The sequence below is a fragment of the Bidens hawaiensis genome, unplaced genomic scaffold (genome assembly GCF_021521415.1).
Source record: "Bidens hawaiensis isolate Kalapana, Puna unplaced genomic scaffold, B.hawaiensis_p1.1 tig00007743_1, whole genome shotgun sequence".
NCBI lineage: Eukaryota > Viridiplantae > Streptophyta > Magnoliopsida > Asterales > Asteraceae > Bidens > Bidens hawaiensis.
In genome coordinates, this window is record NW_027491538.1 from 479,964 (window position 1) to 550,434 (window position 70,471).

A 70,471-nucleotide genomic window follows, 5' to 3' on the forward strand; every position below is an offset into this window, starting at 1 on the left:
AGGTTGTCCAATTAACTCGTGATCTTTAACTTGTTCACAAGTCGCTCGTTATTAACTTTGTAAAAACTCGCTAGTATTACAACTCGAGCTAATTTGAATTAACTTATGTTGCTCAAATATACTTTCGAGCCAAGTCGAGCTCAAATAGATTTCCATCCTTTATATTTTTGTGTATGTAAATGGTTCGGTACTCTTTATGCTTACACTCATTTAACTTAATATTGTTGTTAATTAACTTGTTATACGAAAATGTAAAACAACATGCAAAATCATTAAAACTTAAATAAAAAGAAAAACAATGAGTTCACCCAACCATGAGTTGAATTAGAGGTGGCAATATGAGTGGATTGAGTTGGATTTGGGTGATGGGTCAAGATGGGTATTGGTCAGGATGGGTAAGGAGTCAGGATGAATTTTTAAAATAGAGGGTTAGGATGGATATGGGTCAAGATGGATAAAGCTAACCCATCTTAACCCTAGTTAAAGGTTGACATACAAAGGGTTTTAAAAACCCCTCAAAAAATATTCAAAAAAACTATTAAAAAAATAATAACTCAAAATATAAATAAAAAACGCAAAATGTAAAATAACTAAAATGTTTCCCCCGTCATCCTCGATCATAAAATAAATAAAATAAAACGTTTTGTACCGGTTCAGGTTCGAGTTTTTCGGTTTTTTTTTCGGTTCGGTTTTGTTTTTTTTTTCATTTCGGTCGGTTTCGGTATTTGCTCGGTTTCGATTTCTCAGTTTTTTCGCTTTCAATGTTGTTTTGTTTTAGTCAGTTTTTTCGGTTTTATTTCGTTTCGATTCATTTTGTTTTATTTAGGTCGGTTACGTTTCAGTTTTTTTGTTTCGTTTTGGTAAGCTTTTTGATTGCATTTCTCTTTTATTTGTTTCGTTTTGGTTAGTTTTTCGGTGTCATATCGGTTTTTTTGTATCGTTTTGGTCGTTTTTCTATTTCGATTGAGTTTCGTTTCGTTTTTTTTTGTTTAGTTTTGGTCGGTTCGGTGTTTTTGATTCGTTTTGATCCGGTTTTTATATTGCATTTAGTTTTTTTATGTTTCCTTTTGGTCAGTTTTTCATTTGATTCGTTTTGATCCGGTTTTTATATTGCATTTAGTTTTTTTATGTTTCCTTTTGGTCAGTTTTTCAGTTTCAATTCAGTTTTTTTGTTTCGTTTCGGTCGTTTTTCTATTTCAGTTCAGTTTCGTTTCGGTCGTTTTTCTATTTCAGTTCAGTTTCGTTTCGGATTTATTGTTTCATTTTGGTCGGTTCAGTGTGTTTGTTTTGTTTTGGTCAGCTTTTCAGTTACATTTCGCTTTTTTTTTGTTTCATTTTGGTCGTTTTTCTATTCCGGTTCAGTTTCGTTTTGGTCGTTTTTCTATTTTAGTTCAGTTTCGTTTCTGTTTTTTTGTTCCTTTTGGTCGGTTCAGTGTTTTTGTTTTGTTCTGGTCAGCTTTTCATTTGCATTTCGTTTTTTTTTTGTTTCGTTTTGGTCAACTTTTCGGTTTCATATTGGTTTTTTTGTTTCGTTTTGTTCGTTTTTCTATTTCGATTCAGTTTTGTTTCGGTTCGGTTGATTCGGTGTTTTTGTTTAGTTTTGGTTAGCTTTTCGGTTGCATTTCGCTTTTTTGTTTTGTTTTTGTCAGTTTTTCGGTTTCATTCCGGTTTTTTGTGTTTCGTTTTGGTCGTTTTTTTATTTCGGTTCAGTTTGCTTTTTGTTTTTTTTTCGTTTTAGTCGGTTCGGGGTTTTTGTTTCGTTTTGATCGTTTTTTTGGTTTCGGATGAGTTTTGTTTCGCACGTGATAGTTTGGGTAATTTTGAATTAGATAAATTTTGGATAACTTGGATATTTTGTTTTGACCCATTTTAACCTATAAATGAAACTCACTTGTATATTTCCAACCCATCCTGACCCACTTGAAAAATTTTTATGATACATCATAACCCATTTTACTTTTAAAGTTTATCCAACTTGACCCAAAACAATCCATTTGGGTTGGGTTTGCCACCCTTAAGTTGAATCGAGTTAAATAAGGTAGAACACGAGCTATGATTCTAGCTCAGATGGAAGTATACGACACAATACCACACATATAAAGTGAGTTTTATTAATAAGTATATATGAGATGGATGTAACCAAATATCAATTACAATAGATACATAAACAATAGTGAGAATATCTATTATATTTGCTAATTAGTCTTCTTCGTACAGATGTTACATTCCAACATAACAAGGCGATTACGCATGCCCCACAAATGTCCTTATGGTTAGTAATGTGGTATATGCTCCCCATATCTTGGGTGACACCTATTATCCTCACAATAATATTAACATTCAAGAAGATACAACATGCTAACATTAACTTGGGTAAATTTCATCATAAGGAAAAAACAATAATTGCAAACATTAATTAACTAGGAATGCCTTGATACTTGAATCAACTAGTATAATATATGATTTCTTTCTCCTTAAGGGGGTTTGGGTTTCCTTCTAGATAGTGTTTCCAAGTGAGTCACACGTGTAGTGTCAAATCAGTATTTATGATTGCATCTCGTCTATAAAAAAATAGAATTGGTCCTCCCAAACAGTTTGGTCGGATTATTTGAGTTTGGTCGGTACGCCTTTTCTTTAAGTTTAGTCGGGTGGCAAGCAAAAACCGTCGTTCAATGGCCATTTTGAAGATTTTTCATTTTTGGAAGCCACGGCAAGAAATGGAAACCAAAATATCAACATGGCCATTTTTGAGAATTAAAATTAAATAAATAAATAAATTAACTTTACATTGTTGTTACAATACAACTCAATTTGTTCTATTATTTATCATCATTAACTTCCGACCAACAAAATATATCCTTAATTATTCTATTTCTTAAAAGAAAGTAATTTGTATATTAGTTTATTCTTAACTCCTATTACTATATATATTAAATAGATTTGTGAGTATATTTTACTATTATTTTATATACAAGTGTTTTAAGTCTTATTTTTAATTTTCTTAATGTATGGCATAAACACTATTCAATTTTAAGCATTTTTATTTTATTTCTTTTATCGGACAACAAATAGAGGATTGTCTATGTACTTTGTATATGGTGAACCAATGGCAAAAGGCCGCCGCCAGCTAGCCCAACATGCTAGAAGGCCCATTTGTGGTAAAGCACGGACGTCCTCATGATCGAACTGATTATCACAAAGATTTCAGTCTTTCTTCATTGAGTCACCCATATCCCCTCGAAAGTGTTTTTTTGTGAAGGTTGAACATGAGCTTCCATTGAAAAACTCAGTCTTCTTACCACTACACCACACTGGAAAATATTTTAAGCATTTTTATTGGTTTAGAGTGCTACATGTAAGTAATGTATTGATCTACTAATGTTTTATTATTCTTCTGTCAAGTTACAACGAATAATGCATACGGTATAACTGTCGCCAACCACCACCATCGATTTTGGTTTGGTACCGACGAAAAACCACCACACCATGACAATGCCGCCGGCAACAAGTAGAAGCGAGAAGAAGCAACCATGGTGGTGGTGCGGTGGTGAGAGGCAGAGAGTTGAGAGAGAAAGGATGTCGGGAAATCAGTCTAATTTTTATGAGTAAACGTGCATGTGTAGTTCGACGTTTTTGGGTATACTTTTTTGTTTGATTTTTAGTCCCGTCGCAAAAACTAGTTTTATATATAAATCTATAGAGTAAATTTGCAATCCTTCTTGCATATAATTTAAAGCCTTTTTTATAGAATTTTAAAATTAATTTAATTTAATCTTGAATGTAAGAATTATATTATTAGTATACTATATATTAAAGGAAATGGGCGGTGTCACTGTAGCACTGTACCCATGGGCGTCTTGGTAATTTCACAGCATGCATAATATCCTTTAAGCAATCCATAAACTATTTTCAAACATGCATTATGCACAGCTACCTACTACCACATTGCTTTTGATGTTACGATATGTTGTCTTTTCTCATGTACCTGTATGGCTGAATTTTAAGATTGTATATAATATGATAAAATGATGCATGGTAAGTAATATATATGGCTTAATCATAAGCTTTTATGTGTTTGTAACAACCTTTTGATAAGGCAAACTAACTTTTTATGTCCGTCTGTTTTGAGTATTGTTTAATGGTTTTTCTTCTAAGGGTTTAATTTCTGAAAATGTATGTTTATTTTTTTCTGATTTATTATTTTTGTTGGCAGATCTTGCCATTTAAGTTAACGTGTTGGTAACCAAGTGTATCAGGTAACTACTTTTATACATTTTTTTGTTATGTTTTGTGTAAATGCCAAAATATTTGTTTGCTTTCTTTGCATATTTTAATTGTGATTGGCTAAACATTGAATTGCAGCCCAGGTAACCCTATTAACAGAGAGGTCGTAGGCCCATCCGCAACTTTTTGAACCATCATCAAGATAGAATGTCAAATGTATGCGCAAGACGCACAATATAACCAACCCAGCTTTTCGAACCATCATCAACAACAAATGATCATCTTTGTATGCTTAGTGTAAATATAAATGTTGCTGTAATGACTTGAACTTTAGGTAAAAAGCATCTAACTGGACCTATAATGCAAGTTCATAGCTTAACTAAATCGTCAAAACCACAGGCTTTAAAAATCCGCCGCGCCGGGGCATCTACTAGTGTTTATAATAGTATGTGGTTTAACGATGATCCAAAAATAGCCAATCTGAACCGAGCTTGAATTGTAATTTTCAGCTCTATTCAGAATTCAAGCCGAGATGGAGCTAGTTACAACATCTTCTGAATGCCTTCTATTTTTTTTGAACGACCAACTAAGTAACGCCGGGTAAAAAAAACTAGTTGCAATTTTTCCATTTCTATCAACCTCATCCGTGAGAATGATAAAAAAAAATTTTAGGTCTCGTATGAGATAAAATTTGGGCCCTCTTCTTATAATATAAGCTCATCAGTTATATATTGAAAAATCACAATACGAATGCTTTGAGGTAGTTGGAGAAAAACTTGTGTAAGCGGCCTTTGTTTTCCTTTCTCTAGCTTCTTCTTTTTACGTTTTTGGGCACCGAAGAGGTATTTGTATCTAGACAAATATAAAAATATTTAAAGTTTTAGTTATTGACGTTATGAAACAAGTATTGTGTTTCATTTGTTAATTTGGCTTTATAAACCCGTTATCAAGTTTATTCAACTCTTTTGAAAAATCACATTACAAGGTTCCCTAGTTTTACGAATTTATATTCATAAATCAATGCTTGAGCAGAAGTCTAGTTTCCCAAGCATTTTTTTTTTATAAAATACCGTCTTTTCAAAAAAAGAAATCTAACTATCTATATATACTAATATAAGAAAATAATTCTGACACGTGGCATTCTGAGGTTAACTTTCACTATCATATTTCCGTCAAAATCACTTTTTTTCTATTGATGAAAAAGAAAAAAAATATTGGTTCTAAATATAGTATTGATTATAAATTCAACATACCGTATTAATAGGTCAATCTCCATTGATTGAATTATTAATGCCATAAATTATATTTTAAACTTGCTTAATATAAAAAAATATTCATATAATAATTACGTGTCATAATTAAATTTTTTTTAAAATTGAAAGTATATATAAAAGAGTTTATGTTTAAAAAGTACATTAGCATTTAATTTTTTGAGACATCTTCATATTGAAGAAAAATATAGACAGAATTACAAATTTTGTCCTTTAAAATAAGACGAATTACGGTTCGTGTCCTTTTCTAAGTTTCCTTGCAGGCGGTGTACTTTAAACTTTTTTTTCCTACAAGTTTTGTCCTTTACGCTAACTGGGTTAGAAAAAGTCAGTTAAATGCCCTCACGTGAGACGCATGTGAGGGCATTTTTGTCTTTTCGTCTACCCTGCAAATTTATAATTCCTTCCCCTCATTTCTCTCTTCTTTCTCTCTCTACGCCACCACCATCACCACACCATCACCATACCACAACCACTCCGACCACCATACCCTGACCCATTTCTAAACCTTAACAACAGAAACAAAACTAAATCAAATACCCCCTACCTATATGCTAATTCTTGAAATTAACTTAGGGCTTTGATAATTTAGATGGTTATGAAGAATACCCAGAAACAATCTGAGACAACGTGCTGGTGGGTGGCTGGAGGGGGTTATGATACGGCGATTAGGGTTACGGATTTGGGTGGGTTACGGCCGGTTACGCTAGGGTTCAGTTGTTGCTTGCTTAAAATTGGGGAAATCGGAGGTGATGGTTCAGGTGACCATCAGGTGGTGGCGGTGGTGATGGTCGGAGCTGGAGCGGTGGTGGCGGAGCTGTGGTGGTGGCGAATAAGCAGTGACGGAGATGGAGCGGTGGTGGCGGAGCTGTGGTGGTGGCCGGAGTGGTTGGTGGCGGCGGTGAAGATGGATCTGGAAGATGGATCTGGGTTTGTGTCTTCTCCGGCGAGTTTGACCGGAATCTGGGTTTATGGTTGCAGGTTGGCCGGGATAAACGGTGGTCGGATCTAATGGTGGTCACAGAGATGGTGACACTTGTTGGTGGGGATAAGTGGTGGTGATGTTGGGTGTTGCAGCCTTGCAGGTGGTGGCGGTGGTGATGGTGGCCGGGAGAGTGGTGGAAGAATGAAAGAGTTTGGAGGTGGAATGGAGATGAAGATGGAGATGGGTTGGAGAGAGAGAGAGAGAGAGTTTATTTTAAAATATGAAGAAAAGAGGAAGAAGAAGTTGCAGGGTAGACGAAAAGACAAAAATGCCCTCACATGCGTCTCACGTGAGGGCATTTACATGACTTTTTCTAACCCAGTTAGCGTAAAGGACAAAACTTGTAGGAAAAAAAGTTTAAAGTACACCGCCTGCAAGGAAACTTAGAAAATGACACGAACCGTAATTCGTCTTATTTTAAAGGACAAAATTTGTAATTCTGTCAAAAATATAATAATTTATTTTACAAATATTCTATCTTAGAATCATAGACAAATTTTTTATTTTTTATATTTATGATAAGACTATTGTGATAATTGGACAACAATGTATTTATAAGGACAATATGAAAGTTGTTTAAAAAGGACAATCTGATGTCCTTTTTGTCTATGGCCGGGTATGAAATGTATAACATTTTTGTGAAAGACTTAAGCTACATCTTTCACATTGTAAGACCTCACTGTTATAAATGTTGCTTCCAGTGGCATTGCTTCATTATTGTATACCAATGGTAAAACAGCTCATTCTCAATTTAAATTCAAATATATTTGATGATATAAAACGACTATATTTGTAATACCTTTTTTATATAATATAAAGAGACTTAATTATTATTTTTATTTGTATTAAATTATTTATTGTAATTTTTACAATATATCTCGTATAATACACAGGTTTCTAAGACAGTATATATATAAAGGACATCTCTAGTCTAAAATATCAAAAATATAATTAAACTTCAACGTATTGGTTATTTAGTTTATTTAATTTGTTAACTAAAATTACGTATCATAAAGGATTTTGTATTTTACTCTTTTGGAATATTTTAAGTCAATACCCCTCACATATTACAAAATGTCTAGAATTGTAAGGGCGTGTATAATGGGCGGAAAATTGGGTGGTTTTGGGGTGATAATGGGGCTACAACATTGTCCCCTTGGGCTACAAATGGGCGAATTGTTGGTTGGTGGGGGTGGGGGGGGACCATTGCTTTTCGCCCTATCTTCTTTTCTTTAATTATTATTATATTCACATGTGTCTGGCATATATATATATATATATATATATATGAACTACAACACCATTACACCCATAAAACAAAAACTACATTTTGCTGACCGGGCGCCACATAACACAAAACACCTCATTTTGTAGTCCATTCACTCCACATAGCCTAATAAACTAAATTGACTTTGTCTCCCTTTATTTAAGTCATTTATACATTGATAATGAATTTTTAGAAGGCACGAAAACACATCATATACTTAACACGGAATTAGTGTCTTTGAGTTTAGTCTACAAAGATTCTGTAGTTTTGAAACTAGCAAGTAAAGTGGGTCACACGACTATGTAAAATCAATTCATATAGTCGTGCTACATAAGTGATTCACACGATATATTATACATACACACTCATGTCTTGCACTCTTATTCATAATGAAATCTGAAACCTAATTTTTAACCATGTACATGAATTAGACAGTTATGCACACCCATATCACATGGACACATTGTCCCGACCATGGAATTGTTAAAGTGAACCCTTTCTATAGAATGAGTCAAGCAAGTATGTAAAGTTGGGTTCACGTAGTTGTTTATCACACATATCAACTTTAGAAATGGTGTTTTTTTAAAAGGGTCTTTTATATGGTTTTTGAGTTTAAATCGATGTATACTTGTTTAGTTCTTTTGTATCACTAACATAGTAGCGTGTGGTGTCTGCATTAAGTTAACCCCCTGAGACGAAAAGAATGAGCACTAGAGAGGATTGAAACGTTTTGCATCTATAAATTTATGGACCTTCTTGAATCTCGAGTTTTAACATTTCTATAAACTGAATATTATTATAAAGGTTTATTTATCCAACCGTGATTGTAACTTATAACTTTTAACAAGTTGTGCTATCTCGTTTCTTTAAGTCAAAAGAGAAATTTGAAATCCATTTAGAAAAATATCTTTTGATATTTTATAATTATGAGAAATATCTTATGATATTTTAAAATTATCAAAATTATCTCTATATAATATGAAAATTATGATATTATATATGATTAAAAAAAACATATTGATAATTATATAATAATACAAGTGATGTGACGAGAATAATATGAATATTTCTTATGGATTATATATTTGCATTTTACTAAAGTTATTTTGATTTTATATCATCCTTTGCATATTAATAAAATCATGTGTAATCTGAGTTTGAGAGAGAAGATATTGGGTTCAAGTCCCACGAACGACAAAGATTAAATTTTTTTTAACATATATTAATAAATTGTATTTTGATTATTTTATTAAGTATTATATTTTAATAAATTCCTCGTGTATTTTACGGGTCTCAAGCTAGTAATTTATATGTATTAAGGTTTTTCATTCTCTTTCAAGTCGACTTTTTTAAATTAATATAGGTAAAGTTTGGTTCGTATTATTTATAATGAAGCAATAATAAAATTGTATATACTAAATATAAATGGTTATAATAATGTGATTATAAAATATAAGTGGACTTTTATCTAAATACTACAAAGACTAGCTTTTTCAGGCTTTAATCCTTAAAGATCGGACATGGTAAATCTTATTTTAGATCCTCAAACATTGTTTTATATTTTAAAAAAACTATTGCATTAATTTTAAAGTATTTTCAGTACATATAAACAATATAAAGTGTGGTATGGATTAGAGAATGTGATGATGGTGTTCCTTCATTTAATATAATTGTATGTCTTCCTTTCCTAAGAAACTTTAATTTATCATATGTGACAGAGATAGAAATAATATGATTGAGTGTTATCATAACTTATTTTCTGTGCCAACTGTAACTAAAGAGTGAAACTAATATTTTCCTTAAGAAAAAAAAAATATATATTTTACAGAAAAACAGAAACGATCATTTCTGTTGATCATGTGTATAGTTATATAGTTAATACAACTTTTAGCTTATAGAATGTTAACTTTATACCCGATCATGTGTATAGTTATATAGTTAATACAACTTTTAGCTTATAGAATGTTAACTTTATACCCTTTTGACTTAAAGCCAACATTTGTGATAAATATGTAAAGGTAAAATGAAACATTTATTAATTATTATGATTATTAAGTTTTTATAAGTAAATTAAGTAAAGTAAAAGGGGAAAGAACAGTTATTATCAATATTTAATTTACAAAAAAGCGGATAACATTTTTCCTTGTTAATTAAGTAATAATGTAAATACATGCTATATCTAATAAAATAAATAAATATCTTGAGTTTTCAGAAGATGGGTTTTTGACGTATAACATAGAATGGTCTCAAACGACCCTCTAAAACACCATCCTCCCTTCACCATTTTATGCATGGCGTGGCCTCGTGGTCTGACCATGCTAGCCATTTGGGCAATAAAAAAATCATTTTTTTAAGTAATTCATTAAAATATAAAAAATATGAATAGAGAATGTGATATAACTTAGGTTAAGAGATACAACTGGATTATAGAGGTGGTGCTATAATAATAGATGATATAGAAGATAAATGATATGCATAACGCTATCATATTCTTTAACATTCATCCCATTTAGGGGTGCAAACGTGCCGAGCTACTAGAGATCGACTCGTAAAAAAGCTCAATCAAACCGAACTTAAATGAGCTCGAGCCTAAAAGTAAGCTCGTTTAATAAACGATCCCGAGCCGGCTCGCGAGCCTAAACGAGCTGTTATATATGTATATTTTTTATAATATATATACATATATATATTACATGTATATAATAATTAATAAAATAACAAAATAACTAAATAATATATATTATGTTATATATTAAATTTTAATTGAAAAAATATAAAAGTAACTAAAAATATATAAAAATTAATTAATAAATAGTAAACGAGCCGAGCTCGAGCTCGAAAAACTTCTCACGAGCCAAACTCGAGCTTTAGAAATAAAGATCGAAACGAGCCGAGCTCGAGCCCAAACTCTGGGTAAGTAAGCTAAACAAGCCAAACTCGAGCCTGATGAGTTCGGGCTTGACTCGACTTGTTAGCACCCCTAATCCCATCATCACCTTAATTAAACATTACAATAACTTAAAAACATTTTTTTTTGAGTAGATGAACAAAAATGTAATATAATATAATATAGGAATTAATAAAAGTTGGTGGGGCCAAGGGATATGAAAACTAATAGTTAAGTTGAGAGAGGAGAAGAGAGGAGAGGAGACATAATGAAAAGTGCAGAGGAAGTGGTGATACCAAGCGCACTACCAGCCAGCAGACAACTGGGCCCAAACACACTCCTCTTGTGTTTCCAAACACTTTTCACTCCTTCAAAACAATCTCTATACATTTATTTTCACAAACATAAACACAACACAACAACTCTCATCTCATCAACATCTTTTCTACTTGTTTCACAACCCATTTCTGCATTCTTCATCTATGGACACATCTTTCAGGCTAGGTGGTGGTACTGCTGATGGTTATGGTGGTGAAGAGGAACTTGAACTTGAACTTGGTCTAGGATTGAGTCTTACTTCTGGTGCCTATGCTCAATCCTCCAGTGGTCCTCTAAGGTTACTTAATATTATGCACCCTTTTGAGTTTTATCATTTTATGCCATGTGATCTTTATTCTTTCACTTGTCAAACCATAAAAACAACGGATCGAAATAACTGAACCAATTGAGAAACCGATGGCTCGGTTATGATATTTTTAATAACAAACTTTTGTTATGGTTATTTATGTACAAATAGCTGAATTAACTGAATCGTACGAACGTTAAATAGTTAGTAAGAAGCCTAAAAGTACAACGAACAAACCACGAAACAAAAAAACTTATATATATATATATATATGTGTGTGTGTATTTTTTATTTTTTTAAAGAATATATTATACTTTAGGAAAGTTTTAATATATTTTAATATAGGTAACATGTTATTTTGTCGATTATTCTGCTTTATAAATTAAAAATATTGTTGACAGTTGTTTTGATTCGAAATATATTTGGGCTTATTAATTGAAATTAGCTTGAATCCACCTAATTCTAACGAATGTTAATCGAACGAGCTAGACATTAATCTTTCCCAATAACGGGATTACCCGAACTGTTTGTAACCAAACCGAAACAAATATGAAAATTTAATAATTGTAAATATTGATTATAGGATTGGTTTTAGTTTTAACCCATAACCAAACCAAACCATGGTCCATGGCACCCTTTACACATGTGTTTGTGTGTGTTTGGGTGGGTTGGGGGTCCAACATGTCACTTATTCCTAGTATACTTTCATTGTATTTATGTCTACCACATGCATTAATAGTTGCATACCAATAAAAAAAATGTTTGCTTTGATGATTCTTTAAAAATGGAAAAAACATGGTTCATTTTAAATTTGGGCTTGTGTTAGATTATTCTTAGTTTGGTTTCATTCATTTATTGAGGTTCTTTAAAAGTTTATATTAAATAAAGAATGTTGTTTTTAGAAGATTAAAAAAATTGTAGTTGGAAGTTGCTTTAGATGATTCTTAGTTTAGTTTTAATGCATTTGAGGGTTGTACCGTATGCGAATAATGTTGTACATTAAGAAAGATTACTGCTTGATGTGTCTTTGAAACCTCAAGCTGGTTTGTACCAGAAAAAGACTTCTTTTAAAAGATGAATATAAATGGTTGTATTAAAATTGGGAACTAGCTTTAGATGCTTGATGGTTTAGTTTCATCGCATTTTCGGGTTGTACCACATGCATGTGTAGTTGTACATCTTGATGTGTCTTTAAAGCTTGAATCTTAATAAGATTTTGTGATGTTTTTACAGCAGTCAAGTGGTGGGATGGCCACCTGTGAAGACTTATAGGATGAACAGTTTGGTTAACCAAGCAAAGTTTTCCAAGAATGAAGGAGAGAAGGGGGCGGGCGGGGACGATAAGTTAAGGAAAAATAAAAATGTTAACCGTGAAAACAACGATGAAACAGTTGGTAAAGAAACTGGGCATTTGGGATTTGTGAAAGTGAATATGGATGGGTTACCGATTGGAAGGAAAGTCGATTTGAATGCACATGATTGCTATGAAACTTTAGCTCATGCTCTTGAAATTATGTTCTTGAAAACTTCCACAAGCGCCGGTTTTATCCGTAAGTGATGTTTTGTGACGGGTCAAAATAGGCGGGTTAACAGGTCAAAGTGGACCTATAACACTTCTTGAGGGTTTATGCTATATAAAGACAACCGAGTGGATTTTGACTCGTTTTCTTGAAGCTATTTCTTTTCCAAAAAAATTTGCACGTTTGACCCGTTAAGGATATACTAGTTCACTCATTAATAAATGAACTTTTAATGTATATATTGATGCATTGTTATGTGATTTAATGCAGGCACAGAAAAGCAACAACGCTCTCGTCTTTTGGATGGATCTTCTGAGTTTGTGCTAACATATGAAGATAGAGAAGGAGATTGGATGCTCGTGGGCGATGTTCCATGGAGGTATTTTGTTATATAGTCAACCTTTGACTCTAAAAGACTCGTGTTTGACCAATATGAGCCTTGATTAACCTGAATTACCCTGTTTTATTTATATATCTTGCTTACATGTTTCTTTGTGGTTTAACCAGGATGTTTTTGGGCACAGTGAGAAGGCTAAGAATCATGAAAACCTCAGATTCCAATGGACTTGGTATGTTTTGGATACTTTTGACCCGTTTACCTAAAACTATATATTATATTTTTTTACTCGTTAGGAATAAAACTTGTCCTTTTCTATATGCAGCTCCAAGATACCAAGAAAAGAATCAAAAGCCGAAAAACAAGAGTTGAAAAGATGAAGAAAACCACTTAAAAGAACTACTACAGACTAGAAAAGTTTGAAGCTTTTGTTTGATAATCTTGGCTGCTTTACTATATATGTTTTCACTTTTTTGGTTGGGCTCACTTGTTTCGGTTCTTTTTGTTCATTCGATTCTTTTTTCTGTTTTTCGCTGTCGTAATATTATTACAGTTCTATACCCAACTTGAATGGTTTGATGATGTTACTTACAAGCTTCCTAAGTGCGTATATTATATTTTAATCGGTATTCGTCTTTCTGTGTTTATTTTCTTGGTTTGATTGTAAACTATTCTTGTATAAGGGTGCATCTGTGACTGTGATTTGGTATTACAAAATCCAATAGTCATTCTAATAGCATGTACTCAAAAAATTACTATTTTTGACTCGTAAGGTCAAACTGACTTTGACTTTAGTTGACTTTTTGCCCAAATTGTCTGACCCGCTAATATAGCAAACTTACAAATATAGCAGCTAAAATTCCACACCCCAAGTAGTCCAACTATCAAATACTGAACATAAACGCAAACCTCATGAATCCTTATTTTAGAATCATGTTCGACAAACATAAAAAGATAGTATTTTAGAAGTCAACACGCAACAAGTCTCATACAACAAGGTTGTGTCGATGAACTAACAAAAAGGAGCACAAGTTTAACGCAAAAAGTCTCGTGGATCGCTTACAAAACCGGTCAAAGCTGAAGCTGCAGCAGTGTAAGGAGAAGCTAGATAGATTTGACCATCTTTGTGGCCCATACGACCCGGGAAGTTCCTGTTTGTAGTCGAGACACACACCTGCCACCATTAACAATGTTAATACATGCTAAATGCAATTTGAATGGGATTAAAGATTGCATCTTTAAAGTTAAAAACACCAACCCTTTTCTAGATGCAGTGTAAATTAATATGGGTACCACATTTTACTAAAGAACTAAACGCCTTTTAACGGTTTCCAGGTTGAAAATAAGTTCATTTCACGTGAAATGTCAAACCATGCAATCTTCCTTATTGACTCTTTTAACCCGATTACTTAAATGAATTGATTCAAATTATATTTTATTTAAATGCCCACTGGAAAGAAAATACTGACCTGAGGTTCGTTAATGCGTGCATAAGTATCTTTCGGGCCACCCAAACAAGCACCACAACTAGGGCTAGTAGGCGTATCACATCCAGCAGCTTCAAAAATCTGAGAGCAAGTCTTTCCACCAGCCCCTGGCACCGGGAGAGAATAAAGGTCCATCCATACCTTATCAAATTATATTGTAATTAGCATATGATAAAACATACACTATGCAAAGTTTAAAAACAAAAACATTAGCACAAGACAACAAACCTTTTGTGTAGCGGGAACAAGAAAAGTTGGTACTTTGACCTTTTCGCCCTGCAAGTTGAACCAGAGGTTTACATAACATGAGACCCGTGAAAATGCGAAAAGAGGGTACGATGGTAAAATTGAAAATGCCAATAAGCAGCAAGATGTTATGAAAACTTACTGAAGCTAGAAAAACTTTAGCAGCAGCTAGAAAATCTTCGGTTTTGCCACCAGTACAAGATCCGATATACACTCGGTCTATTTTGACATCTTTGCATTCCCTTGCTAAAGCCCGATTATCAGGTGAATGAGGCTGCAACGTGTAAAAACCAACATCTACATTACATGAATCACAGCAGGCTAATGGGTCAAAACAGGCCCATCTAGAACTGGTAGAACGGGCCAGCCAAGTAGGGTTGACCCACAAACATTTTTTGTCCTTTTAAGAAAAAGATAGATAATAAACACGTTGATTATATTTACAAAAGCAATGTCGTTACATCTATAATCTATGTCGTTGAAAAAAAAACTTGAGAATCTTTAAACCCGTTTGACCCGTTCCCCTTTCATCTAAATCTTTTGAACGGAAGTAAATTTATCATACCTTTGCCACTAAGGGCTCCAATTTAGATACATCGATTCTATACTCAGCAAGAAACCTGAAATGCAAGAAAATATGAACACAAAATGAGAGCTTAAAGTTTCTTATTATGTAATCACTAATGAGGGTACATAATAATAATGAAATTCTTGAAAACTAGATCAAGACAAGAGCAAAAAGGAAAACGGAATCACCTTGCATGCTCATCACTGTAAACCGGCTCATAAGGCACAGATGTTCTTGTCTGCAGAATATGCAAATCTTAGTGAAACGAAAAGTTCAATGTTGACCCTAAATGATGACTTTGAAAGTAAGTTTACTAAAATTGAAATTGAACAGACCTCAAGGTATTCAAATGTAGTGGCATCAGCTGGAACAATACCGTTCTTCCCTCCAGCTTCAACAACCATACTGCATAGTGTCATTCTTTCTTCCATCTATGCGACACAATGAGAGCACACATGTAACTTAATAATAATATAACGGGTTCCACAAACACTTATCTGTCTTCTTTCTATAAATTTTATAGATAATTAATGCGTTATTATTGTATATGATTACAGAAACTTACAGTTAGACTTTCAATAGTCGAACCAACGAATTCCATTGCTTTATAAGTTGCACCAGATACAGATATTTCACCGATTATCTACAACATATAAATTATTAATAAAACAGAAAATTAAATCTTAAAAATATATTCAGACAAGTCGTTTTATGATTGTTACAAATGCAACGATGTAAAAACAATATGTAAAAAGTGTTTAAAAGATCACTTGTAAGATCAAATCCTTTGCAAGCAGATAATCAGGCATTTCTCCATCCAATACAAATCTTAAGGTTGGAGGCACCTGTAGATTCAGCAAAAGAATCAAAATGAAAATATAGCAAACAAATAATTAATAGATCAAAGTTGAGGATAGTTTGGTAACTTCACATTTGATCTCTAAACTTTATTTTGATATCATTTAAGTAGCGAGAGTGGGATGAGAATTAGTTAAAAGAGACAATATAATTAAAGGCATTGATCTTTTGAGAGGATCAAGGTTAAGTGGCAAACTAACATGTTACAAACATGTCTTTAACTCTAAATAGGCTACAAGAAATAACACGAGAACTGATGTAAAAAACATGTTTTTTCAAACCTTAAGCAAAGCTTTTCCGGTCCCTAACACGAAACCAGCATCCGTGTTTCCAATTCCAGTAGCAAATTGGCCAAATGCTCCAGCAGTACAGGTGTGGGAGTCCGTACCAAGCAAGACCTAAAAGCAAAAGGCGTACATATTATAACAAATTTCAAGGTATAATGCTCATGTTGACAATAAATAAGCTAGGTCATATTGGTACATTAATGTAAGTAGATTGTTATTGTATACCTTAAACCATTAAAATATAGATTCATATTTCATAATCATATTGACACACTAATTGTTTATAAAAGAAGTAATAATCTTGAAAAATATAAAGGCTACGGGTCCAACCCGACCCGTTTTATCACTGCTAGAGTTTTGGGAGTACCTCTCCAGGTCTGCAATGACCTTCTTGTGCAAGAGCTACATGACATACTCCTTTGTAATCAGGATTAGCCTGGAAAAATATATATTATCAATGTAATTCATGGAACATGGGATTATAAATTATAAAATTATATAATCAAGATTCGCAAAAAGAAGCACAAAATTGATACCCTGAAGTCGCTAAGATCTTTAATATCATAAAAATACTTGATCCCTTGCTCATGTGAGAATTCCCTAATGATATCAACATTTCTATTTGCTCTTTCATCACTTGTGAAAATATAGTGGTCGGGTATGATAACAACCTTTTCACGGTCCCAAACCTGAAACAATAAACCACATAACTCATATATGATCACATATTTCATATTACAATGACACTGTCTTTAAAGTTTCTAACTTTTTTTTTTCTTTTGCATAAAAGATGTCGGCTAATTCGAATGATGCAGTAAAAATTATATTTGTACCTTGGCATCATTCCCAAATTCTTTCTTGAAAATTCCAATGGAACCCGGGCCACAAACATCATGTGTCATCAAGACATCAACATTGACCCACACATTCTCACCAGGGCTCACATGGGATTTCTCAGAAGCCCTAGAAAATATCTTCTCGGTCATCGTCATCCCAGTCTTCACCTAAAACAACCAAAACTGAATTAGTTTGCATCAAGTTCTTGACTTTTTAACATCAAGACAATAAATAGACAACAAAAATATTCAATAACCAAAACCGAACATAATTAACCTACATTCAAGGTAGATTTTCTTCAAGTTCTTCATATCTTGATGTCAAAAACATATACTTAAAAAAAAAAAAAGCAAACCTGATTTTTGCAAACGAATGTTAAATGACCTAACTAACCCTAACAGAGTTCAAACAGACAAACACCCCTAGTTTGCTCTAGGTTATCAAACTAATGGTGTAAAACTATCAATTAACAGCAAGACTAGACCAAATTTCTAAAGTGATCATATTTATGGTGTCAAGTTTATGATTTCAAAAGTTGCAGAATTCAAGATTATAAAACATCAAAAACTCGATATGAAAATGAACCAAAACCTATTTATTTTGCATCAAGTTCTTCACTTTTTGATATCAAGATAATAAATTTTTAACAAAACTATTCGATAACCAAAAAACCAAGCTGAATTAACCTACACTCAAAAGTTAATTTCCTTCAAGTTCTCTAAATCTTAATGTAAAAACATTAACTTAAAAAAAAAGGATTTTTGCAGATGAGTGATTAATTACCTTACTAACCCTAACGGAGTTCAAACACCCCAAATTTACTCTATCTTATCAAACCAATAGTGCTAAAGTTATCAAATTTAGAGTGTATAACTGCATAAGCATCAATTAACACCTACACCCATGTCATGTATATGATTTCAACAGTAAAAGCATTCAAGTTTAAAACATTATCAAATTGATAGTATATTAGCATCAATTAGCTGCTAGAAAGTCACACTTATGATTTCAAAAGCAACAAAAACATTCAAGAATATGGAAACAGAAAAAGGAAAAAAGCCCTAACTGAGCCAGTGGCAGATGGCTTTCGTTCAGCCATGACAGACATGATCTTCGTGGACTCTTTCTTGTGGGCAATTTTGATTGAGCTTGAAGGGTGTGAAAGAAACTGAGAGACACCTGCATCTTTCTGTAAGAAGGGTAATGAATCAAGAAAGTGTAAAGATGATGATAAAGATTGAATCTTGATGGTGTTGTTATGTACCTGGCTGACAAAGGGTGATGAGGCTGATGAGATTGAAGATGAAGCTGCAGCCGCCATTGATGAAATGACCATGGCGTGTGGTTGTTGAGACTCTGATTGCTAATTGGAATGGAAGTGTGAGGAGGTATTTAGGGGTGATTAGATTGGTGGGGTCCGGAAGGAAGATATTGAGGCTTTTTTGGGTAATATTATAAACAAGCAATCAATGGTATTTTCACGCACACTATGTCGTGATTTAACTAGCAAGAGCTTGTTATTATGTTACATTGGTGAACTAGGTTTACCCGGATGTTAAGAGAAAATAATAATAATAATTTGTGAGGTGGTTAGTGGGGTGAACCCGCTAACAAATTGTGTATCAAGTAGGTATGCACATGACACATAGCCACCGTAACGTCTAGTTTTGTTTGAGACGACACAATGTTCAAGGCTGCCATCATACCCATGTGACATGGATGGGGCCTTAAAACACATAGCCTTATAAATTAGAATCCTAACCTTAAGTTAATGTTTGAGTTTTTTTTTTCTTGAATTCTCTTAGAGACTGACGAAAATATTCTCACATGTTAGGTACATGAGAGACATCTTAATTAAGTTTTAATGCCTGTTAGTGTTTAGTACTTAAATATGTTACAAAAAATAAAGCATATAACTAATACATGGTCGTTTCTTCTTAAATTTCATATTAATTAAAGACGTAATTAACTCTATAATTATATATAAATATATTAATGGTGTATTTTTGGTTTTTTTATCATATATATAATTTTATACTTTGTTTATTTATTAATTTTTTTGTGTTTTTAGTTTTTAGTATATGAATTAATAAATTCTAAATAGTTATTATAGAATAAAAGAGAAGATCAAAATATCAAATAGTTGTAACTTTTTTTAGATTCTCTTTTGATTTAGTGTTGTACTTCATAAAGTGACGTAACAATCAATAACGATAAAACTTTTTAACTATTACCGTCTCAACACATTCTAGTTTAAATTAATAAATATAGTAATTCTTTTACAGCTAAAACCGGTCCCCGTATGTCCACTACACAAATAATAACTGAACCACCCACGCTTATTTATTTATTTTTAGTTTTATTACTCGTATTATTATTATTATTATTATTCTGTTTTCTTCTTCCATGTTTATTGGCGGGAAGAAACCCCCCATTTCACTCTCAAATCCCTAAATTAAGCATTAAACTATCAAATTCAATTCAAATCAATTCAATACCACAGAGACAATAATAATAATAATAACAACAATGTACTGGTCGGCGGCCAAATCTGTGGTCGTCTCCGGCCACCGATGGCGTTCAATCGGTCTTCTCACTCGCCGCCATCTTCCACGGCGTCATTTCATCTCCTGTCCACCATCACTGTAACCGTCAAACTCTTATTATTATTATTATTATTATTATTATTATGTAGTTTCATACGCCAAATTTGGTTGTAATTAACATCCGTAATGTATAAATTATGCAATTTGATATTCCGTCTTCAGTAAATATATTATTAATTTGGGGAAAATAACATTAACATTATTTTAATGTGTTTTTAGTCCTTTCTGTTTAAACTCAGTTTTTTAGGGTGCACACTTTAAATTCACAATATTTCAGGTCCCCACTTTCATTATGTAACATTTTAGGGTTCAACATTCATTTATTATGTATACCAATGTAGCACACACTGGCAAATAAGCTACATTTGAGATTACATAAATGTTTTTGAAAAGTGTAGGCCATGAATTATAGCTTGAACAATGCTATAAAGTATGCAACTTTTCTTATACAATTCCCCGAATCTAAAATAAAAGATTTGCAATCTAAACAATAAATGTTTTTGTATGTTTAGAAGTACCAGGATTCCTAAGCAGATCAATTGCTTTAAAGATAAAAAGACTTTCGCAACAAACATCAAAGCAACTAAAAAGTCAAAGCAGTCAAAAAATGTCAGCGAGAAAGACGATTCTCATATCATCTGGTGGAAGGAGGTATTCTTTATTTTCTGTTCAATCTTGCATTTTTCTTCATGTTGCGTCATAGAAAACTGTTATATTTTTGTCATGTTTGTTTTTTCAGAAAATGCAAATGTGTAGAAAGACATCTTCTATGCATTTGATAAACAAACTCACTAACTCTAATCTGCTCGGTTTGGATGATAATTTGAATAAATGGAAGGTAATTATGTTTGCGTTATAACAAATACATGCAACTATTTGCCTCACATTACTCTAAATAACTTTACCTGTTTCTTTGTTCTTTATGAAGTTTAAAAGAAGGAACACTCAAATTGCGAGATACTGAAGTTCAAGTCAAAGTTTCCACGTGAAGTTTTGCTGTGTAGGGTATGCTAGTATGTTATTCATAACGTTTCTTTTAATTGGATTTGGTAATCAAGATTAAGTGATGAAAGTTTCAATCTATTTAGGTTGGGGAGTTTTATGAAGCTGTTGGATTTGATGCTTGTATACTTGTGTAGTATGCCGGTTTGAATCCATTTTGTGGTCTGCGTTCAGATGGAGTTCCAAAAGCCGGTTGCCCTGTTATGGTATTTAAAACTTTCATTTTTCTTCTTTTGTACTTCCGCTTTAAATCACCATTTTAAAATCTCAAATAAGTACCTATCACTTTATGCAGAATCTACGCCAAACTTTGGATGATTTGACTCATAATGGATTTTCAGTAGTAAGTGCTTTGAGTTATGATGCTGCTGATAACTATATCTAGACTTGTAAACGAATCAAACGAACACGAACGAAGCATGTTTGTGTTTGTTTTTTTAACTTTAATGGAACAGATGATCGAACAGAACAGTTAAATGAACGGGGTTTTGTTGTTCATGTTCATTCGTTAAGAAATGAACATGTTCTGTTTGTTTGTTAAGTTAAGAAAATAACATGTTTGTGTTTGTTTATGTTTGTATGTTACTACGTTAACAGTATAAACGAACAGTTCACGAACATAAACGAACGGACATAGATTAACTAACATGGTTAAGCTAAAACCAGTTAAAGTAATGTGAAGAACAATATGTTGGGCCTAAATTATAACTATACTAAGCTGTTATGGGCCAAATAAGTTTAAATGAATATATTAACGAATGCGAAGGAACGAACTTATACGGACATAATTGAACGTAAATGAACGAACTTAAACAATTTTAAATTAACAAAAGTAAATGAACGTTCACAAACATAAATGTATGTATGTGCGAGACATGTCTTCATGTTTGATCGTTTTAATTTAATTGAACAAAGTTTTCTGTTTATTAAATAAACCCACATAAACGAACATCCCGCCGAACGGTTCACAAACTGTCACTGAATGTTCAGTTCGTTTACAGGCCTAATTATTTCCTTAGAGCTTGAAGGCATAATTATTATTTCAAGCTGTACTAATAACTTTCCAATAAGATAAAGTTTGAATTGCTTTATTTTGTTAATGCTATGTACTTATGTGTTTATAGTGCATTGTGGAGGAAGTTCAGGGCCCCACTCAAAATCGTTCCCGTAAAAGCCGGTTTATATCCGGGTATATTTGCACCTTACCTTGCTGCTTACCCCTCGTGTGTTGTTAACCGCCTTTGTGTTTTGACTTTGGCTTTTTTAGTTATATTTTCAGAATTTATCTCACTAAATTTTAATATACAGGCATGCACATCCTGGAAGTCCTTATGTTTTTGGACTCGTTGAAGATGATCACGATCTTGAGTTTCCTGAACCAATGCCAGTCGTTGGTATGTGACATTTTTTAGTTATTTGTGTGAATTTCCGAATATTTTTTAGTCATACTCATTTATTATTCAGGGCTTTCTCGTTCCGCAAAGGGGTATTGCATAGTTTCAGTATTGGAGACTATGAAAACGTACTCGTTAGAGGATGGTTTAACCGAAGAGGCAGTAGTTACAAAGCTTCGTACTTGTCATTATCATCATTTATTTCTACATAAATCATTGAGGAACAATTCTTCAGGTAATCAATATTTTCTAAATTCTTCAGGTAATCAATATTTTCTAAGATCATTTTTTTTGTTTAAGTTTTGAACTTTATCAATATTCTTACAGGAACGACACGCTGGACAGAGTTTGGTGAAGGTGGCTTATTATGGGGCGAGTGTAATGGCAAATACTATGAATGGATTGAAGGGAATATTGTCAATGAGATACTTTTTAAGGTTTGTATATTTCTAATTTCTGTATATATATGCACACAGGTATTTCATTATCTTACAAGGTACAACTGATGCTGTAAATTTCAGGTGAAAGAGCTTTATGGCCTTGATGATGATGTCACATTTAGGAATGTAACTGTTTCTTCCGAAAACAAACCTCATCAGCTGCACCTTGGAACAGCTTCACAAATTGGTCAGTTATTACATTGTTAGGTTTATTGTTTAAAATATATGGAGGCCGTAATATAAACTCCTATTAAATATTAGGTGTCATACCAACCGAAGGCGTACCTCTTTTATTAAAGGTTTTGCTTCCTCCTAATTGCACCGGATTACCTGTTACGTAAGTAGCTAGTTTTGTTATTTTAAGTTGTTAATCATAATTACAAAGTGTAGTTATTCTTATTCTTATAACAGCTACATTAGAGATCTACTTCTGAACCCTCCTGCTTATGCAACTGCAACCACCATTCAAGGTGAATGCCAACTTGTGGATTTTTCTTAAAATATGATTAATTCTTTTTGAAATATTATCCAGTTTGTCATTATCTTCACATCTGCAGTGTGTTCTATACTTTTTTGCTATTAACATGCACCTAATTTTTCATTTTTATGCATATTTTGAGTTACCATATTTCCCAAGTTCTAAACTATTTGTTTTCACTTCTTAACACGTGTCCAGCAATATGCAAACTTATGAGCTATATATCATGCTCAATTCCTGAATTTACCTGTATCGCACCATCAAAGGTAATGTAATTCCTTTATTATGTGGTATGTAATCTGTTTCTATTCGATATTCTTTTTTTTTGTATGTTTGATGTTTATCACTAATTTTGCAGTTAGTGAAGCTACTTGAGTTAAGGGAGGCTAATCATGTCGAGTTCTGCAAGATTAAAAGCGTGCTTGATGAAACTTTGCAGCTTCATAGAAACCCTGAGCTCAATGAGATATTGAGTTTATTAGTGCATCCTACATGGGTTGCAACCGGGTTGAAAATTGACCTTGAGTTACTGGTAAGTTGTTGAAATTCCATAATTAAACATTGATATTATATATATATTTTATCAAAGACTTGTTATTTTTATTGTTTGTTTTCAGGTGAATAAATGTGAATCAATCTCAAATACAATTGGGAATCTTATCTCATTAGATGGTGAAAATGATCAAAGGTTAAGCTCATATGCAAACATACCAAGTGAATTTTTCGAGGTTATGGAATCTTCATGGAAGAATCGTGTGAAGAAGATCCATCTGAGAGAAGCTTATGAGGAAGTGGATGAGGCAGCTGAAGCCTTATCCTTAGCTGTAAGTATTGTTACTTTCATCATCATTTTCATCTTTAATATGTAAATTAACTAACATATGTTCTTTTTCTAGGTCACAGAAGATTTTGTTCCTATAATTTGCAGAATAAAAGCTATCACAGCACCACTTGGAGGACCAAAAGGGGAAATCTTGTATGCTCGGGAACACAAAGCTATTTGGTTCAAGGGAAAACGTTTTACACCTACCGTATGGCACAATACACCTGGTGAAAAACAAATTAAAGAACTGAAGCCTGCTGTAGATTCAAAGGGTAGAAAAGTTGGAGACGAATGGTTTACCACAATCAAAGTGGAGGATGCACTCACAAGGTAGGGGCAAGTCAAAAATTTGTGTTTGACCAACTCGACCCGTTTATTAGTTAAATCTTTTTGTTCATTGTTTAAGGTACCATGAAGCTGGGGTAAAGGTGAAGTCCATGGTGTTAGAGTTGTTAAGAGGACTATCTGCTGAGTTGCAAACTGAAATTAATGTTCTTGTGTTTGCCTCCATGTTGCTTGTTATTGCGAAGGCATTGTTTTCTCATGTGAGGTATCAAAATTTTAAAAAACTTGAACTTTGTATCTTATTTTAGTATGTTATGTTAATTGTTATATTATATGTAAACAGTGAAGGCAAAAGAAGGAAATGGGTGTTCCCGACTCTCGTTCAGTTCCAACGTCCCGAGGTACATTTCGTTATACCATCTTTTGCATATTTTGAGGTTTAAGGTCTTTTTTCATACTATATTTGTATGCAGGAAAAAGAACAAATGAACAGAAACCGTGAGATGAAGATTACTGGTTTATCACCATATTGGTTTGATACAGCTGAAGGAAGTGTAGTGTTGAACACAATTGACATGAAGTCAATGTTTCTTTTGACCGGACCGAACAGTGGTGGAAAATCAAGCTTGCTTCGTTCAATTTCTGCAGCCGCACTTCTTGGCGTATGTGGATTTATGGTACCTGCTGAGTCAGCATTAATTCCACATTTCGACTCCATTATGCTGCATGTTAAATCTTACGATAGCCCGGCAGATGGGAAAAGCCCGTTTCAGGTACACACTATATTACATTAATATTATTATGTCATTATTATTATTGTTATTTTTTCCGGGTTTTACGAATTATGCTACACAAACTTTGTACCACATAGTGATATATTGTTGCATATGGATATTATTTTTCAGATTGAAATGTCGGAGATGCGTTCTATAATTACTAGAGCGACTTCAAAAAGCCTAGTTTTAGTGGATGAGATATGCAGAGGTACAGAAACTGCAAAGGGGACATGTATAGCTGGCAGTTTTATCGAAACTCTGGATTCAATCGGTTGTTTAGGTGTCGTATCAACGCATTTGCATGGTATCTTTAACTTACCACTAACTACAAAACACACCGTCTACAAAAAAATGGGAAGTGATTTAGTGAACGGGAAATCTAAACCGACATGGAAGCTGATTGATGGAATATGCAAAGAAAGTCTCGCGTTTGAAACTGCTAAAAAAGAAGGGGTTTCAGATGCAATAATACAACGAGCCGAAAATTTGTACAACTCAGTGTACAAAACAGACTCAAATTCAGATGAATGTATTCAAGAAATTATTTCTTCTGGTAATGAAATAACAAACCAAATGGAGACATTTTGGAAAGATGTTGAAAATGCTGTCTGTATAGCATGTCATAAAACTAAAACTACAGTGAGATGTGTTTTAGTACAGCCTGGGGAACAACCACCTCCATCAGCAACCTGTGCTTCGAGCGTTTATGTGATTTTGAGACCCGATAAAAAGCTTTATGTTGGAGAGGTAAATATTATGATTAACTGAAACAAGATTTGCAATTTTATTAATGTTGCTAATATTTGATCACATGCATTTCAGACAGACAATCTCCGTGATCGGATGTGTGCACACCGGTTAAAGAAAGGGCTGCGAGACGCTTCGTTTTTGTATTTTCTAGTTCCCGGGAAGAGCATGGCTTGCCAGCTAGAAACTCTGTTAATCAACCAACTTCCGAATCATGGTTTTAAACTCACGAATGTAACTGACGGTAAACATCGGAATTTTGGTACTTCTGATATCTCTTTTGAAAGCTTAAATTTACATAGATGATTAACCGAATCTTGTCATGAATATCTTGTAGTATCGACACTTGTATTTAGGGTTTTGTTGGTGCAACAGTTTTGGGTCAGTTATGTTGTGCTTTAGTTATTGTTAACCTGTGGGTACTCACTGGGTGGTCCTTGTAATCACAATCTATTAATTAATGCATTATATGTTTATTTTCATTGAAAACATGCTTCTGAGTTATGAGTGGTTTAATTACTAAAGTACCTTGCATAATAATGGTTAGACAAAGTAACCTTAAGTCCAGCATTAACTGACAATGAATGGCAAAATAAGATGATATTATTACTTAAGACACATGTCAAATACAGTTGCAACCTACAATCTCAATATTGTATCTGCAATGCTTGCAGTTTAGTTACATCAAAATCTTTAATAAAAAAAAAAGAAAATCCTTTGAGTGCATATCAGCTTTTAGCGTTTAATTTTTCTACAAGAATCTTGTTCAGAAGCCCTGGATTTGCTTTGCCCTTTGATTCTTTCATCACCTGATAATTTGTTTTTTCAATTGTTAAATTTATAATAATTGAACAGAAATTAATCACAAATTCATGAGCAGCTGACAAAAAAGATCAAACCTGTCCTGCAAAAAAACCCTGCAGCTTGGTTTTACCCCCACGGTATTGTTCCAACTGTTTTGGATTATTAGCAATTACTTTATCAATTATTTTCTCAATTTCCGCTGGATCTACTATCTGTTAAACAAAACACAAAATCATGCCACTAAGATGAAAAAATAAAGACAAATTAAGCTTTAAAAAAATAACTTACCTGCACAAGATCTTTCTCTTCAATCAGTCCTTTAACGGTTCCACCTTTTTCCATTAACTCAAGAAGTATCTGCACAATTTCACACAAATATCTTTAAAATCATCCTTAAAAATCATTTTTTATAACATTTTACTAACAATTGGCGATATCAGAAAGTAGAGACACACACCTCTTTCCCTATCTTTCCACTGATGGTTCCACTTTTTATAGAAGCTATCAACTCTCTTAACTCTTGAGGGCTAAGCTTGATTTCATTAATCGACAATTTTTCATTCTTCATGTAAGCAGCGATATCTCCCATGATCCAATTAGCAGCCAGTTTAATATCAGAAACATTGGCTATTGTAGCATCAAAAAATGCAGCAACCTAAAACAAGTGATAGATCCATAATTCCCAATATGACAAATCTAGTAATATTATAGGTTGAGCGTGACAATGTGACATACATTAACATCATTTGCAAGAAAAAGAACATCTTGCATAGTTAGACCCAAATCCTCGTATCTTCTACGCTTCATTTCCGGAAGTTCAGGTAACGAATCACGAATATCGTTCACATATTCTTCTGTGAGTATAACCTCTGGAAGGTCGGGTTCAGGAAAATATCTATAATCTGCAAGTCCTTCCTTTTTCCTCATTGTAACTGTTTTCTAACAATAACAACAAATAAAAAGATAAGAAAACATAATTAGGGTGTACTGATTCGAGCTTTAATTTTTTTAACCAAATAATATATGATTAGAAATTTAATAACCTGAGAGCCTTCTTCCCAGAGACGTGTTTCTTGCACAACTTCATCCGCTTGCCCTTTGTCATAAAGCTCTGCCTGTCTTGCAATCTCAAAATCTATAGCTCTACTCATTGCTGAAAATGAATTCAGATTCTTTATTTCAACCTGTTGACCAGCAACCACTTATAAAAACCAGTTACAGACAGTTAACGGTTAGTTTATAGTTCTTTATTAACAGTGGAAAGATTTCCTCCATATATTGTGATAACTAAATAGCATCAAGATTTAATATAAAAATAAAGTCGGATACTTTCAACCCGTTTGACCCGTTCCGTTTTACCTAAACCTTTTTCATTTGACCCATTTGACCATTTGAGATAAAACAAACCCATATCAACCCAACTGGTCAAAATTCTTACCTTGGTGCCAAATTCTTTTTGACCAATTGGACGAATGGAAACATTAACATCACAACGAAGCGACCCTTCTTGCATATTTCCATTACTAACTCCCAAATATCTCACCACCCGTTGTAACTCTGCAGCATATTCTGCAGCTTCAATACCCGTTCTCATATCGGGTTCAGAAACTATTTCAAGCAAAGGTACTCCTGCTCTGTTCAAATCAACCTGTTCCCAAAAAACAATATTTTTATGATTCTTCTGGTCACAATAATCACTAATTTACTATAAAAAAGATATAAAATAATCACCTGAGAATAATTCCCGCTTCCTGTATGAAGTAGCTTCCCTGCATCTTCCTCCATATGAACCCTAGTAATCCCAAATCGTCTATGCCCGCCACCAAACTCAAGTGGAAGATCAACATCAATGGATCCATCGGTGGCAATTGGTATATCAAACTGTGAAATTTGGTACCCTTTTGGAAGATCCGGATAAAAATATTGTTTTCTATCAAACTTTGAACTCATGGACAACTTGCAGTTGAGTGCAAGACCGAGCATTACAGCACACTTGATCACTTTAGAGTTCAAAACGGGCAATGCACCGGGCAAGCCCATACAAACGGGGCAAATACACGAGTTTGGCTGAGACCCATAATTATAAGCGCAGCTACAAAACGCCTTAGTTGTAGTTGATAACTGTACATGTGTTTCTATACCAATAATTGCTTCATAATCTTTTAGTACTTTTTCAACGGCTTTTGCTCGGGCGGTTTCCGTGAAGTTTGAGGGAGCTTGTTGTTTAGTTTTCATTGCGGTTTCGGCTTGTGTGCTTTGCATTGAGCAAAAGATAACATGTTTTCTAGCTGAGAATGCGTATGAATAAGGCAATAACAGGCGGGTTTCAATACCTCTAAATAGTGTAAGAGCCATTAAAACTTTTTTTTGTCTGATGTAACTATGACGACTAAAAAGTATCTGCAAAGTATACAAACAAAACATAATCAATCAAGAAATCAAGATTCAAGAACAAGTAGTGACAAAAAGTAGACAAATTTCATAAAACAAAGCTGAAAGATTCAAAAACATTTATTTTCATAGAGATTTCGATTTGTGTGCTTTGCATTGAACAAAAGATAACATGTTTTCAAGCTGAGAGTGTGTATGAATAAGCGGGTTTAAATGCCTCTAATTAGTGTAAGAGCCATTAAAATTTTGTTTGATTAATTCAGTTGGGATGTAAGTACGCAAAGATCTGCAGGTTATACAAACAACATATAATCAATCAAGTTCAAAAACAGTTAATTAGCAGGATTGGCTTTGCTATTCAAAAGGGGGTTGCGGCGCAGCTTGTTGCCCGTTTGCCTGCCACTTTATTGTAATCGTTTTATAGTAAATTATATATAAAAACAGTTAATGACAAAAACTCAAAAAGTAGACAGATTTCATAACATTTAGCCGACAGATTCAAAAACTTTTATCACATTTGAATCGCTAATTATATTCCAAGAAAAAGGCAGTTATAAAATGAACTACTGTGACTAAAGTATACCCACAAGTAGGACTGCAAATGAACCGAACCGGACAAACGGTCGGTTCACGAACACTCTACTGAACGAAATTCGTGTATGTGTTCGTTCATTAAGAAATTGAGTTTGTTCATGTTCGTTGTCTCCATTCGTTAATATTGTAAACGAACACTATCGGACGCTAATGGATACTAATGGACAACATCATGTAGAGCATAAAAGGCACAAAATTTCATAAAACTAAGCTGAAAATTTTCAAAAAAGTTATCACATTTGAAAGAATAAGAAAAACCCATAATTTATATTCCAAGAAAAAGCTAGTAATAACATAAAAGATTCAAGATTAAATTAGGGTTGCTGAGTTGGAAATTAATAATAAAAAGGATTTAATGTAGAGGATGAAAGGTGTTTAATTTACCTGACTATAACTCAAATGAGCTGCTGCGTCGTCTGTATACAACGAACATGACAACAACAGTGAGTGATATTATTATTATGGGTTATCTTTCATATCAAAACCCTCTATTCGATCCTGGTGTGTGTGTGTGTGTGTGTGTGTGTGTGAGTGAGGTTTTGATAAGAACGGCTGTGACAATGTATGAACCAGAGAAGATAAAGTTACGATTTGGATTATTGTTTTAATATAATACTTACAAAATGAAAAATAACAAAGTGGTCGTGCCGGAGTGGTTATCGGGCATGACTAGAAATCATGTGGGCTCTGCCCGCGCAGGTTCGAATCCTGCCGACCACGAGTTGACGTTTTTTTTCCTAGTTCAAGTTTTTTCTTAATTTTTTTATTGTTTCTTATACAAAATGGTTACCAAGAATCTAGGATCAAATGATCTACATCTTCTCAAATACTTCCTATCAAATTTAGCTTAAAAGCCTAAGAATAACTCTGTCTATAACATATGGTATAACAGTAAAATATGTTAGATAATAAACTATATTTTAGCTAATTCAACAAATTAGTTCAAATGAATACTTACATACAAATTGAATAAGATGGGAAGTGTAGATGTATATTAACTTTTGAAACTCTATGTACTCGTCTCAACAAATTTATATTCCAATTCAATCGGTCACTGTCAAAAATCGATCAAACGCCTAATTATCATCTTGAATTTCAATTGAGTGTGCGAATTTTGATAATGATTTCCATTAAACTGATTTAGATTGATTTGATGATGAAATCTCAAAAAACAGTGTATGAGATTTTTCATATAGACAAAAATGTATTGAAAATAAAAGCCAAACGTGTGATGAAAGTGATGAAAGCAGATCTTTGTTGTTAGTAATGTGATGCTTTTAGTTGTTGTATAGTAGTGAGAGGTGAAGATGGTGGACAAAGGGAATGGTGATGATTAAGGAAGTTTTATTATAAAACGTTCGTTTTATCTCTCGAGCACATCATTCTCTCTTCCATGTTGGAGTTTTTTGATTGAAATTTCGTCACAAAAAGTATAGGCGCACAAACCGGGTATTTTAAGGAACCAGAACTGGGTATGGTCAACAAAAGTCAAAGCCAGGCCGGGTAGGAACTAGTTCTGGGTATGGTCGGGTATTTGACTGAGTTTTTCGGCTCAGGTTTTGACCAGGTATTTTTGGTCTCGGTAGGTCCGGGTCGGTTCCGGGTACGCCTCTAAGGAGAAATCCTATACTAGGTCGTATCTACAAGTCGGGTACGAATAGAAACCGGTGTCGATCAAGTCCGAAACTAGGTATTTTGCGCACCTCTTAACAAAAACTGTAAGGGGAAAAGGTGCAAACTGCAAACTATAAACCTCATAACAAAAGATCAAATCTTTTGATGAACCGAAATGAAGATGACTGAGAGGCTGCAGCAACTGGGTGGCAGAGCCATGTCACGATTCTCATTCAAAAACGCCACAATTATCCTCTGTTTCTTCAATTTGATCACCGCACTCTTCTTGATTCAAAGCTTTCTATCTCCTACCAACTCCAATCGATCCGATTCAGGTACGTACAATCTGGGCTTTCATTAATCATCAAATCAACGATCTTTAATTCAAATTAATCGCTCCCAATTGTTCCATTCACCATGTTATTATTAATTCCTGAAAAACCCCCAATTGTGCTAACTCAAACAGTGTTGTAGAACTCGCTGGGTACCCGTTGGTGGTTAATCGGGTTTAATTGGATTGGAATTTTGTAATTTTTCAAGATTATTATATAATTTTGAGAACTTACATATACAAGTTGACATCAAACACAAACAATTAAATGTAGACATAACAAATCAATGGGAAAGACCGATAAATGGGTTAACGGGCATCCAATTTGGGCCGGCTAGTGATTAGTTGCACCGGTTAGCTGAAAGTTAATCCGCAACCCACCGACTAGTGATTATTCATCGCTTAATTCCTTACAACGAGGGGTGTAAACTGTAAATGACCGAGCTCGAACCTCATAGCTTGAGCTCAGCTCGTTATCTTTTATTAGTTAATTTATATATGTTTTTAGTTTTTTTTATATATTTTGAAAAAAAAAAAACATAAACGAGGCTAAGATCGGATTGAGCTCGCGTAGTACCTTAAACAAGCCAAAGCTCGGATGGAGCTTGGGTGTGGAGTGTAAAATTAATTCATAGAATTACAAATAGGTAAAACTTTAAAATACACAAGGCTTAGGCTCGATAACTAAACAATTTTTATACAAGCCCGAGCTCGAAAAAGCTTGGCTCGATTCGAGTTTTTTTATTAATCTGAGCTCAAGTAGCTCGTGAGCAGCTCGGGTCATTTGCACCCGTACTTACACAACACTGAACTCACACAACTGCTTCTCGAGGTTCAGTTATGCTCAAGTATATAAAGGAATCAGAGGAATTACGCCGTGCAATGGAGCCTGTAGAACTTATAAAAAGAGTAAGTCTAAGTGGTCTTGTGATTATGTTTCAATTTGATTAATATATGCTATAGTTTTGATTCTATATTGTGGCATTGTGTTTATATAAGCGATCTGAGTTTTTCTGTAATGGAGTTTAGGTTAGGGAAATTGAGAGAGAAGGACATGAAGAAGTTGAAACAGTGCAAGAGAAAGATGCAAAACAGTCTGCTGCACTTGACTTGATATCGAGGTTGAATAATCATAGATCCTATTCGGATGCCGATAATCAGAAAGGTAGTTTCTTTCTTGAATTCAATGTTTTCTAGAGGTGTGACATGAAAAGTCAATGTCAAGAATCAATGTCAATTTTGAAGTTCAGAATGTAGGGACATGAAAAGTCAAAGATAAATGTGTTGACCATATATTCTTGTTGACTCTTTTCAGCTCTAGAAGAATGGCGCAAACGAAAGATGGAAAGAGCAAGACAGCGTGGCCTTGGTAGAAACGGAACCACCACCTCTCAAGAATGAACCCTTTGTTTCAGCTCGTTCACAATTCATGGCAACACGTCGGTTTTTGTGTTTTGAATATGAATACACGAATGCAAAGAGGGTTTCGTATGTAAGTTTCACAATCTTTTTGTAACAAGACTGTTTTCTTTATAGTTTTTATGGTTGACTACTAATTACTGTATGAATGAGTCGATTTGATCTATCTTTTACCTTAAACCGGTCGAATCAAAACAATGCAGCTGCAACAATACGATGAAGGAAATAAGTTTTTCCTGTTAAGTTCATGAAATAGATGAACTAAACAAAAGATTGAACATAAAATTGAATTACATGATTTACAAAAGATGAGCTGGTTGGTGTGTGAATTCCTAACATGTAACGAAAACATTAAGCCTATCATGAAATTTATAGGTCGATGTCGATCTAAATGAGGTCAATTGAACTGTGAAGCATCAAGTTAAATGGGTCGTGTTCAGTTTGACTAAATGTTAAATGGATCGTGTTCACCAGTGTTTTAAAAACTGGTTCAAACCGGCCGGTTGAACCGGTTTTCGCACAACAGACTGATATTTTAAGTCCAGTATTTTTGGCCGGTTTGCTAGAACATCGTATCGGCGGTTTTGTCTAAAATACCGGTTTTTACCGGCAAACCGGTTTTTGTTTGAGAAATTTTTTATATTTGCGGCCCATATTTTTTTAAATTGCTTTTAACCCAACAATTAACATTCAAACGTGTAAACTTTAGAACTATTTTTTTTTTTTAAATTGAGTGCTTTTGCATTATTTTTTTTAATATGAATTAACTTTTGGATTATTTTTTGTTATGGATTCATTTACTTTTGTGTTATTTTTGAATTGAAGTTACATTTATAAAAAATTATAAGGTATACTATTCAACCAACCTTCCAGTATAACCCGGTTCAACCGGTAGTATCATTTTTTTAGCCCAATCCGGTGTAAATAAAATACCGGTTTTTAAAACATTGCCGTGTTTAGGTTAAATGGATTGTGTTCGGTTCGACTAAATGGGCTCATATAACCCTTAATTTTTATAAATTGAAAAAAAGTGTTTAATTTAAAGTGCATTAGATATGTATGCTAATTCAAAATATAAAAGAAAAAAGAAATTAAGATGGCTTAAACATAGTCTTTATATATACATTCGTGTTTCATTTTTTCTTCATTTCTAATTAAAACTAGTATCGTATAATATTTTTATAGATTCATATAAATGAGAGTCCACATTGATGTTGATTAATAAGAAGAAACATACATGATACATTACAAATGACAATCCATACAAAACCCGAAAACCAAACCAAGCATCAGCAACACCTCACATTAATCCCCTTATTTACAAACCATCAAAGTGCTTGATCAAACCCTAGTCCCATGACCCATCCCGGTCGTTCCCTTGATGCCGGTGTCCGCCGGATGTGTCCCCATCCCATAGTCCGTGTCGCGGTATCCAGGACCGTACCGGCTGCTGTACAGTCCGGCGTGCACCAACAGAAGATACAGCAGCTCGGTTGTCGTCAATATTATGATGAATGCTTCCACAATCCTTAGCCTCCACCCTCTGTGTCCTCCTACAATTATCTGCTTGCATGCAAACCTACACATTTTTAAACATTAGTTTTTTAACCATAACTTAGTCTTTTGAAGTGATAGGTGGCTCTGGCGTCTTGGTAGTTTTTCAATAAAAATTTGGTTGATCGTTCAAAACGATTTTTTTTTCACTAAAGTGTACAAAAGATTACCCGAAAGCAAGAACAGTGACGGCCCACGCCACTAGAGAAGTCGATCCGGCTGCCGCTAGACTATCGTTCCTCCACGCCCTAAGGTGGTTGCCACCCGCAAACTTCGAAACAATTCCGAGAATCGAAGCTAATATCGCGAACTCAAGAAAAAACTCCGTTGCACCGTTACCACCAAAACCTACAATTAATTGAAAACAATTAATATATATATATATATTGTCTTGTATATAATTTCAGTTACAATATAGAGGCAGGTAAACGAAACTAAACTCACTGGGGTGATTTGTTTGGCGGTTAATAAGCTTATTAAGACACCAAGCAGAAAAGCCTAAGGTAATGAAGTACAAGACCAGGTTAAGAAACAACAAAGGCGCCGCCACATTTCTTCCCACTGTTTGTGCCATGATAACAAAATCTACTAAGTACTTATGTTTTAACTAATTAAGTCTTTACTGACAACAAAAGATATCATACAATACACCGAATGAAAAAGGTGATGATATTATATATATATATATAAGGAAATTTATAAGACTGTGGTGTTGGTAGGTGAGTGGCAGCTCAGGTGATACGTGTCAATCATATCAGGTTTTGCGGTTTTATATAGTGTCAGGAGTCATGACACGTGTCAGATGACTGGTATAGGACTTTTAAATAATATATATAGAATAAATGTCCGTGAGGGTGGTGTACGAGGGAGACGTAACGGTGGTGCCGCCGTTATCATCGGAACTCGGTAGGTTGTGACGGTGAGAGTTATCCTGGTTGGTGGGGCCCTGTGGTGTTCTTTAAGTTTGGATAATGGATTTGTCGTAATTTAATATATTTATTCATTCGGTTGTTTGTTAAGTTCTAGTTGGAAATTGTTATCTTATTGTTTTTAAGTAGTCATGTAACAAATAAAAAGTTAGAAAAAAAGTTTAGGAGATACTTCGACAAAAACCAAGCTGTTTAGGGCGTTAAGGTGTGACATGACATACTTTTGGTGCCCCCACCCTCATCCATTGCGCACGAAATATTCCGAACATGTATTCAGTATGTGAACTGGTATAAGATTAGTTTTGAAACTTTTATATTGTAGGTATGAGACATGTACGGCATTAAGAGATACGTTATGTGATTACCTTAATAAATCTGCATTGCACATATTTTCATTTTTGTTTAATTTTTCTTTGTTTTTAGGTAAGAGAATACTCTCCTAATTTATTTTCTAGTTTTGTATTACTAATTTGCTTAGGTGTTTTAAGTTATGTAAAATTCACAATAGTAAAAAGTGTAAGTGAAAATCTTAAATGTCAACATATTACGCATTTATGTTGGTAAAAAGAATGTTCACACTCTAAAGTAAAGAAATTTATAATGTGGTTTAAACATGACGGACCTTTCAGTGCCAATTTGCTTTCAACACAAGGGGTAAGGGAGTGTCGGATCCTGAGCATCGCCTTACGCCCCCGATGAAATTGTCTTGTTGAAAAGGCAATATTATTTGTTTCGGACTTGCATGATTAAAGAAATCTAAAATTGATTTTGAGTAGTAAGTTGCTATTGTTCATTAACGATGACTAAGAAGCAATCGATATGCAACAACTACGAGTTGTAGTAACTAGTTACCAGTGGTAACTACTCATTGGTGGTGAGTGATCATCAACAACAATTTGGGTGTAACGGAGTTTTTGTTAAAAAGGCACATAATAAGCAATAACCGAGTTAATATTGAAGGTTTTACTACAGTTTTGACCAAATCACTGCAAGTGACATACTTTCTTTACGAAGAGTTGTAAAGTTTCAACAAAATGTTGTAATAATTCTTTACCTATATAAGAAAGATCTTTAATCATTTTACGGTCACGTTTCTTCACAACTTAATCAAAGATATATAGTCGACCAACTATAAAACCTACAAACGGGTTAACCCGCAACTATTTAGGTCGAACCAAAGATGACTATGTTCAACATAAAAATGGTTTTGGATTAGTTATTGTGTGAGTCATAAGTTGGAAAACAGATGAGATATGCACACGTAAAACAATATTGGTTATTGTTATGAACCTGCATCTAGCCCAGATAAGATCCATAAAGCCCAGCCCAACAAGCGAAATGGCAAATGAAAGAATGATCAGAAGATATAAGCGAGTGAGAGCAAACAAACAAGGGAAGAATGAATATTGTTTAAAATGTGGTTGTCTTCTTCTCATCTCCTACTCTGTAAACTCTAAGCTTCTCATCTCCTTTCTGTATCGATTATCCTATATTACATTCGGTGCTCGATTATAAAAACTGTTTCGGTCAAAAATTAGCAAACTAACTTTTGATCAAATTAGTGCGTGAGGTGGAGTGCTTGATGATTGAACGATTGAACACAACGATGTGATTACGAGGGAAAAAGCCCTTGATTATGATAATCTCCGGCACAAAAAACCCCCGGACGGTGAAAACTATCACCGTCACTTTTATTAATGACAAAAAGGTGGTTACAAGTGGTGGAGCTGATAAGTGATCGTATACTATGTGTTGCAGTATATGCTGGTAGCTAAGTAAGTGAAGGTGTGTGTTCTAATGATATTATCAGCTCGTTTATATAAGAAAAAGTTACAACTGATATCCCGAATAATCCGAAAACCCTAGACTATTTCTTCCATAATCTGTTGCTTGCCCACATTCCAGTTGACGAAGTCTGAGCACAAGCCGTTGTAAGTCCACGTTCATATTAGCATATTTATCATATGGTCTTATTTGCAAAACAAATAAAAGTAATATAGGACAATTGAATTAGTCAAATATCATTCTCGGAATATTAGCGTTGACGGGATAGCTCAGAATCCTTGAATCATAGCTCATCCTGAGGATAAAAAATCTACACCCAACAATTGCCCCCAATTTTACAGTTAGCGCGTGACAACTGTAAAAATTTTGAATTTTAAAATCAATAATATCTCTGCGATTTGAAAGGACATGCACGCGGATTGAGGAGACCCTATTGTGACATCTGACCCGATCCGACCCGACCCAGGTACCCGTTTCCCTTATCCGATCTCTTTCTTTTATGATTTAATATTTATTTGTACTTATACTTTATTTTTAATAATAATAATGTTTTCCTTCCCGCCACTTCCTCTCTTTTCCTTTCCGCCGTCCCGTCCCTCTTCTTCTCTCCGCCTTCTTTTCTCTCTTGTCGCCGTCCCGCCCTTAAGCCTTGAACCCCTTCTCTTATTTTTTGTGTCCTTTGTTTCTTCCCGCCTAAGGTTGTCTGCGCAGCTCCACGCGCTAGACTCCTTACAAGGAAGCCTGCGCGAAGACCAGTTGTTCCTGCGATACGCGAGGCGAACTGTTCTCGCAGCGCGCTAAGAATTGTAGTTCTTCCCGCAGCGCGCTAAGAATTGTAGTTCTTCTCGCAGCGCGCTAAGAACGGTAGTTCTTCCCGCGACGCGCTAAGAACGGTAGTTCTTCCCGCGACGCGCTAAGAATTGTAGTTCTTCTCGCAGCGCGCTAAGAACGGAAGTTCTTCCCGCGGCGCGCTATGAATGGTAATTCTTCCCGCGGCGCGCTAAGGATATTAGTTCTTCCCGCGGCGCGCTAAGGTTTGCTCTGTCAGCCTTCGCCCTCGCGCGTGCGCTCGAGCCTTCTCGCGCTAAACCCTTTGAGTTTTCTTCTGTTTAATCTAGCCGTTTGCTCTTGTGATGTCTTATCTTCTGTGCTGTTGACCTAACCTGCCTTATGTCTGAAAAGTTACTTTCGGCGCAGCATGCGCACCAACCCCATTGCTTGACAGAAAAAGTGACTGACATTATCTTTTGAGATCTGCTTTTCCATGCTTGACCAGTACCTTTATCTGACCCTCCCATGCCTGTTTACTGTTACCTGTCAGCTTTTCCTTGTCCCCTGCAGCTGCCATATCTTTTGATATATTTTGCTTTTGGAATCTTTTGCTTTTTGAGATCTTTTCCCCTTTTCTAGGGATTGTGTTTCCTAGGGTTTTCCTATAAATAATAATGTTATATTCCTAACACTTCACACACAAACACTTAATTTAACCTCCTCCTCGATCTTTCTGCCGCCTCCCTCTCTGCCTCCGTCTTCCTCCCTGTTCTGCCCTGTTTTCCGGTAATCTATTATATATAATAATTTGTTTAAGTTACTTATTAATTATGCTAACTTATAATCAAGACTTAAAGCAAATCGTTAAAACAATAATCTTTAATTATAGGTTAACTTGTGCTTGTTTAAAGTTGGTTCTTGCTTTATCTTACACCGCATCGTTTATCAAGTGAGTAATCTCGTACCTAATCCCTTTTTATTTTTAATGTTTTGGGATGTTCATGTGTTCGTACAAACTTGAGTCTTAAACTTGTTTATGAACTTTAGTCGCGCAGTATCCCATGTGTTGAGGACGTTTACTTGGCTGTTTATTTGTATGTGTGTATCATTAACCGCTTTGTTCGGCCTATTCCGCAGTTTTCATGGATCCATTAGATGAACACGGGAGACCTATCGTTTACGGTTTTCTTTGTTTACACTTGCACAGATGTTTTCTCGTTTTTGTGCTCATTTGGGAGCACGGATTGAACTATGAACTATGAGCTATGATCTAATTAGGCTTGATCACAATCTGATTGCACCCTTGTTAAACACCAGACATACACGTGTTGCGCGCAGATTTATTGTTATCTATGTATTGTATTAAACTTGATTTCTCACCAACACGCAAGTGTTTGACGTTTATTTTAACACATGTTCAGGTTTGCAGTAGCTGTTTTGGAGTTCGAGGACACGTAGGAAGTTTTCTTTATTTTGGACCTAGATTAAAATGTATCAAGACAAGTTATTGCTGTTTTATTATTATGATTTATAATATAATGATTTATGTTGATTTATGCTATCTTGTGTTTACTCTGCGCGTGCGCGAATGAATATATTTATTAAATACTGACACCCAATAGTGTCACGAGTAATGAAACAATATGTGGCGCCCCGATGTATAATCCGCCTTTGGTCGGGGTGTTACAGATTGGTATCAGAGCTCGTTGACTTTAGGATAGGTGGTTAGACGTAACAGCCTAGAATACCTAAGAGTCCCTTCTCGCGCATGAGAGAAATCTCATGTTTGCGCGCTTATTGTTAATTACTCGTTTATAAATATGCTCGCGCTTGCGCAGTATATGATTTTATGATTTATTTCGCGATATTTCGATTTTTGCTGAATTTCGATTTTTATTGATTTTTCTTGCATATTCGTTTGTTGGGATTTGAAAATCCGAAAAGTCATGGTGATACATGAATAGTTGATTTTCAATTTCCATTTACGATTATGTTCTGAGGTTGGAGACTTGAAAAGTCATGGTGATACATGAATTGTCAACCTCCAATACTCATTTTCTTGTATATTTTATATTGAGGATTGAAAAGTCATGGTGATGCATGAATCGTCAATCCCCAATACTCGTTTGCTCGTATATTTTAAATTGGGAATTCGGAAAGTCATGGTGATACATGAATTGTCGATTCTTGATTCGAATTTGTTACCTTTATTAAGTCTGCATTTAGGGTCATTTATTTTACTTTAACTTTTGACAGTAACTGACTCCGCGAAACCAAGCTTTATAAGATTAAACTTTGCGCTAAAACCAAGATATTAACAAAAATTAAAACTTTTATAGAATGCCTCCGCTATCTCGCCGTCATCAGAGGAGAGAAGCCTCGCGCAGACGTTCGCAGCAACGTTCCCAGGAAATGGCCGCCGCAATAGCCCAAGCCTTAAACCAAAACAATGCTAATACCTCCAGTTATAACATTAAGTCCTTTAACGCGGGTAACCCTCCAAAGTTCACAGGTCTTGAAGGAGCCACCGTGATGCTCCAATGGCTCGAGAAGATTGAAAACACTTTCCTCCACACCCAATGCCCCTCAGACAGACGAACCCTATATGCTTCCAGTGTCCTGGAATCTAGAGCGCTTACATGGTGGAATGGAGTAGCTCATGCGCGTGGCGCAGAAGCTGCTTCTAGCATGCCCTGGGAGGAATTCAAAGAAATTCTGACGCGAGAATTCTACCCTCCCAACGAAGTTAAGCGCCTGGAAGAAGAATTTTGGAATCTTAAGCAGTACAGTGGCGAAGCGCGCGAGTACGCGACACGTTTCCATGAACTAAGCCTGCTTGTCCCTCACCTTGTTACCCCTTCCCGCCGAGCCATCGAGAAATTCCTTGGGGGTCTCCCCATGGAAATTCAAGATTCTGTATGGGCCAGAAACCCAGCAACCCTCTCTGACGCCATTGAGTTGGCCGCTGTGCTCAGCGACAACCATGTCAGAGCAGGAACCCTGTTCCTGCGGGGAGCTGAGAAGACTAAACCCACCAAGACTGCCCCTGAACCAACAGAAACCAAACCAGAACCCTCAAACCGTAACAACCTCAAGCGCAGGCGCAAAGCTTACGCGCTTACCAGCCCACCCATAGTCCAGCAACCCACCTACCAACCTCTAGTATACGCCCCTCAACCACTGTCAGTCTACCCAACCCCTGTAGTCCATAACTATGCCTTAACCAATCCCGCACTCCCTACCCCGCCAACTAAGAAACCTTACACAGGAAACCAACCCTTTTGCCCAACCTGTAGACTTCACCACCCAACTCAGACCCCGTGTCGACAATGTAACAGATGTGGCCGCGTTGGTCACTCTGCCGAGTTCTGTAGAGTCTCTCCCGCCAACCCAATCGCGCAAACACCACCAACCCACCCGCAAAACCCACAACCAGCATACCCTAATCCACGACCCAGGTCGTGCTACAACTGCGGTGATCCCAGTCATTTCCGGAACGCGTGCCCGAGACTACAAGTTCAGATTACGCAAGCGAATCCGGTGAACCAAATTTCGAACCAAGTGGCGCGCGGACGAGCTTTTAACATAACCGCGCACCAAGCGCAAGCGAATAATGACGTAGTTAATGGTACATTTTTGCTTAACGGATTTTATGCTTCTGTACTTTTTGATACTGGCGCCGATCGAAGTTTTATTTCTCGCGCGTTTGAGTAGAAGCTTGCGCGACCGCGCAGCGATTTAAAAGAAAATTTTTCAGTTGAATTGGCTAATGGCGAAACTGTTTTAATTAACTCAGTGATTAAAGATTGCACGCTTAACCTTAACGAAAACGATTTTCTGATCGACCTCATCCCCATGCCTCTTGGAAGCTTTGATGTTATCATTGGTATGGACTGGCTCTCGAATAATCGCGCCGAAGTTATTTGCGCCAAGAAGTTGATTCGCATTCCTCGAGAAAACGGTGATCTTCATATCTATGGCGAGAAACCCTCCAGTGGTCTTAAGCTTATGTCTTGCGCCGAAGCCCAAAGACTCATGCGGAAGAAGTGTATTGCATTTTTAGCCCATGTGGTCACACCCGATGAAGGAAAGAAGAAGCTTCGCGATATCCCTGTTGTGCGTGATTTCCCTGAAGTTTTTCCTGATGATCTTCCTGGTATCCCTCCCGCTCGAGAAGTCGAGTTCCGTATTGATCTTGTCCCTGGTGCTTCCCCCGTAGCCAAATCTCCTTACCGTCTTGCGCCCGCTGAGATGCAAGAATTGGCAAGTCAACTTCAAGAGTTGACCGCTAAGGGATTCATTCGCCCTAGCTCTTCGCCCTGGGGTGCTCCGGTGTTGTTCGTTAAAAAGAAAGATGGTTCGTTTCGCATGTGTATTGATTACCGCGAGTTGAACAAACTCACCATTAAGAACCGGTATCCCTTACCGCGTATTGACGACCTCTTTGATCAACTCCAAGGTGCCTCTTGTTTCTCCAAGATCGATCTCCGTTCTGGCTATCACCAGTTGCGCATCCGCGATGAAGATGTTCCGAAGACTGCTTTTCGAACTCGTTATGGCCATTTTGAATTCTTGGTCATGTCCTTCGGTTTAACCAACGCACCCGCCGTTTTCATGGATCTAATGAATCGGGTGTGTAGGCCTTTCTTGGATAAATTCGTGATTGTGTTTATCGATGACGTTCTGATTTATTCTAAGACCAAGGCCGAGCATGAGCAACATCTTCGGTTGGTGTTGCAAAAGCTTCGAACCGAGCAGCTTTATGCTAAGCTCTCCAAGTGTGAATTCTGGTCGGATGAAGTACAGTTTCTTGGCCATGTTGTTAACAAGATGGGTATCCATGTCGACCCATCCAAAATTGAAGCAATCAAGAACTGGATTACGCCATCCACTCCTACCGAAATCCGTTCCTTTCTGGGCTTAGCTGGTTATTACCGGCGCTTCATTTCGAACTTCTCGAAGATCGCTTTGCCTTTATCAGCTCTAACGCACAAAGGTAAACCGTATATTTGGGGCTCGAAGCAAGAAGAAGCCTTTCTGACGCTCAAGCGTTTGTTGTGTGAAGCTCCTGTCCTTGCGCTACCTGAGGGTAATGAAGATTTTGTCGTGTATTGCGATGCATCCAACCAAGGTCTCGGTTGTGTTCTTATGCAACGAGGCAAGGTTATCGCTTACGCATCAAGGCAACTTAAGGTTCATGAAAAGAATTATACAACTCACGACCTCGAACTAGGCGCAGTTGTTTTTGCCTTGAAGATCTGGAGACACTACCTTTATTGTACTAAGTGTATCCTCTACACTGACCATAAAAGCCTTCAGCATATCTTTGATCAAAAGGAACTCAACATGAGGCAACGCCGATGGAACGAACTCATCAGCGATTACGATTGTGAGATCCGGTATCATCCTGGTAAGGCTAATGTGGTAGCCGATGCGCTCAGCCGAAAACCCTGCCAGCTTAACTGTATCTTGCCGCGCACGCAGCTTCACTTTGCGCCGATTCAGAGCAATCTTGAATCACGCATTCGCGACGCCCAGCGCGCATCCATCAGTAATGGTAACCTTCGCGCCGAGTTAGCGTGTGGCGCGGAAGCGCACTTTGTCCCTAATCTGAGTGGAATTCTGCTATCTAAATCGCATCTGGATTCCCTTTGATGAGAATCTTCGCGCTGATATCCTGAGTGAAGCGCATAAATCTCGGTATTCTATTCATCCCGGCGCTGATAAGATGTACAAGGATTTGCGCATTACTTATTGGTGGCCCGGTATGAAAAAGGATATTGCTGTGTTCGTAGCTAAATGCCTGACTTGTTCTAAGGTAAAAGCTGAACACCAACGCCCATCTGGTTTGCTCGAACAACCAGAAATTCCTACGTGGAAATGGGAATGTGTAGCGATGGACTTTATTACCAAGTTACCTTTGACAGCAAGCAAACATGATAGCATTTGGGTAATAGTGGATCGTTTGACTAAGTCTGCTCACTTTCTGCCCATTCGTGAAAACTACCGTGTTGAGCAACTTGCGCAGCTATATGTCAAGGAAATTGTCTGCCGCCATGGTACTCCTTTGAGCATCATATCCGATCGCGATGGCCGTTTTATATCTCGCTTTTGGAAATCTCTCCAATCTGCACTAGGAACTCGCTTGGACATGAGTACGGCATATCATCCTCAGACTGACGGTCAGTCTGAGCGAACTATTCAAACTCTTGAGGATATGCTCCGATCTTGTGTTCTTGATTTTGGAGGTAATTGGGATTCACACCTACCTTTGATCGAGTTCTCTTATAATAACAGCTATAATTCCAGTATTGGTATGGCCCCATTTGAAGCACTTTACGGTCGTAAGTGCCGCTCCCCGATTTGTTGGAGCGAAGTGGGTGAAACTCAAATCACAGGACCCGAACTTGTTCAAGAGACAACCGATAAAATCGCCAAGATCCGTGATCATCTGCTGACTGCCAGAAGCCGACAGAAGAGTTACGCAGATCGCAGGCGAAAGCCTCTCGAATTTCAAGTTGGTGATCTTGTTCTCCTCAAAGTGTCGCCTTGGAAAGGTGTTGTCCGCTTTGGGAAGAAAGGTAAGCTTGCTCCTCGATATGTTGGACCATTTAAGATTCTCGCGCGTGTGGGAAAAGTTGCCTACAGACTTGACCTGCCGCCCGCGCTCAGTAATGTGCATCCAACGTTCCATGTATCCAATCTCAAGAAGTGTTTAACTGACGAGAACCTTCACATTCCACTTGATGAAGTTCAAGTTGATGAATCTATGCATTTCGTTGAGAAGCCTGTTGAGATTATGGATCGCGAGGTAAAGCAAACCAAGCGCAGTCGCATCCCTATCGTGAAAGTTCGCAGGGAGTCCAAGCGCGGAGCCGAGTTTACATGGGAAAGGGAAGATCAAATGAAGATCAAGTACCCGCACCTGTTCTCTGCGCAACCTACTTCGAGATAAATTTCGGGACGAAATTTCTTAAAGTAGGGGAGACTGTGACATCTGACCCGATCCGACCCGACCCAGGTACCTGTTTCCCTTATCCGATCTCTTTCTTTTATGATTTAATATTTATTTGTACTTATACTTTATTTTTAATAATAATAATGTTTTCCTTCCCGCCTCTTCCTCTCTTTTCCTTTCCGCCGTCCCGTCCCTCTTCTTCTCTCCGCCTTCTTTTCTCTCTTGTCGCCGTCCCGCCCTTAAGCCTTGAACCCCTTCTCTTATTTTTTGTGTCCTTTGTTTCTTCCCGCCTAAGGTTGTCTGCGCAGCTCCACGCGCCAGACTCCTTACAAGGAAGCCTGCGCGAAGACCAGTTGTTCCTGCGATACGCGAGGCGAACTGTTCTCGCAGCGCGCTAAGAATTGTAGTTCTTCCCGCAGCGCGCTAAGAATTGTAGTTCTTCTCGCAGCGCGCTAAGAACGGTAGTTCTTCCCGCGACGCGCTAAGAACGGTAGTTCTTCCCGCGACGCGCTAAGAATTGTAGTTCTTCTCGCAGCGCGCTAAGAACGGAAGTTCTTCCCGCGGCGCGTTATGAATGGTAATTCTTCCCGCGGCGCGCTAAGGATATTAGTTCTTCCCGCGGCGCGCTAAGGTTTGCTCTGTCAGCCTTCGCCCTCGCGCGTGCGCTCGAGCCTTCTCGCGCTAAACCCTTTGAGTTTTCTTCTGTTTAATCTAGCCGTTTGCTCTTGTGATGTCTTATCTTCTGTGCTGTTGACCTAACCTGCCTTATGTCTGAAAAGTTACTTTCGGCGCAGCATGCGCACCAACCCCATTGCTTGACAGAAAAAGTGACTGACATTATCTTTTGAGATCTGCTTTTCCATGCTTGACCAGTACATTTATCTGACCCTCCCATGCCTGTTTACTGTTACCTGTCAGCTTTTCCTTGTCCCCTGCAGCTGCCATATCTTTTGATATCTTTTGCTTTTGGAATCTTTTGCTTTTTGAGATCTTTTCCCCTTTTCTAGGGATTGTGTTTCCTAGGGTTTCCCTATAAATAATAATGTTATATTCCTAACACTTCACACACAAACACTTAATTTAACCTCCTCCTCGATCTCTCTGCCGCCTCCCTCTCTGCCTCCGTCTTCCTCCCTGTTCTGCCCTGTTTTCCGGTAATCTATTATATATAATAATTTGTTTAAGTTACTTATTAATTATGCTAACTTATAATCAAGACTTAAAGCAAATCGTTAAAACAATAATCTTTAATTATAGGTTAACTTGTGCTTGTTTAAAGTTGGTTCTTGCTTTATCTTACACCGCATCGTTTATCAAGTGAGTAATCTCGTACCTAATCCCTTTTTATTTTTAATGTTTTGGGATGTTCATGTGTTCGTACAAACTTGAGTCTTAAACTTGTTTATGAACTTTAGTCGCGCAGTATCCCATGTGTTGAGGACGTTTACTTGGCTGTTTATTTGTATGTGTGTATCATTAACCGCTTTGTTCGGCCTATTCCGCAGTTTTCATGGATCCATTAGATGAACACGGGAGACCTATCGTTTACGGTTTTCTTTGTTTACACTTGCACAGATGTTTTCTCGTTTTTGTGCTCATTTGGGAGCACGGATTGAACTATGAACTATGAGCTATGATCTAATTAGGCTTGATCACAATCTGATTGCACCCTTGTTAAACACCAGACATACACGTGTTGCGCGCAGATTTATTGTTATCTATGTATTGTATTAAACTTGATTTCTCACCAACACGCAAGTGTTTGACGTTTATTTTAACACATGTTCAGGTTTGCAGTAGCTGTTTTGGAGTTCGAGGACACGTAGGAAGTTTTCTTTATTTTGGACCTAGATTAAAATGTATCAAGACAAGTTATTGCTGTTTTATTATTATGATTTATAATATAATGATTTATGTTGATTTATGCTATCTTGTGTTTACTCTGCGCGTGCGCGAATGAATATATTTATTAAATACTGACACCCAATAGTGTCACGAGTAATGAAACAATATGTGGCGCCCCGATGTATAATCCGCCTTTGGTCGGGGTGTTACACCTATAACCGTCCTCTTAGATTATAATCAAACCATTTCCCAATCTCAAAATAATAATCTCTCCGCCGGTTCACAATCAGGTCAGTTCCTTTCTCTTGTCTTCTTAATTTCTTGAAATTTTTCTTCAGATTCGAATGATAATGAGGAAGAGAACCCCTCGAGCGCCCAATCCTTTCTCCTTCGTAACCTCGGAAGATTTTGTTGACCAAGCTCACATTCCCGCCACCGATGAAGACCAGTGTCTTTTAAAAGATCTAGACATTAGATTTCTAAAAGACTCGAGCTTACTACCTGCTGAAGCTATTATTAGGCCGTAAGACCCCAAAGTAAAGGCTGACTTTTCTTCCAAAACCTGGGTTTGCTTCTTTTATTATCCCTTTTCGATCGACCTTTCATATTCCTTTTCTCCGCTTATCAAAGAGTTCTTTGATGTCACCAGGTTCTCTTACTCCCAAGTCATGCCAATGGTGTGGAGAGTCTTGACTACTGTTAATCGATTGAATAAAACCCATGGGTTGTCGATAGGCGTACCTGAGATAGCCGCGACCTATAACCTCCGTAGCCACGGATCTTTCTGCTATTGTCTTCAATCCAAATCCAGCCGTCTTTATATGGTTCCCAAGGTGTCCGGTAGTGACCCTGATTGGAAGAAAAAAATTCTTTTTCGTGCGTTGCGACTCTATTCCCAACGGAATGAGCTTGCCTATTAAATGGGTTCACAAGGGTAGGAAATTCTTAGGATAAGATTTCTTTTTGCAAATAATTTGTGTTAAGACGGTTTCTTTTTTGGCAGTTGTGTTTGAAGATTTGATAAAGTATAGGAAGGATACAAATCGAAGGCTCAAGGCGTTGTTTAAGGTTCCGCCAGAGGATAGGGAGTTCTGGTTAGAAAAAGAAACAGGGGAAACAAGTGTGACCGCTGCGAAGTCTGTTGAGAGCATGTCTTCTGGTAAGTATTTCGGGTTTCTTATGGAATTCTTAGGATTTCACTTTCTTGGGAATAACTTGATAAGTTGTTGTATAGGGATGCCAAAGCCAAAGTCTTCTTTCAGCTTAGTCGACCTGGACGATCTTATCGAGGATAGGACCGTGGTTAAACAAGAACACTCCAAGACCCTTTCCCCGGTAGTGAGAGTTCCGACGACTCGCCAGAAAAGCACTGCACAGAAGAAGAGGAAAGCCACTACTTCAGCCAAGACCGAGCCCTTTTCCGATATGAGCACCACTGATGCTGTGGAGAAGCTACAAGCTCTTGCCAACTTTCTTGGAACAGTAAGTACTTTGTTTATCCTGAAAATAGTAATCAGCAGAAAAACTTATGTTAATTTGGGGATAAAAGAAAACTGAAGGTTACCGTCAGAGATCCCAAGATGCTGAATTGGCTCAGAGAGAGGCTGAGGTCAAGGTTGCCGATCTTCTACATGCTGCTGACATAAAGGATAAGCTACTAAAAAAGAAGGATAAAGAGATTGTGGATCTCAGAGCCTCATTTGAGTTGGAGAAGACTTAATTCATTGAAGAAGCCAAGAAGTGTGCAGCTACGAGTATCCTGGAGTCGATGCTCAAGATGTCGGAGAAAGTGCAAGCGAAGGGCTACACGATGGACTCCTGGAACTCCACGACTTGGAAGAAGAAGCTGAAGATGCTGAGGGGGTTGAAGTTTGAAGAAGATGATGTGGCAGGTACTTCTGAAGTGATCAAGGATGCTTGTGTTAGTGAGGAGATGAAGGAAACCAAGGCTGGTGAGGTAACGGAGTCGGAGAAGAAGGAGGGTGATCATGGTGAAGGTGACAAGGTTTGAATCGGGTGTTCCGGTTGTGTTAATGTGCTTGTGATGGTTGTCAAAACAATTTTTATTTTGGTTGTGTAAGGATAATATAATATGCTTAGGATAATGGTTTGGGTGGAGGGATCCTGGTTCAGGACGAAGCCCAAATCGTCTTTTATTTCCTACTTTTAGAACAATATGATGGTTCAGGTAGATGGGCTCTTTTTTGAGTAAAACCCGAATCATCCTTTTCCTGCACTTTAATATTAGTAGAATAACTTTTTATGACTTATGTTAGTGTTTTATCCTCGCTTATGTTATGGAATCTTCACAATAAAGTTGATTTCATTAGAATTTAGAAATCTAGGTGAGATTTGTTAAAAAATTAGGTTTAAGTCAATGAACCAACACAAAGTCATAAAATTTATTAAGTACAAGGAAATAAAGAATATTATAAAATAGGAAGTCATACCAAAATTATTTAGCAATCAACTTTGATAATGTATAGACCATTTTGTCCTTGTAACAAGATTACCTCTCAGGACGTTCCTCTAATCATAAGGATATACCGATATACCTGCAATATTATCCTGTAAATAATTTCAGAAATTCTGGCGACAAGGCTCAAACAAACTGGCGATAAGGCCTAAACGAACTAGTGACAAGGCCTATTTAAACTGGCAACAAGGCCTAAACAAACTGGCGACAATGCCTATTTAAACTGGCGACAATGCCTAATCTGGCGACAAGGCCCAAACTGGCGACAAGGCCCTTGAGAATAGGTGAAAACCCCTTAAACCTTAGGAATGGTACGTCTACCATTAACTTGGGATTCAAACCAATAGCTGAGGATAACGAGGTAACAAGTCACTATATTTCATGTGCTGGCCCCGTCTCTCAGACTACGGTTGAATAATCGTGCGCTACAGGCGATCTTAAGAAGAGGTGAAAACCCCTTAAACCTTAGAAGGTATTGAATAATACCTTAACTGGCAACAAATGCCCAAAGAAACTGGCGACAAGGCCCAAAATAACTGGCGACAAGGCCTAAATAAACTGGCGACAAGGCCCAAATTAACTTCAGTCCATATGAGAATACTTCATATCTTCAGGCTACAAAATAGTCAACTCTAAGTGAGGGGTGGGCTAACACCCCTCCGATGCTTAAGTCAGTACCTTGATTGAAGAATAATAATATTGAAAATGAATAAAAATACAAATTCGAATACATACCTTAGTTGTTTAGTATAACAGTTATCCTCGGGATAGAAGTCTTACATAAAATATTTTTTGAGGTGTATAGCATTCCAAGCCCTTGGTAGAAAGTCACCATCCAAAGTAGACAATTTGTATGCCCCCTTTCATGCTTCTGAATCGATCAAGTAAGGACCATCCCACTTTGGTGCGAGCTTTCCATCCGTAGGATTGGTAGTATTCTGAAAAGCCTTTTGGAGAACCAAATCCCCTTCTTGAAATCTTCGAACTCTGATATTCTTGTTGTAGGACTTTGCTATCTTCTGTTGATAAGATGCAATTCTGATCTTTGCTAAATCCCGGAGTTCTTCTACCGCATCTAGATCTTCAAAGTAGACTTTGAGTATAATCTTCGGGATTTTGATGACTGACTCTAGCAGTAGGGATAACCATCTCTGTGGGGATAACTGCTTTAGCTCCAAATACTAATGAGAAAGGAGTCTGACCAGTAGCATTCTTCGAAGTGGTTCTATCCGCCCAAAGAACAAAAGGTAGTTCCTTGGCCCACTTTCCTTTCTTAGACCCCAACTTTTTCTTCAGGTTATTGATAATGATTTTGTTGCTTGATTCGGCATGTCCGTTAGCCTGAGGATGGACATGTGTTGAAGTGATCATTTTGATTCCCCAACTGGCACAGAAGTTAGTTGATCTCTTGCCGATGAATTGCGAGCCATTGTCACACACTATCTCTGCTGGGACTCCAAATCTTGTCAGGATATTGCGCTTGATGAATGAGATAACTTCTTTCTCTCTGACTTGAACAAAAGATTCAGTCTCGATCCACTTCGAGAAATAGTCCGTCATTTCCAGCATAAAGACTTTTCCTCCCGGAGCTCTTGGTAGCTTTCCCAAGATATCCATACCCCACTTCATGAAAGGCCAAGGGGATATAATAGGATACAAGGGTTCAGCTGGCTGGTGCAGAATGTTGCTATGTCTCTGGCATGCATCACATTTATGAGAATAATTCATAGCATCCCTCTTCATCGTTGGCCAAAGTATCCTGTTCTCAGGATTTTGGAGAATAGCGCTCTGCCCCCAGTGTGATTCCCACAGTCTCCTTCATGGATATCCTGAAGAACTTCTTGAGCTTCTACCTTCTCCAAGCACCTAAGATATGGTCCTGCAAGAGATTTTCTGTATAATATATTATTCATTATAGTATATGGTATTACCTTTGTGCAAAAAGCTCTTGGGTTTTCATCCTTGGGGATAAGTCCATCCTGAATACATCTCTTGATTGGGATAATCCAAGAATTTCATTATCCTCAGGGTTCTCGACTCTCATATCTTCATTATCTTCTGATATTTCATTGACACCTTGTTCTTCTATTGCCGGGCTCAAGATGTGTATGACAGGAATCTTGACACCTTCCAGTATTCTGAAGGACGAAGCTAAGTATGCTAGGGCATCTGCTTCAACATTCTCTTCTCTAGGTACCTGTGAAATATCAAACATTTCGAAACACTTTGCCAGTTTTTTGACTAGCTCTAAATATTTCATTAGTTTTTCTCCTCTAACAGTATATGAACCATTAAAGTGATTAGTTAATAATAATGAATCAACATGTACTTGAATAAACCTGATTTTCATGTTGATTGCTAGTTGTAATCCTGCTATCAAAGCTTCATATTCTGCCTCATTATTTGTGGCTTGAAATCCACAGGATATGGATTGAGGTATAATGTCCCCCTGTGGCGATTTCAGCAGAATCCCGAGACCCGTTCCTCTAACATTTGAAGCACCATCAGTGTATAGAGTCCACTTATCTTTGGTTTCCTCAAGTTGTTGGACTTCCAAGTCTGCCTTTTCTTTAAGTTCACTGGTGAAATCAGCCACAAAGTCTGCTAATGCCTGGGATTTGATGGCAGTCCTAGGTTCATATGTTATATCATATGCACTCAGCTTTACAGCCCATTGTGCCATCCTACCTGACATTTCTGGTTTTCTCAAAACAGACTTAATAGGGTAATTAGTTTTAACAAGAATAGGATGCGTTTCAAAATAATGTCTAAGTTTAGTAGATGCTGTAATAAGTGCTAAAATTAATTTCTCAAGATAAGAATACCTGGTTTCAGCATCCAATAAACTCTTACTTACATAATAGATGGGATGTTGTTGACCTTCAAGATCCTTAGCTAAAACTGCACTTACAGTATTATTTGATACAGCTAGATATAGAGATAGATGTTCACATTCTTCGGGTTTTACCAGCAGAGGAGCAGAAGAAAGATAATCTTTTAAGGACATTAAGGCTTCCTCATGCTTACTGGTCCACTCGAACCTTTTGTTTTTCCTCAGGATATCATAAAATTCTTTGCACTTTTCTGAGGATTTGGATATGAATCTGTTGAGTGCCGCTATCCTGCCAGACAGCCTTTGAACATCTTTGACTGATGCTAGGGATTTCAGATTCAGGATAACTTGTATCTGCTCTGGACTCGCCTCTATCCCCCCTTTTAGTGACCATATATCCTAAGAATTTGCCAGCCTTCACTCCGAAACGGCACTTTGCAGGGTTCAGCTTCATGTTATATTTGTCGAGGATATCAAATGCAGTCTTGAGATCCTGGAGGTGATCTTCAGCTTTCTTGGATTTCACCACCATATCATCAATATAAACTTCCATCGTGTCCCCAGTTGCTCTTTGAACATCATGTTAACTAACCTCTGATAGGTTGCACTTGCATTTCTAAGTCCAAAGGGCATAGCAATATAACAATAAATACCTGTGGGAATCATGAAGGCCGTGTCTTCTTGATATGAAGGCTCCATCTGGATTTGCTGAAATCCAGAGGATGCGTCCATAAATGTCAACAACTCGTGGCCAGCTGTAGCATCTACCATCGAATCGATGTGTGGCAGAGGGAATGGATCTTTAGGACAGGCTTTATTCAAGTCTGTAAAATCCACACAAACCCTCCACTTTCCATTATTTTTCTGCACAACTACCACATTTGCTAACCATCGGGGATATTGAACTTCCCTGATCATATTTGCCTTCAGAAGTCTTTCAACATCTTCTTGGATAATTATGTTTCTCTCAGGTGCAAACTTTCTTCTCTTTTGATGGATTGGCCTGAAAGAATTATCAATTCCAAGTTTATGTGTTATAATATTTTTGGAAATACCTGTCATATCTTCATGTTTCCATGCAAATGTGGACAATCTTGACTTGAGGAAATCGAGCAATTTTAACTCAATATCCTCTGGAATGCTCGTTCCCATTAACACTTTGACTTCAGGATTCTCGGGATAAGGGAGTACTTCTTTAATTTCTTGTTCCCTGGCCTCCATTATGTCTCGTGCTGGCTTCTAATAGACCCAAAGCCTTTGCAAAGACATGCTTCCTTGATTTCCATAGGGATTGGGTTGATCTCCATACGCTCTCTATATTGTGCAACATGCTCTTCAGGATCCTTCGAACCATCATACAGCTTCATATTTGGGGTTTGAAACTGTTTTGGAATCTGCACGTCACCAATTGATGGTACGAATCGGATACTCTGTGACTATCAGTGGGGACTTCAGCTATGAGACGGATTACACCAGGAACATTTGATATCATGTCCTTAAGCTTCTGTAATTCCCGGGGTAAACTTGAACTTATACCTGCATCCTGCAAAAATCCTTGATTAGCATTAAAAGGAATTGTATTGAAAGTGTTACCCTGGTTAGTATTCTGAGGAACAGTCTGGGTGTTGTAGCTTGCATTCCCAAACATAGTATTTTCTGGAGCGACAAATGGAGGGGCTGAAGTGTTAGCATGCATCGGGATGAAGTCTCCCTGGTGTATCCCAGAAGACCTGCAAACTGCTGAGTCTGAGCAAATGGTTGCTGAGGATTGAAGGACCCTGATGGAGGCACTCCTGAGAATCCTGCTTGTTGTTGTAACCCTGAGGATACCACCTGTTGATAAGGACCTGAGGATCCTGATTGGTGGGAAAATCCTGAGGATCCGAACTGCTGGAACGATCCTGTGGGCCCTCCGAGCTGCGATAATCCTGAGGATAATGCCTGCTGATAAAGACATGAGGATAACGCCTGATGGAACAATCCTGAGGATCCAGATTGTTGGAAGGATGAGGACCCGGGATTGTACGCCATAGCTGGTTCCTGACGCACCAATCCTGAAAATCCTGAATGAGTGAAATCCAGAGATCTCGGGATTAGTGGTGTAAATTCTTCCACCGGCTGTTTGGCCTTCTTGAAATCTTCCAGTTCCTTCACGAGCATCTGGTTGGTCTTGTTCTGGCGATCCATCTGCTCCTGTAACCGTCTATACATAGATAGAAGGTCATTGTTGGACACCATAATGGGATCCTGGGGAGATGGTCTTACTCCTGAGAACACGGGAGTAGCAGCTATCTTCTGAGCGTTTTCCGGTTTCTTCGGAATAGCAGCAGCAGAAGGAGGAGGAGGCATGGAAGGCTTCACGGAGGAATCTGGGGCTGCGGCAGAAGAAGAAACAACCTTTGGTTGGGAAGACATGTTGTGGAAATTGAAAGTAGGATTTGATTTGAGATTTGATAATGATCAAAGCACCGATCGCCCAACGGTGGGCGCCAAATTGTTTCGATCAAAAATTAGCAAACTAATTTTTGATCAAATTAGTGCGTGAGGTGGAGTGCTTGATGATAGAACGATTGAACACAACGATGTGATTACGAGGGAAAAAGCCCTTGATTATGATAATCTCCGGCACAAAAAACCCCCCGGACGGTGAAAACTATCACCGTCACTTTTATTAATGACAAAAAGGTGGTTACAAGTGGTGGAGCTGATAAGTGATCGTAAACTATGTGTTACAGTGTATGCTAGTAGCTAAGTAAGTGAAGGTGTGTGTTCTAATGATATTATCAGCTCGTTTATATAAGAAAAAGTTACAACTGATATCCTGAATAATCCGAAAACCATAGACTATTTCTTCCATAATCCGTTGCTTGCCCACGTTCCAATTGACGAAGTCTGTGCACTAGCCGTTGTAAGTCCACGTTCATATTAGCATATTTATCACGTGATCTTATCTGCAAATCAAATAAAAGTAATATAGGACAATTGAATTAGTCAAATATCATCCTCGGAATATTAGCGTTGACGGGATAGCTCAGAATCCTTGAATCATAGCTCATCCTGAGGATAAAAAATCTACACCCAACAAAAACATATCTGATTTAGTACTTATTTGTATGACCTGTGAGTTAGAGGTGCACAAAAAACCCGTACCCGGAACTGGACCCGAAAAAATACCCGGAACCGATTTTTTTTATACTCGTGTATTCTATACCCGAAACCGGAACCGACAATACCCGTAGGATATGGATAGGGTATGCATTTTGAGGTCAATACCCGTACCCGGAACCGTACCCAATTTATACCCGTAAATACCAGGACCCGGGCATACCCTATACCCGATACCCGGTTATACCCGATACCCGATACCAATTTTCTAATACCCGAAATAATACATGAGTTTTTATAGTATATTTTTATGTTTACTTCACAACTTTTATGTTTAAGTTTTTGTAAAATGCATATTACTAAGTAAATAATTTGTAATTAAGTGGATTTACGGTTTTTGTAATATAGTTTAATTCATTACAAAGCAAATTTAAATTTTAAAGAAATTAAAAAATGTATAAAGAAATTACAAATTAAAAATCGGGTATTAATACCCGGTCGTACCCGGTTCCAATACCCGAACCCGTTCATACCCTACCCGGGTACATAGGGTTGAGATTTTCTCCTCAATACTCTACCCGAACCCTACCCGATTTATCTCAATACCCGATTTTCTAATACCCGATCATACCCAAAACCGGTTCATACCCGAATCCAGGTATTAGAAAAAACCCGATTTATGCACCTCTACTGTGAGTTGTGAAATAACCCTTCACAACAGTTTAAGAGTATGGGCCGTGAGTTTACTACACCTTAGTTGGGCCGTAGAGATTTTTATTGGGCTAATCATCACAAAAAGGAAGTCGGTGATGCACAAGAATAAAAACCGAATTAGTCTAGAGAAATTGTTTCGTGTGACGGCTGATGGTTTTGGATTTTGAATGATCAACAATTCCATCAAGCATTAAAGATTACAAGAGCGCGGTCGGTAAACGTGTTTATCACATTAATTGTTCGGTTTATTTTTCGTTCTTAGTTTTCTTTCAATTTTCTTGTCATGTTTTTATTTCCGACATTTTTAAGCTAAACTCCTTGTCACTCAGATAGAAACGAGTCTTGACATGTAATCATAGACGGATTCAAGGCCAAGGCAAGGTGGGCAAATAATCCGAAGTGTTAGGGTATTATTATTATTATTATTATTATTATTATTATTATTATTATTATTATTATTATTATTATTATTATTATTCCAACTTAGGATTGCTGTCCGAAGAGACATGAACCTATGTTAATGTGTTTTGGGCCTTTTATTTAAAGCACAACATAAACATATCTTTTACTTTCACATCTCCCAGTTATTTATTTTTTCACCAAACAACCTTTACAACTTACAAGTTACAAATAATTACATATTATATAGGAAGCATTTTATTTCTTAACCATATTTTTCTTTGTTATTTATATTTAATCACGTAAATATAAAATATATACTAAATAAACTCTACATTTGATGTTTTGAACTTTATTTTAACTTTTGTGAATTATTGCTTTGTTTATATAGAAAACATGTTCTTCCAACTTCCTATTTATTTCTCATTGTTTTCCTTTTATATGTTTTCTTTTCTCTATTTAATGAATTCGGGAACACAATTTTCTCTAAATTCATTTCTTTTCTTTCCTTAAAAAAGTCCCCCGAAACAGAATAATATTTTTCTTTCCTTCCATTTCACTTCTTTGCCACCCTTAATTTAACTGAGACCCAAACTTTTAACATTTTTTATATATCTAATGAAATCTTTAATTTTTATAACTTGATTTCAATACAAATTTATTACTAATACAAATTTAATTGCTATTGCTTATACAAATTTAATTCCTAATTTACATTTGCATTTGTAATTTGGTCGTTTAGTAAATTAGTGATGCAAAACAAGGTGCGTATATTAATGATTATTCATATTTACTATAGCTAGTTTTAATTTCTGAATTGTGTCCTTGATTGACTTTAATTGTAACATGCAATCTTTAATTATTTGTATCATTCTTAGGTTAATTAACATGTGAAAATTAATAATTTTAAAGATTAAAATATGATTTGTGAACGCGTTTTCCATAAACAATAGTTTTTTTTATAAATAGTTGGTTGTGTAGAAATTGGTTGGTTCATTGGTTGATAGCTTGTTGCATGAAGAAACACGGATCCAATCCCCGGGTATGGGTCCTGGAACCAATGAGTCTACAGAGTAAAGTACGGTAATCACAACTAAGATATGAGTAAGACTTCCCAAAGTCCAATGACCGGAACCTGCAAAACAGACACCGTGAGTCTCGTTACAGGAAGGACAAGAGGGGGGGTCTTCCTGTAACCACCCTCCGGCGTGAGAATCAGTAACGTTCGTAAATGGAGAAAGTACTGAAGTAAACAGACTAAGTGTAGTCAGAATGCAAGTGAGTGAATGAATACCTCATACCGTTTGACAAGGTATTTATAGGCGAAGGATGTAGGAAGTTGATTGGGCCAGCTGTCCTCTTCCAGAAGATCTTTGATAACTGCCTGGACGGGTGTCCTCTTGTGATAAGTTGAGCTATACGTCCCATGTGCATGGGTATAACAACCTGGACACGCTTCGCCCAATGATATGATGGATTGCACCCTGGCCATGTGCATGGTTATAACAAACTGGCCAGGTGTTCTTTATTTATTAGCTGTTCAGTCACGTATTCCCCAAGTAAGAGTCATGAACCTTCTTCTAGAGAGTATTTGAGTGATGACAGCTGTCCCGCTGGCATTATCTTCCGGATGTTTAGGCGGACAGATATCCCGTCCTGCGGATGACTTTTGAGGATGCCAGGATGCTTCCGCGCGTGTTGTGAGGACGTTCCTCCTCACTCGTGATATGCGGGTGGTCCATGTGTCCCGCGGGTGACTTATAAGAGGATTCTCTATGACCCGCGGGTGGTACTTAAGGGTATTTGTGTCTTTTTTGGTACCCTACCTCTACAAGTCCCCCCCAGTCCAGTGTTTCTTCCGTGTGAAATCTTTATGCGGGTGAAATTCTGGACTTAATGCGTGTTGGGGATTTTTATTGTTCAGAAGTTAGGTAGAAAATATCTTCTGATGGTATGGATAATCATGAAAAAGGACAAGTTGACCACTTGCAGGCGCGTGAACAGGTGATGGGACGTTTTTTACGGCTGTCACTGTACCTTACTGTACAACTTTTTCTCTTTTTCGAATTTCCCGCGTGACGTGGCAGTCACTGGTTGGGTGATGTTTTTTCTCTCTGCTGTTCATATCACATCGCATTAATTGCGATGGGTATAAATAAGGAGAGACTCATTCCTTTAGAAGTTTTATCGCTCTTTTCCTCTGATTATCTTCTTATTTTCTCTCTGATAAAATATCGAATCTTTCTTATATGACCTCCTTAAATCTTCCTAAAATGTCGAATGTTCAGACTGAAGTTGATGACATAGAAATTGCATGGGACTACTCAGAATATGAAAAGTTATTGGAGACGTATGGTATTCCACCCGAGTGGGAACCAGAGTTTCCTTCTATCGGTTCTATAGCCAGTTTCCCACCGCCTGGGAAAATGGCTTTGTATGCCGATTATTTTGTTCATGGGAACTTCCGTTTACCTATAACGAGATTCCTTCAGAAGGTGTTAACTGCCTGTGGAATCCATTTATCTCAATTGCATCCTCGTGCTATGATGCGAATTCGTCATTATGAATTCGTATGCATAGCACATGACATGGTGCCACATATTGATCGATTTCCAGTTTTTTATCGTCTTGCCATTCGTAATGGTTGGTATACGTGTCAGGGGTTTTCTGACCGAAACATCGGATATGAAGTTGAAAAGGTATCTAAATATTGGCGGAATAAGTTCTTTTGGATTTCTGAAGACGTGGTGCTGTTAAACATGGTTCGCTGTCCAGTGAATTCTGCCCTTCCTGACATTGTTACCGCTAATCATGAAGGTCAAGAATGGTATCGTGTACTCACGATGGAACCAACACCCATGCGGGCTTTGCCGGAGGAAGCTTTAGTTTGGGCATGCATGAGTCGTCTATGGCCAACAGAATTTATGGAGCCCATTTTTGTAGATTTAAATGAACGTAAGTTACCTTTCACTGTCTCTTTGCTTTTTGTGAGTGTTTTCATGATTAAGTTCCTATCCTTTTTCAGGTCGGAGTTCTATGATTAACGCTCTCTTTGAAGACAGGGGGTGTGTCCGAAAAAGTATCCGCGAGGCGGGAGATCAGCTTATTCTTGAAATGACTAAGACTCGGTTTCTTTTTCCCAAGAAAGTTAGAGCTGACCCCATCACCTCTGATGCCACCTTTGAAACAGGTGCGTATGTTCTAAACCCTCTTCCCCTTACTGCCATTACTTCCGACGGAACGATTACCATCTTATCATCGAGTGATGATGATGGAGATGATTCTCAGTTTTCCGCTTCGGATGAAAGAGAAGACTCTGACGCGGGTGCTTCTGAACTTTCATCTGTCTCATCTTTGTTAGCAGAATTGGAGAAAAAGAGAGCTTTTGTAGCTTCTCAGTTGGAGCACACAAATGTGAAGGTTGCGGATACTGAGGCGGGGCCATCGAAGAAAAAACGAAAAGTGCACCGTCCCAAGAAACCACAGTATAGCCTTTCTGACCACATTGATACCGTTGAAGGTATGTGTCCCTCTTTAAATACAGTTTTCTTTTTATGAGTGTTTGGCTAAGTATAACTTTGTTATGAAGATCCCTTTCTTTTTAGCGAGGACATATCGGAAAAGCTACCTACGCCAACTCATTTTGAAAAGCCACCATCTCCTCCTCCAATTGAGGATGTTGATATTAAGCAGCCTACTCCACCAAGTGATCTTAATGTGGGAAGTCAATAGACCCTTCCTCCAACTGAGACTATCGTGGAAGATAGGATGCCGGCTCCGCCGGCTGATATTGCAACGGAGGAAACCAATACCCAGTCTGAAACTGATACTCGTTTTGACTATCTTTTTCAGGCTGGGGGTGGTGTTGGTGGTCAGCAGTACAACCCTGTTGTTACCAAAGAAGAGTTCAGGAATGTGGAATCTCCTCCTCGTCCTCCTTCACAACAACATTTTTGACTATCTTTTTCAGGCTGGGGGTGGTGTTGGTGGTCAGCAGTACAACCATGTTGTTACCAAAGAAGAGTTCAGGAATGTGGAATCTCCTCCTTCACAACAACATTTTTCTACCCCAGCTCGCCTTAAACCTTCGGGTTCCCGTTATTACGGGGATACGGGTCTGGGTGACAAACATGAGCTGTTTGTCCCTCCATGGGGTATTACTAATGGGTCTGCTTTTCTCACCCTGGGACTTGCATGGATTTTTTTGAGCATTGTACGCCACCCACTGAGATGGCATATCAACGTGACCTTTCCTGCCATGATCTTCACACAAATGTGGCTTATCATCTGGCTAATGCCTTGGCCGACAACCAAGAGGTTTTAAGTGAATGGCTCACTTTAGGCGGGAAGGTGGGGGAAGCTCGCCGAGCTGCTGAAGCTGCAAAGAAGGAGGCTGAGGAGCACCGTGTCGCGGCTCAAACTGCCAAATGGAGACAGGTCGATGCAGAGAATGCCCTCAAGAGCGAGCAAGATCGTAACGCTGTAGCTGTTCGCCGATGGAAGGAAGCTTGTGAAAAGCAAAACTCCCTTCTTGAGGCCGCTCGGGCAAAAACTCAAAAGGAAAAAGATGATTTGGCCCGGACGCACGAAGCAAACTCAACTCTAGAAAATCAAGTGTCTCTTCAAAGTACTCGAATTCAGGAACTTGAGGCTGAGTTAAAGTTGGAAAGAGAGCAAAATGAACTTAAAGACAAAAGTACCCTTGAGGTTCAGACTGCTTATGACTCTTTTCTGAAGGCTCATGAGAATATGGTAGCGGAATCCCAAACACTACAGGCGCGAGCTAAGCAGGCGGAACAGGATCGTCAGTGGTTCCTCACCCGAGGGATTGATGCTGTGAGTTTTCCTTCTTTGAATGTTCAATGTCTATTTCTTATTATTTGATATTGAAGTCTTTTGTATTTTTGTCATCGTCCGCCATATCAAGGGAAGCAAGAAGCTTACTGACAACTTTGCTAATGTGATGACTGCTTCTTCTTCCCTTGGGCATGTGATAGGATTTCATGAAGGGATGAAGTATGCTCAAAACAACCGCACATTTAAAGATCATCCGCTTCATGGAGTTGACGTCAAGCAAGCCCGAGCTACGCGGGTGAAAGAACATGATGATCTAGTGTTCCCGCTTCAGCAAATGCTTCCGGAGTTTGCATCCGCAGATGATGGCTTACAACTCTTGAAAATCTATCTTGGTGAAGAGTCTGAGGACGATTCTTCAGAAGATACCTCGTCAAAGGCTCCGGAAGGCGAAACTTCCACAAACCCTTAGAATAGATTCGTAGGTTTTTATTACTTGTAATTTTTTCTTTCTCTTTTTGTAATTATTTTTTGAATAATTAATGAGAAAAAAATCTTGTCTTGTGTGGATATTCTTTTATTCAAAGGAAATATCTTTTAGAAGATATCTTTGAAATCCTCAACTTTTTGAAATGTTTGAAAGTTTCGGATAACTATGCTGACGTGGCGGAGAGAGAAATTTCTTGAGGGCAACTGACAAGACGTGTATGACGTCGTTGACAGTCTGTTTGCACTATCTTGAATTTCCCGCCTAACGTGTCAGCCATCTAGCGATCCGCGGTTTCTCTCTCCTCTGCCATTTTATGGGTCACATTAATTACGATGAGTATAAATATAACCTTTGTGACTTCCATTTAACCTTTATCACTTTCATAATTTCTTTCAAATACTTGAAACTTTTCTGCAACTTTCTGAGATTTTTTAATTTTCTTGAAACTGAAATGGCTAAAGAGAAGAAGAATACCCCCACCATCAATGACGTTGTCGTCTGCCTTAAAGAAGAAGATTATAATGACGTTGTTAATGTTTACGGGTTAACGACGGAGTGGGAACCGGAACGTCCTGCTAGTGGTTCTATTGCCACTAGTCCTCCTACGAATAAAATGGCTCTCTACGTGGACCATTTTACCACGGGGAACTTCCGGATTCCGATTACCAAATTTGTCGGATCGGTTTTACCAACTTATAGGATTCATCTGTCCCAGATCCATCCCTTTGGGATGTTGAGGATTCGACATTTCGAATTTTGTTGCCAAACTCGTAACCAAGAACCGACTGTTGGCATGTTTACCGTTTTTTATAAAATGACCCTTCGTGATGGATGGTACAGTTTTGCCTCCATCGAGAAGAGGATAATAGGCACGGAGTGGCTCCGTAGCCTTCATGGCTGGAAGCCAAAGTTTTTCTGGATTCATGAGGATGTCATTCCTTTCAAGATGACGAAACGTAAGGCGGACGCTCCCATGCCCGTAGTTCTTGCCAGCGCTCACGAGGATCAGGCGTGGTATAAAACGCTGATCTTCACGCCAACTTCTCTACGCCCAATTCATGAAGGGGCGATGGTGTGTGCAAAGATGAGCCGCCTGTGGCCGTTTCCAAGTCTGGAACCGTACTACGAGGAGACCAACAAGAGTAAGTATGTTGTTTTCTCTATTTCGTCATTAAGTATTTTCGAATTTTATTTTCTTGTTTTGTGTAGGTGAAGGTTCCGCTTTTAGCACTTTGTTGGATCGCGAGGGGGGAATGATGGTGCGCCGCCCAATCGATAAGAGGGATGCGCCTTTTCTTGAGCGCACTCGTCATAATTTTGTATTGCCCACAGCTTTCCGCCAGGAAACTAAAGTTTCCGAGGCGATGTATGCCAAAGGTGAGGCATATGTTAAAGATTGCATCCAGAAAGGTGAGGGCATTTTGAAACCCAAACCTATGACTGCTATTACTTCTAGCGGAGTGATTGTGCTCTTCTCGTCTAGCGAGGAGTCATCACTTTGTGAAGAAGCTTGTTCAACTGATGTTAATAGAGCTATGGACTCATCTGCAGGTCTCACTCGCCAGAGGGCTGCGTCTAGCCAAACGGCGGATCAAGATGATGCTACAATTGAAGCAGAAGGTAAGAGACCTGCGTCTGATGACGCCACTGCTGAGGGTGATCGTCGAGCGAGTGAGGCGGGCGTCTCCAAAGCGGCTGGAAAACGCAAGGTTAATCCAGTCAAGGTTGTCTCAAAGAAGAAGAAATCTAAAAAGACAAATCCTGCTGCTTTGGGAGCTCGTTTGGATCAACTCGACGCTGATGATCCTTCGTTAGGTAAGCTAAATCTTTTCACTTGTTAATTGTTGCGAATTAGAATGTTTCTAACTCATTTATTGATGTTTTTCAGTGAACCTGGATAACCTCTCTGAAGGTATTTCCGGTTTGAAGGATTCTCTTGTTCGTCCGCCACCACCGCCTCCTAACACTGCTAAAGATCCGGTTATTGTGGCGGATGACTCCCCACTGAAGAAGGAGGAGGCCGACACTACTGTTCACTCTAAAGTGTCGCCTTCTCAAAATGTACACCACTTCAGAGATCAAGAGGGTGTGAGCACATTTCCATATGCTTCCCCAACTTCTCCTCCTCCTGGGGGGGAAGACCCTAACCCACACCGTCCTAACTGGTCCTTACGTCGGGATTCGACATTCCGTGACGTGGACACATGTTTTGATTTCCTGGGGGAGTGTCTTCCGCCTGGTGAAAAGGAGAGGCGTCGCCTTAGTGTTCGCCAAGAGTTGCTAAACTCCCATTCTTATTATTTGGCGAACTCTATTTCCACTACCCATGAAATAACCAGGGATTGGTTGGCGATGAATGAACAATGGGATGAGATGGCGGCCTCTGCTTCAGATGCTAAAGAAGAAGCCCTTAAAGCTATAAACGAAGCTAGAGAAGTCGGCCAGGCCCTGGAGGCGGAGAAGGTTGCCCGGTCTGCTGCCGAGGAAGCTAAGATCACTCTCCAAAAGCAACTGGATGAACAATCCAAGATGATGGCTAACCAGACCAAGTTGCTGGAAGCCCTACAGGCTGAGTCAGCGGCCAAGGACAAGCGCTTGACTGGTCTTAATGCCAGAAACCGTGATCAAGCCCTGGAATGTGCTAAACACAAGATGGAACTTATTCAGGCCAAGGCAGACCAAAAATGGCTATTGGCGGAAGCTATTCCCAAGGTATGTGTCTTTTACTCTTATCATAAATAATCTAAGTATTTGTAGAATTACTTAAGTATGATTATTTTAACAGGTCATTGCTGATGTCCGGGCTAGTGATGAGCTTGGGAATTGTGTTGCTATCCTCCTTAAAGCTTCTAAGCAGGCCGGTCGCCAACTAGGCTTTCAAGAAGGTTATCAGTTTGGATTAAACTCCAAGCTTCCTGAGGAGTATGTTTTGGCTGGCCAAGATACTGTTGCCATCCTTAAACAGAAATCAAAGGGCTTTGATTCTTTGAAATTCTCTTTGATGGAGCAGATATCCGAGCTTGCTGATAAGGAGGATAGCATCCATCAACTAAAGACTCTTCTTGAACTTGATGAAAAAAACGAAGAAGAAGAAGATGACGAACATGCTAATGATGCGGGAGGCAAAGGTGCGGAGCATAATGATGCTGCACCATGAATTTTTCTGTTCTTGTAACTTGATGCTTTTTTGTTTGTTTGTAATCCCATTTGTGTAAATAAAGAAGGTTTTATTTTGTATCCGGTACACTTTGTTTATTTGTCATAATATAAGTGTTTTGTAGGATCTTCTCTGTATGCCAATAAAGGATTACATAACAATACAAGTCTCACATGACTAAAAAGAAAATTTTCATGACTGAGGCGTAAGCCGAATTACAGGAAACGAAATTACAACGGTTCTTAACATCTAACTAGGCAAGCAGGCTAAAAGAAAGACCAACAAAATGTAACATTTTCTCAGTTGGGCCCATTTCCAGGTTCTAGGGATCTCTGCCCCGTCCAACCTTTCAAGTTTGTAGGCACCTTTGGATAGAACTTTCTGGATTCTATAAGGTCCTTCCCAGGTAGGAGCCAACTTGTCCGAAGGCTCTTGCCCGGAGGCTTCATTATTGCGGAAGACAAAGTCTCCCGCATCGAATTCACATCTTTGAACCCGCGAGTTATAATATTTTTGCAACTGTCGTTTGTAATTATGCTCGCGGATTGATGCTAGTTCTCTCCTTTCCTCAAGGAGCTTAAGGTTCATCCGGAGTTCATGATCGTTATCTTCGATCATGAGAACTCTGGAGAATGGGATTCCGATTTCGGCTGGAATCATGGCCTCTATGCCATAAGTCAAACTAAAAGGGGTTTCGAAATTACTGGAATTTTTCTGAGTGCGGAAAGCCCATAACACATGGGGCAATTCGTCGACCCAACCCGTCCTTTTAGTTCCTAGTCTGGCCTTGATTCCTTCTTTGATGGTCCGATTAGCTCGTTCAACTTGACCATTCGCTTGCGGGTGCGCTACAGAGGTGAAGGTATGAGAAATGTGTAACTCTTTTAACCATTCTTGTAACCCACTGTCCGCAAATTGTGTCCCGTTGTCATTAACGAGCTCTAAAGGCAGGCCAAAACGGCATATGATAAATTCCCACAAGAATTTTTTAACACTTGCCGCCGTTATAGAAGCAACAGGTTTGGCCTCCACCAATTTTGTAAAGTAGTCAATGGCTACTATTAAGAATTTGACCCGTCCGGGGGCTTCAGGGAAAGGTCCCATTATATCAATAGCCCATTTTTGGAACGGCCAAGCTGAAGTGACTGGAACTAATTCGTTCTTTGGTCGTAGCGTGTTAGGGGCATGCCGTTGGCAAGAATCACACTTTCTGATTTCGTTCACGGCATCCAAGTGCATCCCTGGCCAATAGTATCCGGCATTCATTAACTTCGCCACGACCATACGCGGGCCAGCGTGAAGACCACAAATGCCTTCGTGAACCTCTCTGATTAAGTAGTTCGTGTCCTCGGCATCCACACATCGTAGTATTGGTCCAAGGAAGGAACGTCGGTATAAAATACCATCAAGTATTTGGTAGTTCAAGGCTTTGTGTTTTATCTTCCGGGCCGCAGTTTTTCCTTCCGGAAGTGCTCCGGATTACAGATACGCTGTAATGGGTGTCATCCATGATTCCACTCCCATTTGGATCACTAAAACTTGATGTTGCGGAACAGACGGGCAGTCTAATATCTCAATGCGGATGTCCTTGGCAAAATGCTCGAAGTTTGTTGAAGCCAATTTACTAAGTGCATCTGCTGATTTTTTCTCGCTTCTCTTTATATGAATGACTTTGCAAGAAGAGAATTGGAGCATCAGATCTTTCGCCTGTGACACATATGAAACCATGATATCATTTTTTGCTTCGTATGTGCCGTTGATCTGTCCCGCAACCAACATGGAATCCACTCGGGCTTCCAAATGCTTAACCCCAAGCTTTTTAGCTATCCTCATGCCCGCCAAGAAAGCTTCATATTCTGCCTCATTGTTGGTACTTTTGAAGTCCAACTTTATGGCATATGTAAACTCATGGCCTTCGGGATTGACTAGCCTGAGGCCTGCGCCACATCTCTCACTGCTTGAAGCTCCATCCGTAAATAAGGACCAAATCTGTCCTGATTCCGGGGGTGCTTGGGGTTGTTGCTCAATCAAACATTCTTTTTCTTTGTGATGCGGGACCTCTGTCACGAAGTCCGCCAACACTTGCCCTTTGATTGCTGGCCTAGGTTTGTATTCTATTGCATCTTCACCTAGTTCGATGGCCCATTTGGCCAATCGCCGAGACAATTCTGGTTTGCTGAGAACGTTTTTGAGCTTGTATCCAGTTAAGACATTGATGGGATGCCCTTGAAAGTACCTACGGAGGCGTCGTGCAACATAGACCAGTGCCAAAACAAGTTTTTCTAGCATGGAATATCTTGTTTCAAGATCCGAAAGTGTTCTGCTGACGTAATAAATCGGTGTCTGAACATTCTTGCGATCTGTCAGAAGGACAACCCCGATAGCAATGTCTGAAGCTGATAGGTATAATGTCAACGGTTCTCCCGCGTGAGGTGCTGTTAACGTTGGGAGTTCCATCAAACATTTTTTAACCTCCAAGAAAGCTTGTTCCGCTTCCGCGGTCCATTTAAATTGTGTTTTCTTGAGGCAATTCCTTAGGGTTGAGATGAAAGGATGGGACTTGGCTGCATGATTTGCCAAAAACCGATTCAAAGCAACCAGTCGGCCATTGAGTGTCTGAACTTCCTTGAGGGAAGATGGAGAAGGCATGCGGGCTATAGCTTGAACTTTATCTGGGTTAGCTTTGAAGCCCGTATCCGTGACAATCACTCCCAGAAACTTTCCTTCTTCCATTCCAAATGAGCACTTGGCCGGATTCAGCTTCATGTTGATACCTTTCAAGGTTTCGAACGTTTCTTCAATATCTCTCAACATATGGTCTTCCTCAACACTTTTTATTACGAGATCATCCATATATACTTCTAAATTTCGGCCAATTTGATCTTTGAACGCTATGTCCATTAATCGTTGATATGTGGCTCCCACATTTTTCAGTCTGAAAGGCATCATTTTGTAACAAAAAGTGCCTTGATCGATACGAAATGCTGTTTTGTCCTCATCGCCCGTTGCCATGCGGATCTGATGGTAGCCTTTGTAAGCATCCAGAAAGCATTTGAATTTGAATGGTGCTACAGCATCAACCTTGAGATCTATTTCGGGTAAGGGATAACAATCTTTGGGACATGCTTTATTTAGATTTTTGAAATCAATGCACATCCGTCATGACCCATTGCTTTTGGGAACAATAACTGGATTAGCAACCTAGGTCTGATAACGAATTGGGCAGATGATTCCAGCTTGTAAGAGGTCCTGGACTTGCTCATTCATTGCTTTTGTTTGTTCTGGACCCATCTTACGTTGTTTCTGAACAATTGGCGTAAACAACGGGTTTACCCTTAATTTGTGTTCCGCAATGTTCCTCGGAACACCTGTCATATCCGCGGGTTGCCATGCAAAAACATCAATATTCTTTGATAATAACTGTTTTAAGAAGGTCCGTTCTATCTCGGAAATAGCAGGTCCTATTGTTACAGTTTGATCAGGAAATTTTTTGTTCAAAACCCATTTCTCTGGTTCAGTCTTCACAGTTTCTTTTGGAATTTTGCTTGGTTTTGAGCTCTCGGTTGCAAAGCAGTGCCGATTAACATAAATTATTGCTATGCCAGTGCAAGTTGGAACTCCTACTGCACCGTGTGCTGTGCACGGATGAGCATTAAAGTCACCAATCGCTTCTCGTCCAAGAATAATGTCATGTTTTGATGTTGCTGGCAGAACCAAAAATTCGACTTCCTCGGTCCTAGAGTGAAATCCGTCACTTAAGGTGATTGGGAATGAAATTACACCCCGCGGATGCATTATTTCCCCTCTGAACCCCGATACTGGAGCGTGGATGGGTTTTAATCTTTCCTTATCTTCCTCGTCAAGCTGTTCAAAACATTATTCATACATAATGTCGGAAGTACTACCGGTGTCGAAGAAGACGTATTGGGAACGGTAGTGTCCGAATTGGGCAGTGATGATCAAGGGGTTTTTGTTATTCGGGCGCCCCTTGATACGAGGAAAGATCACTGGCTCATTCTTCCAGTCCTCATCATCAGACTCCTTCCTCTTTTTCCTTGTATCGTACCCGCCTTGTATCATATGGACGTTTAAATCTCTGACTTGCTTTTTACTCGGGCCTTGGATATCCCGTGCGGGAGCTTTACCATTGTCAGGTTTCCCACCTTTTACCAGGTGTCCAAGTTTTCCAGACTTTACAGCCGCTTCGATTTCATTTTTTAATGTTCTGCACTCATTCGAATTATAACCAACGTCATCATGATACGAACAACGCTTTTTCGGGTCAAGGAATGACCTTCTCGTCAGTGGCTGCGGTTTTCTAAAATTCACATTCTCCGTAGTGAGAATTTCGGCGGGAGTCTTTGAAAGAGGAGTCCAATTATTGGGACCTCGGTTCGAGGGTCCCCCTTTGTTTTTGTTGCCTATGAGGGATCGCGCATCAAATGGTTTTGATGCTTCCGTACTTGGCTGAAGTCTCAACCAGATCCGACCTTTCGCCTGTCTATTCGGTCTCGGAGTTTGAAACTCTACTTTAAATTTTTGCTTTGAGTTACCACTTTTCAATGTTTTCTCAGTGTTCGCATACACCTTTGCTGCAGTCATGAGATCGTCCCACTCTTTTGGCATTCCATCTCTGCCAGTAAGTGTGCGGACTAAATCATCACATCTGATGTTTTTGCGGAAGGCGCCCCGAAGCATGTCTTTACTAATTCCACCGATGTTGAGGCTCTCATCGTTGAACCTGGTGATAAAATCTTCTATAGACTCGTTATCGCGCCGAACGACATCTAAAATTTCTGATTGGTCCCGCGTATGTTTCTTCTGCTGACTGAACTGTTAAGAAAATTTTTTCACCAAATCGTCCCAGCTAGAAATTTTACCGTCAGGTAACTTTTCAAACCACTCTCTTGCTGCCCCTGTTAGTGTCAATGCGAACATGTGACACCAATAGGGAAACGTCCAACCACTAACACCACCTACCGCCACAAAGTTCTGGAGATGATCGCTTGGATCAGTCATACCATTGTATTTACCTACTGATGTAGGTATTTTAGCATTAACAGGAAAGGGTGTTGTGGCAATGCTCGCTATAAATTTTGATTTTTCGGCAAAAGCCGCGGGGCGGTATGGTTTGGTAAAGTCTCGTTCAGCATTGCTATGGTACTCGGTGTGGCGGACTATATCATGCGGACGACTGCTTCTCGCCTGTGAGCTCATCCTACTATCCCCGGTATACATACTGTAATCTCCCGGGGGATAAGATGAATCATAACTATCAAACTCGTCCAAATAGGATGCTATCCGCATGTCTATGCGAGGACGAGGGCATAGCCTCAGTAATTCGCCAAATTCTGGCTCCGCCTGTTGGCTGTAATGAATCTGACTTTCTCTCACTATTGGTGGAGGGGAAGGAGATCTCCTAGGAGATTCCTCATAATCCAAAGTGCGAGCGTGAAGTCGTTCATTACGTTTTCTTCGCTCGTATTAAGCCACCAAACTTTGTTGTTGCACGTGGAGCCACTCCTCGGGAGTTAATGCTCCTCTGGATCTAGAATTAC

The 70,471-nt window shown here is 37.9% G+C and overlaps 5 protein-coding genes, 1 non-coding gene and 1 pseudogene across 8 annotated transcripts; 4 read left to right on the plus strand and 3 right to left on the minus strand.

Annotated features, from left to right (window-relative positions):
• The first annotated feature begins 11,028 nt into the window (after positions 1–11,028).
• LOC143635964 (auxin-responsive protein IAA13-like) lies at positions 11,029–13,597 on the plus strand. 2 transcript variants are annotated; one of them, XM_077103673.1, is made up of 5 exons: positions 11,029–11,250; positions 12,493–12,809; positions 13,050–13,158; positions 13,287–13,348; positions 13,442–13,597. In XM_077103673.1, exons 1-5 carry the CDS (start codon positions 11,117–11,119, stop codon positions 13,486–13,488), a joined length of 669 nt encoding a protein of 222 aa, XP_076959788.1. In that variant the 5' UTR covers positions 11,029–11,116; the 3' UTR covers positions 13,489–13,597. The 2 variants fall into 2 exon arrangements, with proteins under 2 accessions (XP_076959788.1, XP_076959789.1); XM_077103674.1 differs by having other exon boundaries at positions 11,031–11,250; positions 12,496–12,809.
• Positions 13,598–14,063: 466 nt separating this feature from the next.
• LOC143635965 (3-isopropylmalate dehydratase large subunit, chloroplastic-like) lies at positions 14,064–18,769 on the minus strand. Its single transcript, XM_077103675.1, has 15 exons — positions 18,664–18,769; positions 18,466–18,588; positions 17,396–17,566; positions 17,099–17,251; positions 16,930–16,998; positions 16,557–16,673; positions 16,188–16,262; positions 15,983–16,060; positions 15,753–15,848; positions 15,606–15,655; positions 15,415–15,469; positions 14,992–15,123; positions 14,832–14,879; positions 14,586–14,744; positions 14,064–14,290 (listed from the first exon to the last, which is right to left on the minus strand). The coding sequence occupies exons 1-15, from the start codon at positions 18,733–18,735 to the stop codon at positions 14,150–14,152; spliced, it is 1,539 nt and encodes a 512-aa protein (XP_076959790.1). The 5' UTR covers positions 18,736–18,769; the 3' UTR covers positions 14,064–14,149.
• A 1,159-nt stretch (positions 18,770–19,928) lies between these two features.
• On the plus strand, positions 19,929–26,392 carry LOC143635968 (DNA mismatch repair protein MSH1, mitochondrial-like; annotated as a pseudogene). The gene is made up of 22 exons (XR_013154162.1): positions 19,929–20,044; positions 20,518–20,656; positions 20,745–20,843; positions 20,942–21,010; positions 21,094–21,213; positions 21,303–21,350; positions 22,132–22,196; positions 22,316–22,401; positions 22,472–22,636; positions 22,729–22,838; positions 22,923–23,028; positions 23,103–23,178; positions 23,253–23,311; positions 23,518–23,585; positions 23,678–23,851; positions 23,937–24,143; positions 24,216–24,472; positions 24,549–24,692; positions 24,771–24,828; positions 24,901–25,200; positions 25,333–25,950; positions 26,026–26,392. The product of XR_013154162.1 is annotated as a DNA mismatch repair protein MSH1, mitochondrial-like (transcript).
• Positions 26,393–26,543: 151 nt separating this feature from the next.
• Positions 26,544–30,249, minus strand: LOC143635967 (glutamyl-tRNA(Gln) amidotransferase subunit B, chloroplastic/mitochondrial-like). The gene is made up of 9 exons (XM_077103676.1): positions 30,124–30,249; positions 28,486–29,154; positions 28,193–28,402; positions 27,798–27,938; positions 27,490–27,693; positions 27,212–27,409; positions 27,043–27,111; positions 26,850–26,966; positions 26,544–26,759 (listed from the first exon to the last, which is right to left on the minus strand). The coding sequence occupies exons 2-9, from the start codon at positions 29,107–29,109 to the stop codon at positions 26,679–26,681; spliced, it is 1,644 nt and encodes a 547-aa protein (XP_076959791.1). The 5' UTR covers positions 29,110–29,154; positions 30,124–30,249; the 3' UTR covers positions 26,544–26,678.
• A 128-nt stretch (positions 30,250–30,377) lies between these two features.
• Positions 30,378–30,459, plus strand: TRNAS-AGA (transfer RNA serine (anticodon AGA)). The gene has a single exon. It is a non-coding gene; the product is annotated as a tRNA-Ser (tRNA).
• Positions 30,460–31,519: 1,060 nt separating this feature from the next.
• Positions 31,520–33,206, plus strand: LOC143635941 (uncharacterized). Its single transcript, XM_077103647.1, has 4 exons — positions 31,520–31,688; positions 32,523–32,593; positions 32,714–32,849; positions 33,000–33,206. The coding sequence occupies exons 1-4, from the start codon at positions 31,529–31,531 to the stop codon at positions 33,083–33,085; spliced, it is 453 nt and encodes a 150-aa protein (XP_076959762.1). The 5' UTR covers positions 31,520–31,528; the 3' UTR covers positions 33,086–33,206.
• A 1,222-nt stretch (positions 33,207–34,428) lies between these two features.
• On the minus strand, positions 34,429–35,307 carry LOC143635942 (membrane protein PM19L-like). Its single transcript, XM_077103648.1, has 4 exons — positions 35,288–35,307; positions 35,102–35,242; positions 34,828–35,005; positions 34,429–34,682 (listed from the first exon to the last, which is right to left on the minus strand). The coding sequence occupies exons 2-4, from the start codon at positions 35,229–35,231 to the stop codon at positions 34,445–34,447; spliced, it is 546 nt and encodes a 181-aa protein (XP_076959763.1). The 5' UTR covers positions 35,232–35,242; positions 35,288–35,307; the 3' UTR covers positions 34,429–34,444.
• Positions 35,308–70,471: the final 35,164 nt, after the last annotated feature.

Excerpts from the sequence above, each read along its gene's own strand:
- LOC143635941 (XM_077103647.1), top strand. The coding sequence starts at position 31,529 with ATGAAGATGACTGAGAGGCTGCAGCAACTGGGTGGCAGAGCCATGTCA. Across the intron at positions 32,594-32,713 it reads CTGTAGAACTTATAAAAAGA|GTTAGGGAAATTGAGAGAGA; the intron begins GTAAGTCTAAGT and ends AATGGAGTTTAG. Across the intron at positions 32,850-32,999 it reads GGATGCCGATAATCAGAAAG|CTCTAGAAGAATGGCGCAAA; the intron begins GTAGTTTCTTTC and ends GACTCTTTTCAG.
- LOC143635967 (XM_077103676.1), bottom strand. The coding sequence starts at position 29,109 with ATGGCTCTTACACTATTTAGAGGTATTGAAACCCGCCTGTTATTGCCT. Across the intron at positions 28,403-28,485 it reads GAAGCGGGAATTATTCTCAG|GTTGATTTGAACAGAGCAGG; the intron begins GTGATTATTTTA and ends TTTTGGGAACAG. Across the intron at positions 27,112-27,211 it reads GTGGAAAGATAGGGAAAGAG|ATACTTCTTGAGTTAATGGA; the intron begins GTGTGTGTCTCT and ends GAAATTGTGCAG.
- LOC143635942 (XM_077103648.1), bottom strand. The coding sequence starts at position 35,231 with ATGGCACAAACAGTGGGAAGAAATGTGGCGGCGCCTTTGTTGTTTCTT. Across the intron at positions 35,006-35,101 it reads CCGCCAAACAAATCACCCCA|GTTTTGGTGGTAACGGTGCA; the intron begins GTGAGTTTAGTT and ends AATTAATTGTAG. Across the intron at positions 34,683-34,827 it reads GTCACTGTTCTTGCTTTCGG|GTTTGCATGCAAGCAGATAA; the intron begins GTAATCTTTTGT and ends AAAAATGTGTAG.
- LOC143635964 (XM_077103673.1), top strand. The coding sequence starts at position 11,117 with ATGGACACATCTTTCAGGCTAGGTGGTGGTACTGCTGATGGTTATGGT. Across the intron at positions 11,251-12,492 it reads TCCTCCAGTGGTCCTCTAAG|CAGTCAAGTGGTGGGATGGC; the intron begins GTTACTTAATAT and ends ATGTTTTTACAG. Across the intron at positions 13,349-13,441 it reads CTCAGATTCCAATGGACTTG|CTCCAAGATACCAAGAAAAG; the intron begins GTATGTTTTGGA and ends TTCTATATGCAG.
- LOC143635965 (XM_077103675.1), bottom strand. The coding sequence starts at position 18,735 with ATGGTCATTTCATCAATGGCGGCTGCAGCTTCATCTTCAATCTCATCA. Across the intron at positions 16,263-16,556 it reads CCGGAAAAGCTTTGCTTAAG|GTGCCTCCAACCTTAAGATT; the intron begins GTTTGAAAAAAC and ends CTGAATCTACAG. Across the intron at positions 14,745-14,831 it reads TTGTTCCCGCTACACAAAAG|GTATGGATGGACCTTTATTC; the intron begins GTTTGTTGTCTT and ends TAATTTGATAAG.